Source organism: Myotis daubentonii, chromosome 9, assembly GCF_963259705.1.
Source record: "Myotis daubentonii chromosome 9, mMyoDau2.1, whole genome shotgun sequence".
Classification (NCBI taxonomy): Eukaryota; Metazoa; Chordata; class Mammalia; order Chiroptera; family Vespertilionidae; genus Myotis; species Myotis daubentonii.
The window spans coordinates 5,110,550-5,181,837 of record NC_081848.1 but is presented as its reverse complement, the minus strand read 5'-3'; the positions used below and the strand labels follow the sequence as shown (position 1 = coordinate 5,181,837).

General features: G+C 52.9%; 1 pseudogene; it reads left to right on the top strand.

The window, feature by feature from the left end:
* The first annotated feature begins 62,788 nt into the window (after positions 1–62,788).
* Positions 62,789–67,885, top strand: LOC132241708 (polypeptide N-acetylgalactosaminyltransferase 11-like; annotated as a pseudogene).
* Positions 67,886–71,288: the final 3,403 nt, after the last annotated feature.

Here is a 71,288-nt window from a genome sequence, read left to right as displayed (position 1 = left end):
GTGTCCTTCCCACCCTGCAGCCTCCCGCCCTCCCCCAGCTCCCCCCCCCGGCCCCCCACCCCCACCCCCAGAGCTTTCCCCTCAAACCCAGAGACAGGAGAGAGGAAGCCGGGAAAGGGACGGGCAGCAGCGACTTTCTGAAGGAGGCCGACGTGTGCAGGCTGCGGCCGCGTTTGCATCATGAAGCGTGCAGGGGGTTCGGCTGGGGCGTGTTTTAGAAGGCTTACCTGTAATAGCACTTAGCCTCAGGAGGGCATGTCACTCGGACTCCGCGGGTCATTTATAAAAATATTTCAACTGTTTCCAAGGAGCTGTCTCCCTGGCCCAAGTGACTGCTGAGGTTGTGAGTGCTAACCCCGAGGTGGGAGACCTGGGTGGGAGTCAGAGAGAGAAAACGGGGAGGGGCAGAGACGCTGAAGAAGGAGAGAAATGAGAGCAGCAGGAGGACAAGCGGAAAGAGGCAGAGGCGGAGCGGGGAAGCAGCAGAGGCTGTGAACACCCACAGCAGGTGTGAGACTGTGCCCGTGGACACCCTCACTCAGGCGGCTCGGCCCTCCCAGCTCATCGGGTGTGGATTTTGCTGTGAGTGTTGCCACTCTAATCGCCCACCGGAAAGACCACTTCCAAGTCGGGCTCTAGGACCAAACCGCCTTCCGTCCTGGGCCCTGCGCTGCAGGCAGTCTCCCATCTGCGATTCCTGCCGGGACCAGGGAGCTGACTGCGGCTGTCTGTCTGTCTGTCTGCACTGGAGACCGGCAAGGGAGGGCTGAGCAGGGCTGTGTACATGCCCTTCCTCCTGCCATTCCAGAACCATTGCCCTCAACTCCCCGCCCCGGTCCCCACCACAAACACCTCAGCCTCCTAAAGAAAATGCTCTTTTACTTAGACTTTCACATGGTGTGACAATGCTGGCCACAGAGGAAAGAGGGGTGAGGAGGAAGGGGGGCCGTACCTGCAGGACCTCTCCCCCCCTCCTACCCCCTCACCACCTCCCACCCCGTGCACTGCCCTCGAGCTTCCGAGGGACCTGAATCTCAGGTTGCAGCCCGGTGTCCGAGTTACTGATATGGAAACTGAGCCCTAGAGGAGGGAAGGAACTCCATCCCTGAGCAGCCAGGGCCCCGGTCAGGCAACTCCCGGCCACACCCCTGCTTCCTCCTCCCTTGGCTAACCTGCCACGCAGGGCCCGGCCCCCTCTGCTCCCTCTCTGGGTCCAAAGCCCAGCAGAAAGAGCTCCAGCATAGAGCTCAGGACAGGCCACCCCAGCAAACGGGTCAGGCCTCCTGCGCTGGGCTGTCTCATCGGAATGTGCCGCTCTCATCTGGGGATCCGCCTTCTGCTCTAGGGACGCCTCCAAGGGCCCGGCTGGCACTCACAATGCCTGCTCCAGGCCGTGGAGCAGAGGGCTACACTGACTGCTCCCACAGGACGGACCCCAACCCCTACTGGGAAAAAGTAAAAACCACCCACAGCCAGGGTAGCCCGGGGCTGGCAGCCCAGCGCGCGGAGTTCATGGCCGCAGCAGGAGGTACGGATGGGGCGGAAAGAAGGGCTCAGACGGTGAGATGGGCGGGCAGTCTGAGGGGCAGGGCATCTGGAGTTGGGCTGTGGGGCTCAAAGCTGCCTGAGCTGATCACGTGGGAAAGTCACTGACCCTCTGAGCCCCTGTTTCCTCGTCTGCAGAAGGAAGGGGGACCAGGGCCCTGGCAGACTGCCCTGCGGTTGACTCCCTGCATCCTCGTTCACAGGCCCACCGTGGTCAGAGGTGAGGGCCGTCTGCCAGGACAGCTGCTGAACTCCTAAGATTCCGGGGGCCCTGATGGTTAGCAAAGAGCTTTGACAAAGACGAGGAAATCAGAGAGCGCTGGAAGCAGGAGGGTAGGAACGGTCTCATTCCAAAGCCCAGAGGGGCGGGAACAGCCCGGCTCACACAGCTTGTCACACGAAGCTGAGACCCAACCCACTTGTCCAGGTCCTGGTTTCTGCTCCCTCCTTTCAGGTGACAAGACTAAGAGCTTTTAGTGGATGAACCTCTGCCCCCCGCCCCCACTGTCCCTGCCACCCCCACCACACGCCAGGAAAGGGATCCAGGGCAGCAGCTCCCTTGTGAGACCAGACAGGGTGAGAGAGGAGCCGGGAGGCTGGCCTGGCCCTGTAGCCCTGTAGCCCCGCGTTGGGGGGGAGGGCTGGGGTGGGGAGGGAGTAGGGACATGTGGCCAGCCAGACCTGGCAGCTGCACACGCTACTCCTACTGTCAGCACCGGCCACGGATTATGTCATGTTTCAAAGGCAGTGATTTCCACTTGCTGCCCAGGAAAGGAGAAGCCCAGGGTCACACACAGGCAAAGAGGCCAGCATCTGGGCCCTAACGGGCTCCTGCCCCTCCTCCTGCAGGCCCTCTGCAGGCGCCCAGCGTGACAGCATCCCCTGGAGTTCATCCTGGCCAAGGACCAATGGACTTCACAGCTTATCCAGGGAGGGAGGGGCGTGTCATGACTCATCAACTGTGACCCACCTTTGGTCCCTGCTCTCCCCGCTTACACACACACACACACACACACACACACACACACACACCCGCCCCCGCCACTCCCCCAGCTACACTCTGAGCCACAGCTCCGTGCTCCATGCAGCCCCTCGCTCAGCTGGCTCCTGGCTCCTGGCTCTGGCTCCTGGGATCTGCCGCCTTCCTCAGGCGCAGGTGCCCAGCCTCTGCCCTCACCCAGCTCGCCCAGCCCCTGACCCGGGCTCCCCACTCTGCAGGCAGGACAGCAAGCCTCAGACCTGGAGAATGAAATGACACCTTCTCCCTCTTAGCTTGCTCTCCCTGCTGTTACTTTCCTCTTCCTCTCCAGCCTCATCAGAGACAATAATAAACACGTCTCCTTCCCATCGCCCCTGGAAATGAAGGCGCTTCTTAATTACAAAAGTAATGTCATGATACTAGCAATTAATTAATTCTAATCTGGCCCGGAAGAGAGGTCGGGCATACAACCACCCTGCACCTCTGGAGCCAGGACCGCCCCACGGATATTGTGAGTGAAACAGATTTGTATAGAGTCATTAGATACTATCTGCAATCAATCCATTACCATAAACTTAAGCTTCCACATTCTTTCATAGTAAATGAATTTCCAAATCACATTTCCCAACAAGCACTGCCTCAAGTCAGCCCTTATTTATCTAATAACACCATGCAAATATTTTATTATATTCCAATGAAATGTGTCGGAAACTATTACCTGTGTTGCCTTTGGAGCGGGGAGGGAAGGGCTGGTGGGAGGTGGGGTGACTTCCCCTGCGGCTGCTCAGAGCAGAGGCAGCCCTCCCGCTGACACCCACACTCCCCGGCCCCCACTCCAGGCCCCCGGCCTCTTCAGGGAGGTGGGCCTACAAGCAGAGCCTTCCTACCCCAGCGGAGCTGAGGATGTGCTGGTGCTGGGCAAATATAAGCCCCCACAAAGAGGAGGGAGCCCCCCAACCCCAGCAGCCCTCTGCCCCACCTTGAGCCACAGACCAAGATGAGCCCTGCTCCCCCGCGAGTCTGCCTGCGCTGTGTTTACCACTCGGTCACCTTGCTGAAATTCTTCATCATCCTGCATAAGGGCCCCACATGGTCATTTTGCACCAGACGAGAACCCAGGATGTGGCTGGTCCCGGCCAGGTGCACTGGGCACCACAAACACCTCTCAGACACGCTGCCCCTCCAGGGGGTCGCCTACGATCCAGCAGCCAAACCCTCCTGGTCAGAGGAGGCCCTTCCTGGCCTTGCCTTCCCCTGTCCAGCCCCGCCCCCCACCCCCCAGAGTGCTCGCCACGGAGGCTTGTACAGTGAGCAGCAGGACACACACTGGACCCTGGACCCAGGTGCTGGAGGGACCGCAGAGTCAGGGGTCCCTGCCTTGCACTGCTGGCAACACTGATGCCAGGCCACCAGCTAGCGGCAGCTGGATTTGGGGACAGAGCTGCCGGCATCTGGCCCCCACCCTGCTCAGTGTCCCCGGGGCCCACCCTGGCCCACGGCCACCGTGGTGACCAAGTCCGAGGCAAGTGTCTCCACTGCCCTGTCCCTGCTGGCCAGTCTTCCTCGCCGACCTTGGAAGGTCTGGCCGCTGGGTATTTTAGCTCCCAAATGGCCGTTTGCTTATTTTAGCCCCTTCGGCCGAGAACCCACTGTGCAGGGGCCGGCAGGCATCTACAGAGCAGGCCCGCGTGCATCCCCCTCCAGGCTCTGCTCTCTGGTTTTCTCACCTGCAAAATGGAAAGAACATCTTCCACGAGTCTCTCGGAGCTTTTGCAGAGATGAGGTGGACGGCGGGTTAAAGCACTGTGAGGAGGAGGATGGTGTCTGGTTGTCCAGTCCTCAAGCCCGTGTGTCCAGGTGAAGCAGATCCTCAGCGACCTGCCCACGTGCCCTGTGCAAGCCTCACGTGTCCCCGCCTCACCCCCAAATGGTCCTCCTTCCTCCACAGTGCTTTATCACAACGTCTGTCCTTAGTCAGAAAGGCAAGGAGGGCTTTGCAAACGGGCACATCGGAAAGCAGAATGGGTGGTAACAGGGAGGGGCCGATGAAGGAATGGCTTGTTCCCTCCGCCCTCTGCCTGCTGCATCGGACCCCCACTACGGGATGGAGACCTCAGAGCTGGGTTTGGCTCCCAGGCAGCCAGGGGCGCGGAAGCCCACACGCCTCACACCGCCGTCTCTGAGGCTAGGCTTCCTCCTCTCCAGCTACTTCTGTTGAAGCGTCCGCGTGCCTTCTCTCGCTCCCCACGTACCCATTCTTACACACTTAATCCACACACGACTTTGTCAGGCCTTGGGACAGGTGAGGATGCTGAGGTCACAGACTTAGTGAGATTGAGCTTCTAACCGGGACCTGTCTAACTCGAGGCCAGGCCACATTCCATGACTCAGGCAGCCTGGGGCCCTGACTCTCCCCCAGGCATCTGACTTGTGGGCCGAGTCCAGCAAGTCGCCCTGCTGGGCGGGGGGCCTGGCCCGGCATTGGGAACCTGACTGGAGCAGAGGCTGATCCTCTGTGAGCAGAGGGATGCCCTCCTGCCCAGGGCCTCCCGGGCGGCCACTGCTCCTCCCTGTGGGCAGACGGCCACGGAAACACCGGCTCTTCCCCGGCTTGATCCTGCCACTTTCAAGATGGAACTACACCACCAGCTCCTGAGATGCCAGCTTCCTGACGTGACTGTTGGGACTTCTCAGCCTCCATAATTGTGTTAGTGAATTTCCTATAATAAACCTCCTTTTGGCTCTGGTGGCCAAGTTATGAGCCAGAGAATTTAGGCTGCGTGGGGAAGGAACTGAAGCCAGGGCAGGTAAAGGAAGCAAGGGACACTCCCTGAGGGTGCAAAACACACTTAGTAGAAGAAACAAGCTAAGCGAGAGGGCTCGGTGGACAGGGAGCTGTGGTCAAAGTGCAGACGTAGCATTTCTGAGTGGGGGCGGGGCCATTCTGGACAATAAGATTCGGATGTCCCTGAGGGAGTGGCTGCTGGATTACAGTGAAGAAAGGGACTAATGCAGGCACCTCGTCTTATTGCTCTTCACTTTATTGCGCTTCACAGCTGTTGCATTTTTTTACAAGTTGAAGGTAAGACCATCCACCAGCAAATAGGTGACAACTCCTTCCATTGCAGTACTCACTCTGTTGTGTTAGTCTGGAACCCAACCCACAACCTCTCCGCCTGCTCCAGTGCCTATGTCTGCCACCCCCTCCTCCTTTTCTGGCCCCCACCCCCTTTTCCAGCTCTCCCATGGCAGCTCCACCTGGGTCATTCTCCCTCTCATCCCTCTCTGTCTTTTCCACTTCCCTCTCCCTCCCTCCTGATTCCCTGGATTGCCCTTCCTCCTCTGTCTCCTCCAGCTGTGCCTCACTCTCTCCTCCCAGCCTCAGCCGGGCTCTCAGCACTGCCTCTGCCTGTGTGTCCTCCCTTTCCTCCTGGCTTCTCTCCTTTCAAATCAAATCAACAAGCATTTATTGAGTCTGATCCCTGTCTCTCTCTGCTCCCTTCCCTGGCTGTCTCCCCTTGGCCTGGACTCCCACCACCTCCGGGACCCTGTGGTCAGGCCATGTGTGGCTGTCAGCCTGGCCCCTGGGGATGAGGGAGTAAGTGTGGACCCTCCACCCCAGCTCCCCCTCCAGGCAGTCCAGCAGCATTCATTATTTAGAGAAATGATTTAGCATCCTGCTTCTGCCATCTCCTGCCATGGCGCCAGGCCCTGATATGTGATAAAAATATCAACGTTAAATCAACTCTGACAACTGCTGTTCTCATGCAGTGTCACTGGAGCCGAGAGCTGAGCAAGCCAACAGCTGAGCAAGCCAACAGCTCCTGCAGGACCAGAAGCGCCAGGCACCCAGCAGCTCTCAGAGCCCCCCAGCCCCCAGCCTGGCAGGCAGGCCCCATGCTGCCCGCACACCACACCACACCTCACCCCCACTCTGCTCAGTCTCCTCACCCTAGAGAGTGTTTACTGTACCATCGGTACAAAATTCCAATTAAAACTAATCAATTGATTCTTTACGACGTGCATGGCACTATGCGAGCACTAGCCACGTGGTATCTTTTCTAAGTTTCATGTCGGTTCTGGCAGGTGGAAATCACATCCCAGTGTTAGAGATTTTTAGCACCGAGGCTACGAGATGCTACAGCGCTTTCCTGAGGACACACAGCTAACAAGCAAAGAGCCTGGGCTAGGACCTGGCTCTGTCTGGCTCAAGCCCAGGGAATCACAACAAATCGAGCTGGCTGAGGGCATCTGGCTACAGCACTCAGAGTCCGGCTTGGACATGGACAGAGGTGTGAATCTCACAAGGTCAACAGCGATGGGTCCCTCTCCCTAACATCTGACCACCAGCCCGGGATGAATTGGTGCACCTTGTGTGAGGCTGTCGGGTGAGAGCACCCCCTGCTCCTCACTCTGCTCACCACCGAGACCAAGCAAGGACCCAAGGCAACTGGGAAGGAGAGAAGAGGACGTAGGCCTGCATGAGCAGGGACAGGACAGGGGGAGAGCAGAAGAAAGGAAGGACAGGCTAAGGGACTGAGAGCCAAAGCCAGAGAGATCACTGCCTCACAGGCCACTCCCATGACCAACACCACCCTCACAGCCTCTCTTTTCTGGGAGCAGAAGGCCAAACACCTAGTGACCGCTCAGGAAATGCTTGCTGGCAGGTTTCTTAGCTACAGAGGAGGGCGGAGTCCACTGAACCCTCCGCGGGCGTCTCAGGGCCATGGATGGTGGCTGGGATGAGGTGACCCGGTCCTCATGGAGAGGACTCAGGGGCTCCGGCAGTAGGAAGCCGGCACTGTGAGGGGGTAGCCAGCCACGCTGGTGGGTGTGGGCTGCTTTCATGGGATCACAGGTCCCAAATACAGGGGGTGATTGTCTGTGTATGCAGGTGAGTCCTACTGGAAGCAGGCTTCATGCTTTTTATGTTCTAGAGCAGCGAGGGAACCCGTGTGCCCCAGGACTGTGCTCTAGAGTAGCAAGGTTTCCAGTGTGCCCCAAGTCTGTGCTCTAGAGTAGCATGGTCTCCAGTGTGCCCCAAGTCCGTGCTCTAGAGCAGCATGGTCTCCAGTGCGCCCCAAGTCTGTGCTCTAGAGTAGCCTGGGATCCGGTGTGCCCCAAGCCTGTGCTCTAGAGCAGCATGGTCTCCAGTGCACCCCAAGCCTGTGCTCTAGAGCAGCATGGTCTCCAGTGCGCCCCAAGTCTGTGCTCTAGAGTAGCCAGGGATCCGGTGTGCCCCAAGCCCGTGCTCTAGAGCAGCATGGTCTCCAGTGCGCCCCAAGTCCGTGCTCTGGAGTAGCCAGGGATCCGGTGTGCCCCAAGCCTGTGCTCTAGAGCAGCACGGTCTCCAGTGTGCCCCAAATCTGCGCTCTAGAGCAGCACGGTCTCCAGTGTGCCCCAAGTCTGTGCTCTAGAGCAGCATGGTCTCCAGTGCGCCCCAAGTCCGTGCTCTGGAGTAGCCAGGGATCCGGTGTGCCCCAAGCCTGTGCTCTAGAGCAGCACGGTCTCCAGTGTGCCCCAAGTCCGTGCTCTAGAGCAGCATGGTCTCCAGTGTGCCCCAAGTCTGCGCTCTAGAGCAGCACGGTCTCCAGTGTGCCTCAAGTCTGTGCTCTGGAGTAGCCAGGGATCCGGTGTGCCCCAAGCCTGTGCTCTAGAGCAGCATGGTCTCCAGTGCGCCCCAAGTCCATGCTCTGGAGTAGCCAGGGATCCGGTGTGCCCCAAGCCTGTGCTCTAGAGCAGCACGGTCTCCAGTGTGCCCCAAGTCTGTGCTCTGGAGTAGCCAGGGATCCGGTGTGCCCCAAGTCTGCGCTCTAGAGCAGCACGGTCTCCAGTGTGCCTCAAGTCCATGCTCTGGAGTAGCCAGGGATCCGGTGTGCCCCAAGCCTGTGCTCTAGAGCAGCATGGTCTCCAGTGCGCCACAAGTCCGTGCTCTGGAGTAGCCAGGGATCCGGTGTGCCCCAAGTCTGTGCTCTAGAGCAGCATGGTCTCCAGTGCGCCCCAAGTCCGTGCTCTAGAGCAGCATGGTCTCCAGTGTGCCCCAAGTCTGTGCTCTAGAGCAGCATGGTCTCCAGTGCGCCTCAAGTCTGTGCTCTAGAGCAGCATGGTCTCCAGTGCGCCTCAAGTCTGTGCTCTAGAGCAGCACGGTCTCCAGTGTGCCCCAAGTCTGTGCTCTAGAGCAGCATGGTCTCCAGTGCGCCTCAAGTCTGTGCTCTAGAGCAGCACGGTCTCCAGTGTGCCCCAAGTCTGTGCTCTAGAGCAGCACGGTCTCCAGTGTGCCCCAAGTCTGTGCTCTAGAGCAGCACGGTCTCCAGTGCGCCTCAAGTCCGTGCTCTAGAGCAGCACGGTCTCCAGTGCGCCTCAAGTCCGTGCTCTAGAGCAGCATGGTCTCCAGTGCGCCCCAAGCCTGTGCTCTAGAGCAGCATGGTCTCCAGTGCGCCCCAAGTCCGTGCTCTAGAGCAGCATGGTCTCCAGTGCGCCCCAAGTCCGTGCTCTAGAGCAGCATGGTCTCCAGTGCGCCCCAAGTCCGTGCTCTAGAGCAGCACGGTCTCCAGTATGCCCCAAGTCTGTGCTCTAGAGCAGCATGGTCTCCAGTGCTCCCCAAGTCTGTGCTCTAGAGCAGCACGGTCTCCAGTGTGCCCCAAGTCTGTGCTCTAGAGCAGCATGGTCTCCAGTGTGCCCCAGGTCTGTGCTCTAGAGCAGCATGGTCTCCAGTGCTCCCCAAGTCTGTGCCCTAGAGCAGCATGGTCTCCAGTGTGCCCCAAGTCTGTGCCCTAGAGCAGCATGGTCTCCAGTGTGCCCCAAGTCTGTGCTCTAGAGCAGCGAGGGAAACCGGCAGGAATTTTGACAACATGCACTGACTGACCCCTCTTCCCTTAGATTGTCAAATAAAAAAATCACCACAGCCAACACAATAATAGCCATCCAGTGTGAATGAATCAAAATTATATCTATTTTTTTGGTCAGGTCAGCAAAAAATATAATATACTTTTTGGTGTGCCACCCAATTTTAGAAATTAGTTTATGTGTGCCGTGAGATGAAAAAGGTTGAGAATTGCTGCTCTAGAGAGATTTAGACAGGAAGGTGACCAGTATAAGGACAGATGATGTCAGAAGAGAAATATTAAAGGAATTGGGCACATTGAGCCTGTAGAAGGTACAGACAAACTACCGAGTACTTAAAGAGCTGTCATAGAATGGACCTGACCATGTGCCCAAAATTGACTATCGTTGGAAACTGTAGAAAATGATGAGCTGGGCCCCCTCTGAGGACAGAACAGGTAGGGCTGACAGGCACATCCGGCAGTGCTTCCCAGAAATCGATCCTGTCTGCCCCACTCCCTGGGAAGAGGAACGGATGAGGTTACCCACAGCTACAGGTCATCAGTGATGGGACTCAGACCACCCACGTGGCAGTGCTATGGCTGAGGATAACTTAGAAAACGCGCCCCCTGTGAGTGCACTGGAGAAGCTCTGGTGTAGGAGCAGTGAGTTCCTGTCACTGGAGGTGTGTGCATATAGACCAGATGAGGGTTTGGGGAGAAAGGAGCTGCAGAAGGGGGTCAGATATGAGAAAGCAGGTTGGTCCCTTTCAGCTCAGAACTTCCTAGATGCCAGCTCCAGGGAGGATGGGAAGGGGGAGGCATGGCCACCCCAGCACACACACGGGCCCAGAGCAGGACCCAGCCAGGTCTTCCTCCTGCTCCTTGGAGAGCAGGTGTTTCTACATTGGGGCCCCTGACAATGAGGGGGGACTGCGTCAGCCGCTTGCCATGCAGTGGGAGGCTCAGGTGCCTGGGATACGACTGGCCCATTAGTCTCCCGCCCTGGGGGGAGGGAGATGGAGGCCTCCAGATGGACTAATGAAAATCACCCCAATGGAATTCAGTTGAGCAGAAGAAAGGAGGACAGATCCCTTCAATGATCCCTAGGCCCACCCTCATGCATCATCCCAAGCACAGAGCAGTGCCCCCTCAGAAAGACAACTGCCGTTAGTGATGCGGGACTTACGTCATCAAAATAAAAACCCAGGCTCTGCTCCCAGGGCGAGACGATGAGATGGCCCCAGTGGGCCTGACAAGACTATCTCAGCGTGTCTGGTGGGAGGGGCCAGACAGACCGGGCTTCTCCACTCACTGGCTATGTGGCGGAGCCAGCTACTTGGCCTCCACTCCTCAGCTATAAAACAGGCTGGATAGAACTTACCTCACAAGCTGGTGTGTGGCCTTGGGAAAGGCACTGTACCCCAATGTCTCCCCTATAAAATGAGGAGGTTTGTCTGTAATGACTAAGGTTCTTCAAGCTCCATGCCTTGTGCTCTATGATCTGAGAACTCACAGCCAAGCTCGGTGTGGGCCAAGGAAAGGCATCCATCCCTGGAACCCCGGTGCCTCTCTCCCTCCCTCAGTTAGGACCTTATTTCTTCAGGGCAAGGGTCTCCAGATCACCTCTCCTCCCACTCCCCAACCCCAGGCTAACCCAGACATCAACTCTACAAGTGTCCATCAACCTCATAAGACCCAGAAATCGCTAGCTTTTGGTTTATGAAGCACTTCGGTGTCCCCAGCCAGGTGACCTCTACCTCTACCTGGCATAAAGCACAGCCTACTCCCTGGAGGTTAAAAAGCCACTAACTGCTTCCCGCTCCACTCGGGTATTGACTGGGAGAGTACAAGGCTATTGGCATTTTGTCAACAGCCAGCTGGCTTTCTTGCCTGGTCCTTACTAAGAGAGAAAGAGGAAAAGTCTGCTGGGTCACGGAGTCAGAGGCCAGGAGGCCAGGTGAGGATGGATGGGCTCTGGACAAGTTGCAGATGTAGTTCTACAGTTCTGGGGCAGAGTCTCAGGGCCACACCTGCCCACCCGCAGCCTAGCAGCCTCTGTAGCAGGTGTGGCCCAGGGACTCACTCCCCCATCTCTCTGAGCTGACACTCAGCACACCCCATACCCTGTGCTCTGCATATCATCATTTTCCTCCCCCGGCCCTAGCTGCACCTTCTCCACCTGCTTCGTGAGCCAGGATGCCCACATCTATGGGTTACAGCACCCAAACTTCCCTGCTCTCTGACTTCCTTTTGAGTTCACCCGAGGAAACACTGGCAAGTGAGTGGAGGCGGAAGGAAAGAGAAGCTGGGCTCCTGATCCCTGGCTCTCGCCCCTGCAGACCCTACCTAAGCTCCCCTCTGCACCTCAGGGTGCTTTGCCATCTTTGTTGGATTCCATAACCCCGGTTGCACTTCTGTCAATCGCCCTTCCTAGACCTCCTCTTCACTTACTCCTCTGGAGCACATCATCTGCTTCCGGCTGGGACCCTGGCCAGGCCTACTCCTCGTTCTGGACTAATCAGGAACCCCGTCCTCAGCCCTAAGCTGCTGTGAGGACGACAGGAGCCCAGTGGTCAGCAGAGAACATGAGGCATCTTAGGAAGGACACCTAGTATCCTCACAAGTAAGAGGGCCACCAGGCACACACAGAAGCCAATGCACCACTTAAGTTACAGAGCCAAGGTTCTCTTGTCTGGACCCACCTCCAACCAGAACTGTACCCCCCAATCCACGCATTCCTCCTCTCAGTCAGTAAGCCCTTAGTGAGCCCGTTCTACATTCCAGGCACAGTGTGAGGTACTGAAATACAAACATAGATTAGACACAGTTCCTGCCCCAAGGAGCTCACCGTCTGATGGGAGTCAGACATGCATAGAACTAAGGACAGTCTTGGAGGCTGTGAGAAGGCTCCCCATGCGGCAGAGTGGGCGCTGTCCATCGTTCTCTGAGAACTGAACACCCAATAGATGTCCTTCATTTATCCCATCGATGCACCCAGAGGTGCAGTAATCTGCGGCGTCACCATTTCTCCCCGGGGCTGCTGGCTTGGAGGGGGGCTAGGAAGCAGGGTCACAGCCAGTGTCCCACGGCTCCCTCCCAGTCTGCCACCCTCCAGCTACAGGTATCAACTTAGGAGTCCAAAGTCCCTCACAAGGGGAGGAATTGTTCTGGACTCTCCCTCCTGGAACATGTTTCATCAAATTAGGGGCCAGGTTAAGGGACCACTTCAGCTCAGAGAGGACTTTATGGGATTGATCTCTCATACTTGCCAACACCAGAAATGTGGTTATTCAAAGGAGAAACAATAAAATAACAAGCTGATGCCATACCATTTGATGAGGTTCCCTCCTCCCAAACACAGTGTTCCTACACACACACACACACACACACACACACACACACTCACACACACACACACACCAGCTGTCCCAGAAAAGCCCATGGTGACAGCCAAGAACACCAAGCTCCCTGATCTCAAGGGGCAAAGGTGGGGTTGTGGAGAGGACATTTCCAAGCACTGCTATTTACAGCAGATGGACAAAACTAAAGTAAGCAATTCTATAGCCTGAATACAGAGTTTGAGGAGGGTGGAGTCTTCCAATGCTACTGACAATAACTATTAAATAAGTTGAAAACCACCCAAAATGATAAAAAAAATTGAATTTAATTGAATGCTGTCATGTACTGGTAGATCCTACTTTTGAATATAATCAGATTATAAGTTGTATTCCAAAGAGTTCAAAACCTACAGTGAGCCATCAGGTGAACTCATTTCTGGCAGCAAAGGCTACAGAAAGGTCATTCTCACATTCAACAAACATTTATTAGGACCCCAACATGGGCCAAGCACTGTGTCAGACACTGGGATAAAAAGATGGGCGGAAGACAGCCCCTGCCCTCAGTTTACTCACAGGCTAGAGAGAGAAGCAGGCATGGAAACAGGCAGTGGCAGTGCTACGGAAGGGCAGACCAGAGACAGCCCCTCTGCCAGAGACATCAGAGAAGGGTTAATAGATAAGGTGAACAACTTAGGTCATAAAGAAAGGACTTTACCCGATGGAGAAGGGGTAAAGGCATTCTAGGCGGAGGCAAGAACATGGGCAAGGTTGCAGAGATGTGAGTGGGCATGGCATGCTCAAAGAGCAGCTCATAACTCCCTGGGCTGAAGCACAGAGTGTGGGGGCAGTGACAGGAGTGAAGCTAGGAAGGCGAGTGAAGGCCAGGTCATGAGGAGCTTGCATGCCAGGCTAAAAGATTTAGAAGTTCTTCAGTAGCGAATGCCAAGCCAGTAAGGCTTTAAGCAAGAGCATGATACGTTAGAGCACGGTTTAGAAAGTTCTATAGGGAGAACAAAGTCTGCTGCTCAAAGACTGTGGGGTCCTGAAGACAGTGAAGACCAAGGTATCTTCAAAGAGCAGCTTCCCCTCCACCAGGGAGGAGATGGACAGATACTCTCCTTCTAAGGGGAGTGCTCATGAGACAAGTTCCATATGGAGGTGGGTTTCCAGTTTCAGGGATCCTGGATGGAAGCCATCTCCTCAGTTTCCATCAGTGGCATACACAGGAAGGGCAGGTGGGTTACAGGCCTTCATGGGGAGGGTCTCTAAGTCTTGAAGTAACCAGTGCAGGGGCTGGTCCTCTGGTATGAGGGACACAATGGAGAAGACCTCAGGGACAGCAGCCACAGCTCCAGACAGACAAGCAAATCAGTTTTGTGTGGGGAAAATGTTAGGTCATCAAAGGCCTCAAGAAGCTCATGAGACACATGGAAAAGGTAGAGGGTCCTTCATCACTTGCAAATTGAACTCAAGTTATATGATGATTAACACAGGTCTCTAGAATCAAAGCAGGATTTTCGGTGATGGTGGAGTGAAGAGACCAGCAAATGCTCTTCCCAAAATCTAGGAAAAAATAGTCAAGAACAAAAACATTTCAGGGATTGGTTACTCAACCAAAGGGAAAACAACAAATCAAGAAGCCTTTGTGCATGAAAAACTGAACTTTGGTACAATAAGTGGGAATGTTCAAAATCTTCCTGGGACTACTCCCAGCCCCAGCCCCACCGATGCTGAGCAGGCCTGACCATGTAAATGAGAGCCAATGTGCTTTGGAGCAGAAGGTGAGGACCCCAAGTGGTGGGGAAACACCTGGGCAAGGCCCCTGCCCTGCTGGGTGGAGGGTGCAGCACCATGCCCAGACACATCATAATTAAAATGGCAAAAATTAAAGACAAGGAGAGAATCTTAAAGGCAGCAAGAGAAAAGAAAACTGTTACCTACAAAGGAGATCTCATAAGGCTGACACCTGATTTCTCATCAGAAACTCTACAGGCCAGAGTGGAATGGCATTAAGTATTCAAGATAATGGAAAGCAAGATTACTATACACAGCAAGGCTAGCATTCAAAATAGATGGTCAAATAAAGAGCTTCCCAGACAAAAAAAAAAGGCTAAAGGAGTTCATCACCACCAAGCCAGCAATGGAAGAAATGCTAAACGGATTGCTGAGAAGAAGAATCAGAGAGAGAAACCTAGTCATACAGAATTAAAATTGCTATAAATAAGTATCTCTCAATAATAACCCTAAATGTAAAAGGAATAAATGCTCTAATAAAAAGGTGTAGGGTAGCTGAATGGATACAAAAACATGACCCAAGTATATGCTGTCTACAAGAGACCCACCTCAAAACAAAAGACACACACATTATGAAAGTGAAGGGATAGAAAAAAATTTTCCATGCTGGAGTAGCAATACTCATACCCGACAAAATAGACTTTAAAAGAATCATGCTAAGTGAAATAACCCTGTCGGAGAAAGATAAATACCATATGATCTCAGTCATTTGTGGAATATAATGAACAACATAAACTGATGAACAAAAATAGAGCCAGAGGGAAAATATATATATACTAGAATATCATAGAAGTAATACTGTTATTTGCAGATTTTTAAATATCTCCTACAACTTTTGTGGTATCATAGTATGTTAGTACAGTATTGGTAATATTATTATACTTAAAATCCTTTTATTCTTGAAATATTAATGCTTATTGCATGTAATATTATTATATGTAAGATCATTTTTCTTGAATAATTGGTGTTTATTGCATGTAACATTATCATATTTAAAATCACTTTTCTTGACATATTAATGTTATTTCATGTAAAATTATTATATTTAAGTTCATTTTTCTTTAAAAAAAAAAAAAAGAATTGACAGCTTGCTTCCAAAAAAACAACAAAGTGATAAAAAGCAAGCACCTACAACCAAGACTACTCTACTAAGCAAAGCTATCATTGAGAATCAAATGACAGATAAAGAGCTTTCCAGACAAGAAAAACTAAAGGAGTTCATCACCATCAAATGAGTATTACAAGAAACATTAAATTCTCTCCTTTAAAAAGAAGAAAAAAAGATTTAAAAAATGAATAATAAAATGGCAAGAAATACATATGTACCAACAATTACTTCAACTGAAAATGGATTAATGCTCCAATCAAAAGACATACAGTGCCTGAATGAATAACCAAACAAGACCCTTATATATGCTGTTTACAAGAAACTCACTTCAGATCAAAAGATACACATAGTGAAAGTAAAAAAAAAAAAAAGGAAAAGGGTATTTCATGAAAATAGAAAGAACAAAAAATAGCTGGAGTAGCAGTACTTATACCAGGCAAAATAGACTCTATAACAAAGGCATAACAAGAGACAAAGAAGGATCCAGCAATTTCACTTCTAGGTATTACTTATTTGAAGAAACTCAAAGCATTAATTTGAAAAGACATATACATCCATATGTTCATTGCAGCATCATTCACAATAGCCAGGATGTGGAAACAACCTAAGTGTCCATGAATAGATGAATGGATAAAGAGTGGTTCATATGAACAATGGAATATAATCGGCTATAAAAAAGAATAAAATCTTGCCATCTTTAACAGCATGGATGGACCGAGAGGCTATTGTGCTAAGTAAAATAAGTCAGACAGAGAAAGACAAATGCCATATGATTTTATTTTATGTGGAATCTATAAATAAATGAATAAATAAATAAACAAACAAGCATAACAGAAACAGATTCATAGATACAGAGAAGATTTTGATGGTTGCCAAATGGGAGGGGGTTGGGAGTTGGGTGAAAAAGGTGAAAGAATTAAAAAGTACAAATCGGTAGTTACAGACTAGCCATGGAGATGTAAACTACTGCATAGAGAATATAGTCAATAATATTTTAATGACTATCTATGGCACCAGGTGGGTACTAGATTTATCAGAGCGATTACTTTGTAAGTTATATAAATGTCTAATCACTGGGTTGCATACCTGGAACTAATATAATATTGTATAGCAACTGTGATTGAAAAATAAAAATTTTTATTTTAAAAACTGAGTAGAGAGCCATAACCAGTTTGGCTCAGTGGATAGAGCATTGGCCTTCAGACTGAAGGGTCCCAGGTTCTATTCCAATCAAGGGCATGTACCTTGGTTGCGGGCACATCCCCAGTAGTGGGTGTGCAGGAGGCAGCTGATCGATGTTTCTCTCTCATCGATCTTTCTAACTCTCTATCCCTCTTCCTTCCTCTCTGTAAAAAAATCAATAAAATATATATTTTTTAAAAAATTGAGTAGAGATATTAGCAACATGTATCATTGAGGAGACAGATTCCCCAGATAAAGTTACTAAAAAAAATATCTAGAAACAACAACCTTCACAAGTGAAAAATCAGAATCCAAAGTTTGTACAACATATTATCTAAAATTTCCAGTTCTCAACAAGAATATTGCAACATAGAAATAAACAGGAAAGTGATCCATATTCAAGAAAGAAAAGAAATAGTCAATAGAAACCAACTCTGAGTTGGTGCAGATATTGGATTTGGCAGATAAAGACTTCAAAGCAACTATTCTAAATGTGGTTAAAGAATTTTAAAAAGCTAAATCTTTATTGTTCAGAGTATTACAGATGTTCCCCCCAAACCCCCCTTCCCATTGCCCCTCTCCAGCCAGTTCCCACCCTGCCCCACACTTTCACCACCCTATTGTCTGTATCCATAAATAATGTATATATTCATATAAGTTCTTTGAGATTCATCAGTCTGTTCCATGTTTCCATGTTTCTGGTTCTATTTTATTCATCAGTTTATTTTGTTCATTAGATTCTTTGTTCATTTATTTGATTTTTAGATTCAACTGTTGACGTATATATATTTATTGCCTTCTTCTTCTTTTTCTTCTTCTTCTTCTTCTTCTTCTTCTTCTTCTTCTTCTTCTTCTTCTTCTTCTTCTTCTTCTTCTTCTTCTTCTTCTTCTCCTCCTTCAAGAATACCCTTCAACATTTTAGGTAATACTGGTTTGGTGGTGATTTACTCCTTTAGCTTTGTCTTGTCTGTGAAGCTCTTTATCTGACCTTCAATGATAAATGATAGCTTTGCTGAGTAGAGTAATCTTGGTTGTAGGTCCTTGCTATTCATCACTTTGAATATTTCTTGCCAATCCCTCTGGCCTACAAAGTTTCTGTTGAGAAATCAGCTGACAGTTGTATGGGTGCTCCCTCATAGGTAACTAGCTGCTTTTCTCTTTCAGCTTTTAAAAGTCTCTCTTTGTCTTTAACTGTTGGCATTTTAATTATACTGGGTCTTGATGTGGGCCTCTTTGGGCTCCTCTTGTTTGGGATTCTCTGTGATTCCTGGACTTTTAAAACTATTTCTTTCACCAGGTAGAAGTTTTCTATCATTATTTCTTCAAATAGGTCTTCAATATCTTGCTATCTCTCTTCTCCCTGTAGCACCCCCTTAATGCAAATGTTGGTGCGCTTGAAGTTGTCCCAGGGGTCCTTACACTATCTTTATATTTTTGGATTCTTTTTTCTGTTTGCTCTTCTGAATGGGTGTTTTTTGCTTCCTCATATTACAAATCATCAATTTGATTATCAGGATCCTCTACTCTACTGTTGAATCCCTGTAACTTATTCTTTATTTCAGTTAGTGTATGCTTAATTTCTGACTGGTCCCTTTTCATGTCTTTGGAATTCTCATTAAGATCCTTGAAATTCTCACTAAGCCCCTTGAAGCTCTTATTGAGATCCTTGAGCATCCTTATAACCATTGTTTTGAACTCTGCATCTAATAGTTTGTTTGCTTCCATTTTATTTAGTTATTTTTATGTAGATTTCTTCTGTTCTTTCATTTGTGACATGTTTCTGTGTCTCCACATTTGGGCTGCTTCCCTGTGTTTGTTTCTATGTATTGGGTAGAGCTGCTATGTCACCTGGAATTGGTAGAGTGGCCTTGTGTAGTTGGAGTCCTGTTGGGTCCAGTGGCTGTGTGCACAGTCTTGTAGTTTAGCCTTGATTGCTGTTGGCATCACTGGGAGGAATTGACCTCCAGGCCAACTGGCTGTGAAAACCACCTGTGACTATAGTGGAAGAACTGCTGTGAAGGAGACAACCCTTTGAAGCGGGACTTGCTTCAGTGGGGCTTTGGTGCGCACTGAGTCTGTAGCTCATGGATGTGCAGAGTTGTAACCTCGTTGGTCTGAATCTGTCCACTGGGTGCACTGGCTCTGGAGCCTCATGGCAGGTGCAAAGTCAGCCACTGTCTGGGGGCCAGCTGGCAGCAGCTACAGAGCAATCTGCAGATGACTGCTACTTGTTTTGGCCTTAGAAGTATCCAGATGAGTGTCCAAGCTATGAAGCAAAACAGGCAGCTGCTAGTGGCAGGTCTTGGGCTTCTTATTGTTAGGTATGGAACACCAGCTGTTTGAGAGATTTTAGCAAAATCTGAAGCCTGAGCCAGGACAGGCCATTCATATGGAAAAGCTGCTGCATACAGGTGGGGGTGGGGGTGGGGCTGAAAATTGGTTGGGGTGGAGTCTCAGGAAATCATTGGGAAGAGCGAACAGTGTGAGTCAGGCAGATGGAAACTCAAATATGGCTGCCAATCAGCTCTGCAATGGGGGAGATCTCAGCATAAGAACAATGACCCCTGCGAGCACCCCTGCCTGGAAGAAAGCCGCCCCTGAGGTCATGCTCCAATGCCAGACAGTCTAGTTCCTCCCCATATGTCCTTGGATTCCTCTCAAGCCACTGCCCCAGTACTGGAGCTCAGAGGGAGCAAATCCATGTAAGTCTGTGAGCCAGCCCTTTAAGAGGAACACCTGGGTCACCAGCAGGCTCTGTGTCCCTCAGCCACAATCCATGCTGGTTTTTACAGCCTAAAGTTACGGGTACTTCTCTTCCCAGCTCTGGAATCCTGGGATGGGGTTCTGGAACTGGGACCCCTTGATCCTCACAGGAGGCCTCTGCAGCTAAGATATACCTCCTGATTAAAATAAAAAGCCAGGCATGGGCATTGGACCAGCCCATTCCGCACCTCCACCCCTCCTACCATTTTCAATGTGTTTTCATCTTTATTTCTCTAGTTGTAGGACTTGCATTCAGCCAGATTTCAAGTGGTTCTTAATGATGGTTGTTCTGTATTTTAGTTATAGTTTTTATATGGTTGTGGGAGGCTGTGAGTACCAGTGTTTTTCTATGCTGCCATCTTGGTTCTCAACAGAAGCTATCTATCTATATAAAATCCTAATAAGCAAATAGACTGAATGGCAGAACAACCAAACTACTGGTCACTATGATGTGCATTGACCACCATGGGGCACGCACAGAACATCACGGGCATCAGCCATGGTGGGATGGTACAGCAGGTGAGCAGGGGCACCAGACCAAGGTGGGGCACCTATCGCTGTCATCGGGGTGAGTTTCTGGTAGTTAAAAATTCTTTGCTCCCGTGTGCCATGGTCCCACCCGGTGCTCACACCTGCTGCCGGAGCTAGTTCTGCTTGCACCCATTGCCGGCACCCAGCACAGGCCCCAATCGCTCGGCACCATCAGTGGGTGCGAGTGGCAGCTACTGGCCCTGATCGCCCCTCAGGGCTTCTTCACCTCCCCCTGCTCTTGAGGGGCACTCAGGGCCAGCAGCCGCCTCTCACACCCACTGCCAGCGACGGCCCCACTCACACCTGCTGCTGGCGCCAGAGCCGCTGCTCACACCCACAGCCAGCACCAGAACCACCGTTCGCACCTGCTGCCTGTGCCCAGTGCTGGTCCCAATCACTTGGCACTGTCAGCAGGTGTGAACTGCGGCTGCCAGCACCCGATCTCCCCTGAGGGCCTCTCCACCTCCCCTTGCTCCTGAGGGGAAATCAGAGCAGCAGCTGCTGCTCACACCCACTGATGGCGCTGGCCCCATTTGCACCCCCTGCTGGTGCCAGCCCCAGTCGCTCTGTGCCATCAGTGGGTGCAAGCGGGGCCGGCACCATCAGTGCATGGGAGCGGCAGTGGCAGGAGCAGGCTGCCAGCAGACGGGACTGGGGGCCATGGCAGGAAGAACTGGGTGGGGGTGTGGAGGATGGGCTGAGACCTGCCCCTGTACCCACTGCAGCCTCATGGCTCGCAGTTCCTTTCAAAGTGCACGAATTTGTGCACTGGACCCCTAGTGTTTAAATAATTAAAGAATATGATGACAATGACTTAACAAGTAGGGAATTTTAATAAAGCAATAGAAGCTATGAAAAAGAACCAAATGGGAATTATAGTTTTGAAAAATATAGTAGCAAAAATAAAAATTCACCATATGGGTTCAACATCAGATTTGAGATATCAGAAGAGAGAAAGAATCAGTAAACTTGAAGTCAATAGAAATTACACAATCTGAATAACAAGGAGAAAAGTTATTGAAGAAAATGAACAGGGCCTCACTGAGACCTGAGGAACCGCATGAATTGTACCAGCACACCTGCAATGTGAGGCCAGAGGAGAGACGGAGAGAAGAGGGCAGAAAAAGATTTGCAGAATCAAAAGAGGCCCCAATGTTGAAGTCCCCTCCACTGCCCTGCTTTGGGTTTGGGGAAGTGAGTGCGGAAGCTCCGAAGGTGCTGGGCGAGAGCTCCTGCAAGCCTCAGCTCGGAGCTGCCTCTCAGGAGGAGGCATCATCCCCACCGCATGCTGGGCGCAATGCTCGCACTGCCACCAGTGCACTGGCCCTCGCAGTCTGGGAGCCCTTCTATGGTCCCAAGAAGCAGAAAAGGCTCAGCGAGGTAAAGCAGCAGCCAGCGCACTGCCAGGACTGGAACCCAGGTCCCTCCTCAGGCCTTTCCCACAGCGCCCTGATGACCCAGCGCTGGGGGCAGGACTGATGTGACCCCAGGCAGAGTGCAGCGCTGAGCGGAGGAACAGGCCAGAAACAGGTGTGAGCACAGAAGCACCCACAAGTCTGCAGGACTCTCCTCTTCCCACAGCAAGTGCACCTTTTGCCAGGATGGGCTGTCCATTCCCCAGGAAGCCAGACCCCTCTCTCGGGAGCTGATTCACCAGCAGGGGCTGGGGCTGGACAGGAGTCCTTTCTAGGCAGCCTCGGGATTCCCAACAGCGTCAGCCAGGCTGACCCTTAAGACCAGGCCCACAGCCCTGTCCTGCCCTGGCACGCAGTCAGTCTGGGTCTTCCTTCAGAGGGTGACCGCCGCTCCCCAGCCCTTCACGCTCAGCTGAAGACAGGTGAGGGGCCGGGTGGGGAAGTGCACGGAGCAGGAGGGCACTGGAGGGCGGGAGAGGCATAAAGGCTGGGTGGGTGGGACTTAGGGTTTGGAGGAAGGTGTGACCAGGACGAGAATGGAGGGCACCTGAGGGATCGATGCTCAGGCTGTGGAGGAGACAGCAGTGAGTCCCGAGGCTCAGCCTGCTGTGTGCACGCTCCAGATTAAACAACTGCAACTCCGCTTTTATTTCCTGTCTGACAGCAACTTATTGCAAAGGCAGCCACTTCTGACATTCTGATATTCAGAGTCACATCCTGTGGGATAAGCCCATCGCTGATGCCTGACCAGTGACTTGTATCGGGCGAGGAGGGAGCCAGGAGGGCCAGGGAGAGACTGGGATGGGGCTGCTGGCGGCAAAAGGAGGGGAAAGGTGCTCAGGTTCTGCTGGACCAGCCCAGCCCCCGCAACAGGCGTCCGGGGTAGCTGGAGCGCCTGATCGTCCCTCCCTTACCTACCCTGTGAACCCTCAGTAAAGGCTTCTGAGTCCTCACCACATGCCTGGTCCGGGCCCAGCCTGGGAAGGATGGGAGATGCTGGTTGACAGACCCCGCCGCAGGGGGCTCTCACCCACACGGTCTGGGCAGGCAGCATTTGCCCAGCAACCGGGCAGTGGTTAGAGACACACCTGGGCCCGCATTCGTCCTCCGCAGCCTGCAGGCAGGGCATCTCGGGAATCCTTCCAAACACTGTGTTTACTGAGAGCGGCAGGTTGGTCTGCTCCTAATGTCATCTAGATTAAAAGGAGGGGTGCGAGGAAAGCGCTGACTGCCCGTGCCTGGGCCAGAGCGACTGCTCACCACGGCTGTGAAAATGGCACCAGGTACAAAATGCTGCTGGAAGAGGTGCCAGCAGAGAGCTGGGACTTGCTGGGAGCACTTGCCCCTGAATCACAGTGCCCTGGTTAGTTGGGAGCTCCCCACAGCCCACCATCCTCCCTGCTCCCCACAGCCCACCACCCTCCCTGCTCCCCACAGCCCACCATCCTCCCTGCTCCCCACAGCCCACCACCCACCTTCCCTGCTCCCCACAGCCCACCACCCTCCCTGCTCTCCACAGCCCACCATCCTCCCTGCTCCCCACAGCCCACCACCCTCCCTGCTCCCCACAGCCCACCATCCTCCCTGCTCCCCACAGCCCACCATCCTCCCCTCTTCCCACAACCCACCATCCTTCCTGCCTCAGACCCGTTTGGGACCCTCCAGGCAGCTCCGTGTATGTATAATGGAATGGGTCAGAGTTTTCCATTCATGCCAGTCAAGCACCAAACAGCCCAGGACAGAAGCAAATGGGGAGAAAGGGGGACCCTCCCACTGCTGCCGGGAATGCAGGCTGGTGCAGCCACAATGGAAAACAGTATAGAGGGTCCTCAAAAATTAAAAATGGAACTGCCTTATGACCCAGCGATTCCATTTCTGGGAATATATCCAAAGGAACCCAAAACAGTACTTCAAAAGGATATATGCACCCTTTGTTCACTGCAGTGCTATTTACAACAGCCAAGATTTGGAAGCAGCCCGAGTGCCCATCAGTAGGTGAGTGGGGGGAAAGCTGTGGTGCACCTGCACAATGAGATACTACTCAGCCATAGGGAGGAGGCAATCTTCCCCTTTGCGGCAGCATGGATGGACCTGGAGAGCATTATCTAAGGGAAATAAACCAGTCAGAGAAAGGTAAGCGCCATATGATTTCACTTACATGTGGAATCTAATGACTAAAATAAGCTAACAAACAAAATAAGGACAGACTTATAGATACAGAGAACAGACTGGTAGTTGCCAGAGGGAAGGAGAATTAGGTGGATAGGTGAAAAAGGTGAAGTAATTAAGAAGTATAATTTGATAATTACAAAATAGTCATGGGGACATAAGGTACAGCTTAGGGAATATAGTCAATAATGTTGTAACAACCATGTATGGTGCCAGGTGGGTGCTGGAAATATGGGGAGAATACATTGTAAAGTATATGATTGTCTAACCACTAAGTTATACACCTGAAACTAAGATAAAATAATATTGGATGTAAATTACAATTGCAAAATAAAATTTAAATTTCTTTGCAAAAAGAAGAGTATGGCCTCTACTATTTCAATGGAAGGTATGCTTATAAGTTGAATAAAAATGTGAAAGATGTTTAAAGAAGGGAAAGGAGAAGGAGGAGGAGGAGTAGGAGAAAGAGGAGGAGGAGGAGGAGGAGGGGAAGGAGAAGGAGGAGGAGGAAGAGGAGAAGGAGGGGAGGAGGAGGAAGGAGGGGGAGGGGGAGGGGAAGGAGGGGAAGAGGAGGGAGGAGGGGGGAGGAGGAGGAGGAGGAGAAGAAGGGGAAGGAGGAGGAGGGGGGAAGAGGGGGAGGAGGAGGGGGAGGGGAGGAGGAGAGAGGAGGGGGAGGGGAGGGGGAGGGGAAGGGGAGGAGGAGAGAGGAGGGGGAGGGGGAGGGGTGGAGGAGAGAGGAGGGGGAGGGGGAGGGGAAGGGAAAGGAGGGGAGGAGGAGGGAGGAGGGGAGAGGAGGGGGAGGAGGGGAGAGGAGGAGGAGAAGGGGAAGAAGGAGGAAGAGGGGAAGAGGGGGAGGAAGAGGGGGAGGGGAGGAGGAGGAGGAGGGGGAGGGGAGGAGGAGGAGGAGGGGAAGGAGGAGGAGGGGGAAGAGGGGGAGGAGGAGGGGGAGGGGAGGAGGAGGGGAGAGGGGGAGGGGGAGGGGGAAGGGAAGGGGAAGGGGAAAGAGAAGAAGTAAATGGGTAAGTTGGCCACTCCAGAGGAGACAGGTCATTCCAGAGGACTACAGACAGGTGGCTGGGTGAAGCCAGGGTGGCCTTAAACTGGAATATAAGGCGGAAGGCTCTGTGGGGCAGGGAGACCAAGCCAGGAGTGAAAGGCCCAGCTGGCCATTAGCGGGCTGCTGCTGCCGGCCTGGGGCTGGACTCAGTGGAACGGGTGCTTGGCAGGGAGATGCTGACTTTTACAGGACCCATGGGAACCTTTAAGGGCGGGGGTAGGGGGCGGGACCAAGCCAAGAGGCTGGGAGGAGGGGAGGGATCAAAGGCCTGTGGGGGTGTGAATGGGACTCGGATTTGGGTGTCACCTTCCCAACTAGCCTTGAAAAGGGGAAAAAATCTCTCTAGGCCTGAAAAAAAGAATAAACCAAGGAGGAGAGAGGCTCTGAAAACACCCTGAAGAGTTGCTGGCCTTTAAAAGGCAAGGAGTGTGTAATGTAATAAACATGGCAACAAAGCGCTTGTCACCAGGCTAATTTTATTAGAACAGATCGCAAATGGCTAATTTCCTCTCACTAATGAGCAAATTAGTTGAATCTCTGATCTACTTTGAAGGCACGGATTCTAATAAGACAGGAATGACAGTGAAATCCGCGGTGAGATGTGGTGATATGTGCGTTTGGGTGGAAGGGAACTTCCAAGCATGGAGGCTGTGCTGGCATGGCCTTGCCCAGGGGGGGGCCTCTGGCTTTGCAGACCAACCCTACCCAAGGCAGGTGGGTGTCAGACTCAGGTGCTGTCCCAGGGGAGCAGCCTGGGGAGGAGCTGCGGGGGGCGGGCCACTGGGGGAGGAGCTGCACGGGGGGGGGGGGGGGGGGCGGTCTGGTGGGCCAGCAAGGTAGGCATGTTCCCAGCAAAGCTCCTGAGTGGAGCAAGAGGCCTCAAACTTTCAGCCACGTTCCATTGATGGGGTTTGCCCCCTGCCTCCCCGCCTCCCTGCCTCCCCGCCTCCCCGCCAGCGTATCCTGTGTGGAGAGAAAAACTTCCTAGGACACTCCAGCCTCTGGCAGTCCCAGCCGGCTGCCACCAAAGCTGAAAAACTTTGTCAAACCAGCTTTCCCAGGACCAGAGTCAGGCTCCGACTTCCTTCCTTTGGGTCAGTTAGAGAGGGCAGGGGAGACAGGGTGCCCAGCTCTTCCCTGGGCAGAAGGGTCTACAGCTGGGTGGGCTTTGGTCCGGCCGGTCTTTGATGCCCATGCAGTGGCAGCAGTGTGCTGGGAGGCCCCCAGCCAATCAGCACCCAGGGATGCTGCCTCCTGCCTGGAGGATGGGGAGAGGGTGGGGACCCCCACTGCTTTGGCAGTACCCTTGGCACTGGCAGAGGCTGAGCCCAGAAAGGCACCCTGCAGAAGACCAGGAGGAGGGCGATCACATGGTCCCACTCACCTGGCAATGCAGGCCCCCCACTGGGTCAGCCTGGCTTTGCAAGGCGTCTCCTGGGGAGAAGATCCAGGAGCCGGCAGCTCCCTGGCCTCAAACGCGCTCTAGTTGTTGCTTTCTGCTCAGAAGGACCTGAGAGAGCTGGGGGTGAGGCAATGGGCATCACCTGAGAGTCTGCCCAATGGGGAGCCTGAGAGAAAGGCCCTCAGAGCCCAGGACAAGAAGGAGAAGCCCCTCCAATTGTCAGTCTCTCTGGACCCCAGCTTGTCCTCAAAAGGGGAGACACTCATTTCTGCATATCGTGTGCACCGACAGAGGTGTGCTCCCTATTTCTGCAGGCGGAGTTCAGGGAGCTACTGCCCCCTTTAGGCCACGCAGACAGTGTAAGCACCACATGGAAGTCCCCAGGTGACACACGTGGATGCCCACTTAGCTGACCTGTGGATAGAAAGGGCAGCCTCGCAAGAAGAGAGCATCTCACCAAGGACCCGGCAGGGATGCCCTGAGGGATCCCATGCCCACTGTCCTTGTCCACCCAGCACTGGCCGGGAGTCACATGTCCCACAGCCACCCTCTGGCTAGTCCGGCCCTTCTCTAAAGGCCCCGGGAAAGTCTCCTGTCCTGCATTCTCACAGCGAGGATCCCCGGATGCAGCCTAAATCCAGCCCCAAAAACTGTCTCTGTAGTAGCTTATCTTGGGAGGTCCCTTAGGGACAGCCCCAGGTTAGATGTGCACCGGGCAGAGCTTACAACCCAGTCCATATGCCAGCTCTCTGCGTGGTCAACAGCTCTGACTGCTGTGGAGGCCACAGCCACAGACCTCATCAGGGCTCCTGTCCTTTCTCCTGCCAGGTCCCCCCTATCTCCACCCTCCACACACACACACACACACACACACACACTGCCTGTCCATGCCCCTCCCCCTGCTGTCCCCACCTCTCTGAAGCGCTCTGGCCACATGCATTATTCAGCCACTTCTTCAGTTGAGAGGCCTGGGGCCATGGGGCTGGCCATTGGTGTGCTCTCATCTCCCAGGTGCATGGGGAATGCAGACGCGCTAGCCGGTATCTGGGACACTGGGATCTCAGTCCTGGGTCTGGGGGAGCCCTCACCCCTTACAGGCTGTCCCCCAGATTAACCCGAAGGGGCTTTATCACCACCCGGGGAGCCACGACTGGATGCACCCATTCCCCCCTGCTTCTAGGCTCAGAGATCTGACTTGGTCCCAGCGCGAGTTCAATGCCAGCTCTTTACAAGCGGCAGGTGCCGAGACTGGGCCCTGTAAACGGCGCCGAGTCACCTGAGCATGCGCTCAGGCTGAGGCAGCTTTAAAGCTTTGGCGCACCCTTGGGCTGAGGGAGAAAGACCCCTCGTGAAGGTGCCAAGAGACACAACAAATCTAAAGCCCACGCGAGAGCCAGCTCCGGCGGGCATGCCCACCCACGGCACAGGAGGTGGTGGGCGGTGGCAGTCTCTCCCCGAGAAGCAGGCACACCTCACACGATGTGCATGCGACTGTCACATGGCTCTGCTCCGCCCCTCGGGCTGCAGACGCCTCTGAGTCACTCCCATTCCCTGCCAAGATGCAACCACCAGCAGCTTAGCCTTCTGTTACTCAAATGCAAGAGTTGGGGACGTGAGAGAGATCTAGGGTCAAATTGCCTGGCCCTAAATATTGCTTACCTTTTGTCCATTCTATACCCATCTCCCCAGAGCTTTAAGCCCCCCGCCCCCGGGGATCAAACTAGGATCTTTTATACACATTTGTGGCCTTCCTGGATACAGTGTGAGATGCCAGTTCAAGACTAAGGAGGCCGGCCAGCCTGGCCTCCGCATGGGCAGGTGGAGTGCTAACAAGAGGGCTCCCCACGGCCTCAGATGGAGGAAGACAAGAGGAGGGGGGGCGCCCCCAGGGCTGGAGTCCCTCTCTCAGGCCCCTGCGCCTGGTGCCTCAGGGCCAGACCAGGAGCACGACAACCAAAGGGGCCACCACAGCAGAAGCCTCTCGCTCAGTGAGGCCCCCAGAGGCAGAGTGGGAGAGAAAGCCGGGAGCAGGGACAGCTGCCCACACGGGTTCCAAAGTGTAGGTGTCCCCATAGAAACCTGGGGACCCGATGGCGCACCCAGAAAACCTCGGGCCTGGTGAGGGGACCGGACAAGACCTCAAAAGTGTGACTTCTTCACTGACTCCTACATCCCAGGCTGCTTTTTCCAAACTGACTCCCAAGCCTGCATTCCCTCCCCACGCTCCCTGCTGCGCTGCCCAGGGACCCAGCCTTGGCACAGAGGATGGGATGAGGGCTCTGGACTCACAGGGGGCCACGGAGGCCGCTCACCTGCCCAGCCGTGGAGCAATCTGGGCCCTGTGCACAGGACTGCGGGTTTGGGAGGGACGTGGGCCTCCCAGGCCTGTCTGCCAGCATTCTTCAGGCTCTAGAGCTGCAGCGTCTAAGAGAAGCGGGTGCAGAGGCCACACCGTGCCCGTGTGGCCGTGTGGGGCCATATGTTCTAAACGAGAATCTTCCGAGCCAGGAGGCCAGTGTACAGCAGTGTCCGTGAGCTCCTCACTAGCCTTCCACCCCCCTCCTCCACGCCTGTTACCTTTCCCTACCATTTATGCCCCAAATCCTTGGATTTTTCTCACCCAACACACACACACACACACACACACACACACACACACACACACACACCAAACACACATGCACATGCACACACACCAATAACCTGGTCTGAACAGCCCACCCAACCTGAAATGAGCATGAAGAAAGCATGAAATAATGAAGAACAGCAAGCCAGGTATCCAAAGGCCTGGGCCTGGGAGCACCACTTCTCCCAAGCTCAGTCTCCTCGTCTAGAGTGCGAGCAGCAGCGATAGTGTTGCCGGTGGTATTGACCATGACACCCTGCAAAGCACCGGGCATCCCTCCCCTCGCCTGACACAGTGGCGCGGGCACTGCCCGGACTCTGGAGCACCTGAGCGCAGCCTCCCTGTGCGCTGACAGCACCGCCTCAGGCTCCCTTCGTCGCTGTGGTCCCTTCCACTCCCACCTCCTGTGTGTCCCTGACGGTCTGAAGTCCCAGTCTCCCTCTAAGGGCAGTTTGAGAGCCAAACGAAGGTGTGAGTATGGAGGGGCTTATGGCCTGAGGAACAGAAGGGATGACCCTGGGCCTCACAGTGGGAGGAGGGAGGGAGTCCTTCTTCCTGGTCTCAGCCTCCACGGAGCATCCAGCGCCCTGGCCACCTGGGCCAGGCTTTTGCCCAGGGCCCGGGCCGCCTGCGCCGACTCTGCGACCATAGCAGGTGTGTAGCTATTTCCACTGGGGTTGGAAATGCTGGGCTTTTTGTAGTTTTGAGTTTAAGATCTTCAGACCTCTCCCTCTGCTCTTTTCTTTATTAAAGTTTCCCTCACTCGACTTATGTAACACTCAAAATCAATTGCTCATTTTACTGTCTATTTAGAAATGAAAGTGGGATTTACAGAGAGAACCTGCAAGCCAGGAGGCAGCCCCAGGCTGCGCCCGAGGCGCTGGGAGGGAAGGCCCAGGCAGCTGGCTCCCAGGCCCAGTGGTAAAGGAGATGAGCACGTGGGGTCTCCAAGGGCCCACGGCTGGCAAAGGCCTCAGAGCTGAGCTCTCGGTTGACAAGGCCACTGCCTCCCTCCTCTGGGCTCCCTCACCCCCATATAGGGCCTGGGACATAACCGCCCTTCAGGCCACAGCTCAACCGCTGAAATGGGCCCAGATCAGCCCATTCCAGCAATAGTTGGTCTTTAAAAGAAAGCAATTCACACTCATATGCAGGTGGCTCACCCCCAACCCAGCTCCCCACGGGGCTGGACTCCAAGTAGGCGCTATGGCTAGGCAGGGTTGGTCTAAAGATCCAAGAGGGAAGACTTCTAGAAAATCCTTGTAAAAAGGCAAATGAAAAAGCCATGGAGCTGGTAATAAGCTCAGTGGTCAGCAGCGGTTAGGAGAGAGGGGTGACCAGGCGGAGCACAGGGGATTCTAGGCAGTGAAATTATTCTGTATGGCACTGCAATGGTGGATACATGTCATTACACCTTTGTCAAAACCCACAGACTATACAAAGCCAAGAATGAACCTGAATTTAAACTTTAAATATTAGTTAATAAGGATGTATCAGTACAGGTTCATCAGTCTTAACAAATAGGCCACACTAATACAAGATGTTACTAATACAGGAAACTGTAAGGGAGGGTAAAGGGGGTATCTGGGAGCTCTCTCTACTTTCAACTCATTTTTTTAAACCCAAAATTCTCTAAAAATTAAGTCGATTAATTAAAAATAATAATACTAGCCAAAAATCTGGAAATAACCCACATGTCCATTATTGGGTGAATGGCTAAATATCCTGTGTTAGATACATACCATGGAACACTGCTCAACAATACAAGAAATGAACTATGGATTCACACACACACACACACACACACACACACACACACACACACACACGGCCCTGGGTTCTGGTGACAGAGCCACTAACTGGCTGCATGGCCCAGACAAACACCGCACTGTCTGGGCCTCAGTGTGGCCCCATGGGAACTCTCTCACTCCAGCCTCTCACCCCTGTGACGAGAAGAAAGAGGATGGAGCTAACTCTGATCCCTCTCTTGCCTCCAAGGAAGAAGATGCTCTCCACAGCCCCTGGCTCTTCGGCAGCCCTGATGGCTACACGCCTCCCGGGGTTCTCCTCTGGCCCAGGCCCACTCTGCAGGCCCACGAGCCCATGCATCAGCAGCAACAGCCCCCCGGGCTCCAGCCGCTCTGCAGTCCCAGCTCACTTTCTCCTCCGATCCCCGCTCTCCTGACTTGTCCATACATCACCAGGAATGCAATACCCTTAAAAAAAGAAAACCATTTTGCTCTGAACTAACAAAGTCAGGCCTCATTGTTCCCAATATCACCAAGCAATTTCTGAGCTAGGGGAGTGTTGAATTGGAGTAGGAAGATAGCAATTGGTCAGGGTCCGCTCACATGGTGGGAGTGGGGGTGAGAGCCCAGGGAGGGGGGGAGAGGGGCTCAGCGTGGAATTAAGAAAGGAGGATGCTGTGGTGCCCAGAGGTGCAAGCAGAGGTGACACCCTAATATTTTCTGCCTCTGCACTTCCGACTCACTCTGCTCACCTATGCGTTCACCGTGTAACTTCTTTACCAATTAGGATCTCCTTTACACAATGCTGACACGCCCTCGGAGCTCAGCCTTCTCAGTGTTAAGTTCCTGCAACAGGGCGTTCCCAGCCAAAGAGAGTTTGAGCAACTTCAAAACCCAAAGAGCATTACGCAGTCTCTGCCTGCCCAGGGTCACCAAGTGTCCTTCAGGCAGGGCCCCCGGGCCCCGCCTCTAGGGAGCATCACGTGACCCAGCTCTGAGAGAACTGCTTGCCCCTTGTCCTGCTACCATGGCATCGGCTCTTACACAAATTTAGCACCTCTCCCAGTTACTCAGCTCCTAGGCCACATAACACACACAGCACTGAGCTCCGCACGTTAATAATCTAATGCTGTAATAAATTACATGTATGAGCATGGGCCGTGTTTATTTATTTATTTACAGTTATATCTTCAGTCCCAAATACTGTTCCAGATTATCGTAGGGGCTTAATAAATGTCAGATGAGCAAAATACTCTTGTGGCTGTCCAATTCTGGTCACAGTGCTGATGGGCACCAATCACCTAAAGGGACATCAAAACCTCTTATGAGAAAGAAACTCATTGTCCACAGTCCTAGGCCAGTGCTGCCCTGCAGAACTCTGCAATGATGGGATGTCCTATGTCTGGGCTGCCCAACACACAGCTACTACCTACTGAGTACATTAGAATGTGGCTAGTGTGATGGAGGGACTGACTTTTACACTTTAATTGATTTAATTTTAATTCATTTCCATTTGAGTAGCCAAGTTGGATGGTACAGTTCTAGAAAGAGGTGTTGCTGGAGATGGGCTCCTGAATGAAATGCACGTGGAAGCTCCTGTGAAGAGCCTGGGGCCACAGCACAGCTCAGTAACAATGAGCTCACACCTGGCTTTGCAGCCCGTATCTCACATGACCAGCCAGTCATCAACCTCCGTGTCTCTGTTCCCGCGAGTAACAAGCCTAGCATGTGCCTCCCGGGCTTCCTCTGAGGGCCAGTGAGTTCCTGTGTGAGCAGTGCCCTGCAGAGACTGTGCTCGCCGACCAGCTGCTCCTCTCACGGGAGCGTAGTCGTCATGAAAATGTTTGTTGCGTTGGAATGTGCATCTAAAAAATGTATATGTTAATATACTAGTACTAGGGGCCCGGTGCACGAAATTCGTGCACTGGGTGTGTGTGTGGGGGGGGGGAGTGTCCCTCAGCCCAGCCTGCCCCCTCTCACATACTGGGAGCCCTCAGGCGTTGACTCCCATCACCCTCCAATCGCAGGATTTGCCCCTTGCCCAGGCCTGACACCTCTGACAGAGGTGTCAGGTCTGGGCAGGGGACCCTCATTTCCCCCCATCACTGGTTCTGCCCCCAGCCCAGGCCTGATGCCTCTGGCCCAGGCATCAGGCCTGGGCAGGGGACCCCCAGACCCCTCTGATTGCTGGCTCTGCCCCTTGCCCAGGCCTGATGCCTCAGCCAGAGGCGTAGACCTCCATCACCCTCTGATCACCTGATCGGCCCCTTGCCCAGGCCTGATGCCTCCGCCAGAGGTGTCAGGCTTGGACAGGGGACCCCCATCTCCCCCCGATCACTGGCTCTGGCCCCCGCCCAGGCCTGAGGCCTCTGGCCCAGGAATCATGCCTGGGCAGGGGACCCCCATCTCCCTCTGATCGCTTGCTCCACCCCCCACCCAAGCCTGACGCCTCTGACCCAGGCTTCAGGCCTGGGCAAGGGGACCATCATATCCCCCCAATCCCCGGCTCCGCCCCCCACCCAGGCCTGATGCCTCTGGCCCAGGCATCAGGCCTGGGTAGGGGACCCCCAGCCCCCCGCCCAGGCCTGATGCCTCGGCCAGAGGAGTTGACCCTCATCACCCTCCGATCACCAATCACCGGATCGGCCCCTTGACCAGGCCTGAGGCCTCCGGCAGAGGTGTCAGGCCTGGGCAGGGGACCCCCAGCTCCCCGCGGTTGCAGGCTCCGTCCCTGCCCAGGCCTAACGCCTCTGGCTGAGGCGTCCGGCTTGGGCAGTGGGGACCCCGCGATCGTGGGCTCCACTTTAGGCCCAGGCAAGGGACCCCTAGCTCCTGGGACTGCCAGCTTCGACCATGCCCAGCTCCCATCGCTGGCTCCACCCCTACTTCCTGCTATCACTGGCCAGGGCGGAAAAGGCACCTGATTCTCCGATCATGGCTCCCCCCTGGGTTTCCGATCACTGTCAGTGGCAGGGGGCTTCTTCCTGCTTTCCCTTTCGCCTCCCTGCATTGTGCCTACATATGCAAATTAACCGCCATCTTGTTGGCAGTTAACTGCCAATCTTAGTTGGCAGTTAATTTGCATATAGCCCTGATTAGCCAATGAAAAGGGTATCGTTGTACGCCAATTACCATTTTTCTCTTTTATTAGTGTAGATAGTGATCACTTACCAAGCGTCAAGCTGTGCTAAGAACCTGACAATAACCCCGAGAGAGAGGTGTGCTTATCAACATATTCCAGGTGAGAAACTGAGTTTAAAGGAGGTTGGGTGCCCACATTCCAGCTGGCAACAGGCCTGCTTCCAGAACCCCCACTCAGCCTGCTTCTTCATCTATAAAAAGAGCCTTTGAATAGCATCTATGTCACATGTTTGGCCGGTAGATACATAAGATAATGTGGGTGGCCTGAGCTTAGTATAAAGCAAGGGTTCCCAGCTGGGGCAAGTCCTCCCCAGGCAACATTTGGCAGTGTCTGCAGACCCTTTTGGTTGTCACACCTGGGGTGGGGGTGCTGCTGGCATCTAGTGGGTAGGGGTTGGGGATGCTGCCAACCATCCTGCAGGCACCAGACAGCCCCACAGCAAAGGCTCATCAAAGCCAAAGTGTCAACAGCACTGAAGTGGAGAAACCCTGGTCTACAGCCTCACAGAACAGCATCAACACATACTGACAACAAGAGAGAGAAGGGAGCTGAACCTACACGTTCCCAAAGGGGCAGCATTTGTTCAGAGCTGAGAAGAGCAGTGCTGAGGTTCAGGGAAAGGATTCGTTCTTCACATCACAGCCACGTGAAGGGGCAGTGTGCCTGGCACGGCCCGGGCGTGCGCTGTGGAACGGAATCCCCACTCCCTACACTTGTGATGAACGTGCACTGATGCGAGGCTAGGCAAGGGGGAGGGGAGCCAGGGGCTGAATCACCCGGGCTCCACATCTCCCCCTCCCACTCTCTCCTTTCACAGGTGAGAAGCGGAGAGCAGGGGAAGGTTCTGAGCCACAGACAATGTGGGCAAAAAGCCTGGAGCTCCTGGCAGAGGCGAGTCACCCCCGTACCCCTATTTTCCTACGTACAAAGTATGAATGATACATTCTGCTCCCCATTTCACTGAATGCTGCCCAGTCTCCAAGAGGTTAGCAAGTCAGCCAAACGCCATCATCGACATCACTACCATTTACTGAGCACTTATTATGCATCATGTACTGCACTAAAGGCAAAAATCTCATTTAGCCTCAACAACCTTGTCTTACAGATGAAGTAGCTGAGTCCAGCCCCAGGCTATCAGAACCTAGAGCAGCATCTAATCACCATGCGGTCCTCCCTCTGGGTGTCACACTGGTGCCTGAACAATGAGTGGGATGGGCGCAGGTCCTACTCCGCCCTCCACATGCAGCCTGACTGGCCAGGCATCTTCATGCAGCCCTGACTCCCTGCAGAACTCGGAAGGGTCTGCCAGATCCTGGCTCTGTGCCTGGCACTGGGACTGAGATGGGGAGGCTGACTCCTTGCGCTCCATGGGTGAAAGCCAAAGTCACAGCGTCCTCCTACTGTGCACAGGCCCCGTCCTTGGCACTCACAACCCGATTTGGGCCAAGGAGGTAATAAAATAATAACGGTGCGTGGCAAGTACGTGCTGGGATCAGCAAAGCCCTGTGGGAGTTAGGAGCTCACACCTCAGAGCTTGGGGATCAGGAGACACGACAAGACAGTAGAGAGGGCTGCATCAAATCCACACCCTTGCACGAGAACTTGAAGGAATGAGACTGGTTCTCCTGACAAGCTTGGAGTGAGAAGTGAGGAAAAGTGCACTCCCGGCGGAGGGACTTGTGTGAACCAAGGCACTGAAGTGGGGAAAGGAGGTTCCAGCCTGGCCAGAGCTTGGGAGAGAACAGGCCACCCTGGGAGGCAGCCAGAGGCAGAGGGGCCGGGCAGTGGGCATCCAAGCGCCTCCTCCAGGCCGGGCAGAGTGGGGTTAGCGATGCTTCAAAGGGATCAGCCAGGGAATTATTTATGGTGCTAACAAGCAAGCACTCATTAGCTTATAGCCCACATTATACAAACACGGCATTGAGCTCTCAAGTTAAGGCCCTAATGCCACTCTAAATTAAATTCATCAGTGTCTTAATTAAGATCTATATTTAGTTCTTAATTAAAGGGGAGAGAAAATTCATGCTGTTGCATAGCAGAGATTTGGAATGGAGCTAAATAATCTCTCGGTCCCTAACCTGGACATGCCCACCCACTCAAGACAGCCCCCTGTCAGGGCAGGCAGTCCTTTAACCCTTCCTTTCTTCCTCATTTATTCCTTCCTCTTTTATTTATTCCTCATCTATTTATTGAACCTCTACTATGTGCCAGGCACTGAGCTTTGATTCTGGGGCACAGTAGAGAATAAAATAGAGATAGTCCCTGCCCTCAAATGGCTTACACTGCAGAGAAAAATGCCAATGGATACGTACATATCTCTGCTTTAAACCCCGCCCCCTCCCCTGGGTCTCCGTTGCTCTCACAGGGAGAAATCAGACACCCTCGGTGATGCCATGGCTGATGCCTTCATCCCATCAGAGAGAGCCTTAGAGAGTCATGTGGGTCATCCAGGCCCTCCGGCCCCACCAGGCTGGGAAGCCCCCAAGTGGGCCAGCTACCGAGCCGACCCTCTGATCCCATCCAGCAAATGAAGACTGGTTGTCAGGAGGATGGGGAAGGGGCCTGTGAGCTCCCCTTCAACCCTAAGACTCTAGGATTCTCTGACACCCACTGGGGCACTGTGCCTGGGAGGGCTTCGCTGAACAGCCTACCAGGGAAGATCACGGAACACAGACCATCACAGCCACAAAGACCTAGGCAGCTGCACAGGCTGAGTTCCTGGGAGGTCAGGTGACTTGGTCAAGTAAACAGAGAGTCAGTAAAGGGCCAGAATCCCATCTGCTTCGTGCCAATGACTGTGTAGGGGACGTGAGCCTGGGTAAGCGGCGCTCCTGCCCTTGGGGCAGCTGGTGGGGAGGGGGAAGCCAGTACGATTAGGAGGCGGAGTCTGGACATGGACATGAATCACTAATGAAATCTAACCCCGCTACCCATCCTAATCCCCCAGAAAATGTCTCTCCAGGGCCCCTGGGGCCCTCCCAGTGGGCAGTGGAGTTTGCTGGAGGGGAGCGTGGGGGGGGGGGAGGGCTGTTCCAACCAGGACAGCACGATGCCAAGGTGTCTGGCTGAGGCTCCGCTTGCTGGGTCCTGGGTGGAGAGAAACACCTGGAAGCAGAGGACAGGCTTTGCAGGGAAGATCCGATGGGGCTGAGTGGATGTCAGAATGGTTAGCCAAGGAAAGAGACAGAAGGGCATCCCAGTGGGGCGGGGGGTAGTACACAGGTACAGACTCCAGGAGGCAGGCCAGGTAAGAAAACCTGACACCTTTTTGTGAGGCAGGAGCGGGTGGGCAGGCAGGTGAGAGGTTGGCCTGAGCGGCCTGCGCAAGGCCCTGATGCAGGCACTTCACTCCTGGCTCAGCCTCCCGGCAGCCTCCCAAGAAGCACCAGCGCCCTCGCCGGCCGGTGTGGCTCAGTGGATAAAGCCTCGGCCCGCGGACCAAAGGGACCCGGGTTGATTCAGGTCAAGGGCACTTACCTGTATTGCAGGCTCCTCCACCGCCCAGCCCTGACGGCGCGGGCAGGAGGCAACCAGGAGGTTTCGCTCGGTCTTTCCCTCTCTCTTCCATCTCTCTCTAAAAGATGAATGGGAAAATATCCTAGGGTGAGGATTAACAACAACAAAACAAAGTCCGCGAGACCGGAAGAGGAGAACGTCCCTTCCTCGCCTCTGTCGGCCTGGCTCCACCGAGCGAGCTCCGAAGCACCCAGCTCCCCGGAGCAGAGAACCGACAGACAAGCACCCGCTTCCGAGTTAACTTGGCGCGATGCGCGCACCCAGGGGCCCGCTGTGGCTCGCGGGCCCGCGCAGCTTTCTCCTCGCCCCGCCTTCTCCCCATTAGTCAGCGGCTACAGCGCGGCGCTCTGATCCCCGAAATCAAACTCTCCGTCTGAGCGGCGACTGGATGTGGTGCTGATCCGCACTGATTGCGCTGAGATCATTACATTTCTCCCAGGTTCCCGGGAGCTCCGGATAGACACTGATGCGCAGCTGTCCCCCGCGGGTGCAGAGAGGAGCGTTGCGTTGCAACTGTGTCGCCTGGACCCGAGCGCGCCCGCCGCCCGCTGCCCACGACCTCGCCGCGCGGGAACCGCGAGGCTCCAGGGAGGTAGTGAAATCTGGAACATTGGGGTTCGGGGACCTGGGTTTGAATCCCAGCGCCCCCATATGGGCAGTGAGGTCTTGGACGTGTCACTGAACCCCTCTGAGCCCAGAGCCCAGAGTCTAGATCACCGCGGAGATTAGATGAAATTCGTGAGAAGCGCCACGGGGTCCTCGCCACCTAGAGCGGGAAAGACCGGGAGTGGGGAGCGGGGAGGAGCGGGAGGAGGCGCCTCAGCCAAGGCACCCGCCCCCCAGCCCAGCGGCGCACTCCAGGCCGCGCAGAAATGGGTAAGAGAGCTAGCGTTTTGGCGGCGTCGCTCCTCCCCGCGGGCTAATTGGGTGGCGCTTGTAAAGCGCTGCGAAGACAAAACGCGACCCAAGTGATAACGACCCTTAGCCCTGTCCCAACTGCTTTCACCAGCGCGGAAGCCGCGTGGCCCTGGCCAGCCCATGCTGAGCAGCAGGGAGCGCGCGGGGGCTTCGCCGGCGTGCGCCCCACCCCCCCTGGCCCTGTCTCTCCCAGGCCCTCCAGAGGTCGGCTCACTGCAGGTGTGCCCATCCCGCTCCGGGTGAGGGCGCGGGGATGCCCGGGAAGGGCTCTGAGGAGGCGCTGCGGGTCTTGGAGGTGTAGGAGTCCCTGAGGGACGGGGGCGCGGTGGTCCTCTGCGCTGACACCACAGCCCTAAGCAATGCCTTCCTACATCTTGCAGGATTTGCTGCCCCTCCTCCGCCACTGCCCCTCCCGCGCCCAATCCCCGGCTGCCCCAAGAACCATGGCCCCATTGACTAGGGACCTTGTTGCCCAATCCCTGCCTCCTCCAAGGCCCAGGGCCAGGGCTGAAGGTTCCTGGGCACAAACCAGCCATGGGCAAACTACGGCCCCTTTGAAATGAATAAAACTAAAAAAAAAAAAAAGACCGTACCCTTTTATGTAATGATGTTTACTTTGAATTTATATTAGTTCACACAAACACTCCATCCATGCTTTTGTTCTGGCCCTCCGGTCCAGTTTAAGAACCCATTGTGGCCCTCGAGTCAAAAAGTTTGCCCACCCCTGGCGCAAACCCAAACTCAGAGCGGCTTTCCCAGGCGGTGAACCAGGCAGTGATTCTGGCAGATCTGGGCCTTATGCTCAGAGTGATGCTGCCCTGGGCGTCGGAAGCCCAGGCTGGATATTTCATTTTCTCCCACCTTCTTGGGGATGCCGCCTCCAAGGACCCGGCCTGGGAAGGGTCTCCAGTCAGGTAGCCAGCTGGAAGCAGCCAAACCCTGGTCCCCACGTGCTGGTGGACACACCGTACTGCTCTCTCGCAATAACCACAGCGATGCTTAGAAAAGTAACAGGGAATGAAGTGCGGAGTTCATTGCCATTTACAAGTGCGGCAATATACATCATCTCAGTAGGCCCTGAGGAGCCACCGGGGTTCAGAAGTGTGTGTGTGTTGGGAGGGGGCGGGGGGCGTTGGTAATGCCCTAGGTCCCACCTGGTGGGTGGCAATGCTGGGGCAGAGCCCTGGTGACCTCTCCAGAGCCTAGCAGTCCCTCCAGCCCGTCCTTAGCGTGGCTGGGATCGGACTTTGAAATGCATGCAGCTCTTGAGCACACTGTTGCTCCTGCTGCTTTCCTTAAAGTGAGTATTGATCCATCCACAAGCAGTTTTGCCCAAAGGCGTGTCCTGTTGTTTTCAGAAGCTCCTGCATGTGGCTGAGCCCCTCCCTCGCCCTCTTCCTTGGAGGCAGGAAAAGACGCCTCTCTAGTGGGGTGGGAGGGGCTGGATAGAGGGGAGTCCCCACGCTCTGGGAAAGCAGAGATTGGACCACACCTGTCTTTCTCCCGGTAATTCCGAAAACAGTGCTAACAATGTTGGTTGAATTCCCAGCGGACATGGGTAAAATGGGGAGAAGCAAGCAGCTTGGGCCTGGGAGAAGGACAGAGGCAAGGAGACCTTCCCTGGCACCAGGCCTCTCCAACTCTCAGGAGTGAGATGGCCCTGCCTTTGGCAGCTCTGGATAGAAATAATTGAATATAAATGAGATGCAGGTGAGCACATTTATTTGCTAGTCGATATGTGGACACTTTTTTAAAGAAGACATATGTTTTTATTGATTTTAGAGAGAGAGGACGGGAAAGGGAGCGAGAGAGGAACATCTATGGGCTGCTTTCTGCCCAGCCTCTACTGAGGATCGAGCTCCCAACCTGGGCATGTGCCCTGACTGGAATTGGACCGGCGACCTTCTGATGCAGGGGACCACGCCCAACCAGCTGACCACACCAGCCAGGCGACATGTGGGCACTTTCTGGTCCCCCGCTGGCATTCTTCCTTCTTGTTCTGAAGTGGAGGAAGAAAAGAAAGCAGTCCAGCTCTGGTCAGGGCTCCCTCGCCCCTGGCTTCCTCCCCCCCCCCCCCGCCCCCCATCCTAATTCCCTGCAAGGTTCCAAACCGTGTATGGTGAGCAAGTGGCCCCACTGTGTCAGAGGCCCCATTCACTAATCCAGAAATTAAAGTGCCCAGAGAAAACAGGCTAATCAAATTATACATCCTCAGAACCACTTGTAAGCCAGGTACATTCTTTCATCTTAATTAGAAATCTGAGCCGTTCCCACCACCTCCATAATCAACATTTAAACAGTGCTGACCCCCATGGTGCTAACCTTGAGAGCCACACACCCTCGGGGGTGGGGGCTGCCTCCTCCCTGGTGATGGGGTGCTGTGAGGCTGTGGGCAGGTTGATTGTTAGACTGCCCTCTCCATACCCCATGCCTTCTCTCCCCAAAGGACACACAATCACAGTGTCTCAATTTATCCAATTCATGCCCCCACTACCCTTCTGATGCCCCCCTATAAACCTCCACCCTAAACCCGGTTTAGGGCCTTGTGTCTCTCACCTAACAACTGTAAGCCATCCTGGCTGGCCTACACTCGGTGCTGCAGGTCTGTGCTCCTTCTACAAAGCGCATCTGACCATGTTGATCCCTACAAAATGCTGAGGTTCCTTAGAGCGTCAAGATACAATCCACACCCTGTCCCCCTCGCACAACGCCCCAGGCTCTGAGGTCCAGCCTCTGCCTCCCTCTCTATGTCACTGCCCCATGGCACTGAAGGGGTTCAGAGTGTGCCACCCCAAAACGTGCTACTGTGGCAGCGGGATTCCTTTGAGCTGAAGGCAATTTTTAAAAAACAGACACAGGACAAACTCTCACCTCTCTCCAGCAGACAGGCAGGACGATTCTTAATCACCAGAGACAACTCCAGGCTCTTATCAGCCAGGAGCTGGCACCAGAGGAATCTACATAGCAAATCTCGCTAAACAATCCTTATCTTCCTTTATTTACCTTCCCACAGCGGGCCACCTTTAAAAGCCTAAACCCTGTTCTTTGTCTTGTCACTTCTCTACAAATTTATTGCTTTCTTAAGTGAAATAAGTCAGTCAGAGAAAGACAAATATCACATAATCTCACTCATATGTGGAACCTAAGTAACAAAATAAACTGATGAACAGAGTGGATCCAGAGACATGGAAGCATGGAAGAGTGCGGAATCTCAGAGGGAAGGTGGTGGAGGAGCGTGGGTGGAAGGTAATCAAGCAAAGATCTTGTATGCATCTATGCATGGCCCATGGACCCAACAGGGGGTGAAGGCCTGGTGGGGGGGACGAATGGGGAGGGGGCAAGGGGGACATATGTAATACTTTCAACAATAAAGAATTATTTAAACACACACACACACACACACACACACACACACACACACACACACACACACGTATCGCTTTTTGTTAAGCCCAAGTTCTAACCACCTCATTTGAGTTACTCATCACTGAGTTATCCCATGTGTATGAGCAATGCGTACTGGTATTTTAACTGTTTTTCTCTTGTTAACTTATCCTTTTTCTAGTTTTCATGTCCCAGGCAAGGACCCCAAGATGGCAGAGGAAAGGAAGGCGCTGTTGTTGCTTTGCCTTCCCTATAACACTGAGCTGCCGCATCCCTGCGAACACCAGGCGCCTTCACTTTCTGACCATGTGCGCATACTATGCCCCTGCCAGGAACCTTTTCCTCGGCTTTACAACCTTTTAACAACCTCATCAGCTCCTGTTTAGTCTTTAAAATCTTGCAAGGAAAGCACATGTGCACACAAAGGCTTGTACAGGAAGGTTCGCAAAGGAATAATTCATAACAACCCCGAACTGGACAGGGTCCAAATGTCCACCATTCGGTGAATGCACAAACTGTGGTACATCCGGCCAGCGGACCACGACTCAGCCAAAGGGAGGGACAAACCACTGTTACGTGAGACAGTGAGCCTCAGAAGCACTGTGCCACAGAAAATCAGCCAGACACACAGACCACCTATTATATGATTCCACTTACACTAAATTTCCACTAAACCCACCAAGGCCGAAAGCAGCTTGGTGCTGGGTGGGACCAGTGCACGGGCAGGAAGCACTCTGGGGAAGAGAGTGCTCGCGCACAGGCTCGTGGTAATAGTGGCACAACTGCTTAAACACACAAGTTCAGTGAAGTGTACACTTACGATAGGTAAAGTTTATGGTATGAAAAAAATTAAAAGCAATGCTGTTAATCAATAAAGCAGATGGATGGATGGATGGATGGATGGATGGATGGATGGAGAGATGAATAGATAGATTTGTGATGAAGTAGATGGGCTGAGTATTCACTGAAAATTTCAAATTCTCTGTATACTTTACAACTGTCATAATAAACATTGGGGTGTGGTGGGAGTCCTTGCTCCTCTCACTCCACACACACCCACTCTGCAAAGACCTCTTGCGTCCTCTTTGCTAATTTCGCTGACCTTACACAGGCTGCATCCCTTTGAGGCTGATCTTTGGCCTACCCAGGGTCACTTGAGGCTAGAAGAAGGGTATTGTTTAAGGGATTGAAATAGAAAACAAAACCTGTGTTTTGGGGTTTGGTTTGGTTTTAGTGGCTTGGCAAAATGTGTCTTACCTTTTGACCGCTGGAGCCAGTGCCTTTGGGGAGGAGATGGTTGAATGGCATCAGGGAGGTCTGAGGCTGGACTAGTGGCCTACATACCCAGGCCCCTAAAGTAGAATTATCTTAAGGAAAGAGGGTATCCAGGTGAGGTACCTGGGCCCGAGTCAAGGACAGGGAAGTGCCCAGGAGAGGGCTGTTGTGGGCAAACCTGTGTAGGTACACAAGTCCTCCGGACCGGAGAGCCTTGCACAGCTGGGACTTTGGTAGCAATGGCTGAGGTGTGAGTTTGACCCATGAGTGCTGCAGGTTTGAAGCCCAAAGTTGAGGCTCCACTGTGGTCTGGCGGAGGCCTAGGGCCAGAGGACAAGAGCCTGTGGGCTCTGTCAGTAGGAGAAGCCACAGCCAGTCACAGCCGTGCTGGCCCTCAGGCTGCAGCTCTCTCTGTGCCAGGTGATGGCAAGAGGGCAACCCCATTTGGACCATGAGGCCACCAGAATCACTGGACAGTGCGGTGGTCTGGGGGAGCCTCAGGAGAGAAACCCCAGGCTTGTTGCTAGTCAGGAAGCCATGCTCTCAGGCAACCTGACTTCAGGTGTGGGAATGCTTGCTCCCCGAGTGTATGCAGCGGCTCACACCCATTGCTACGGTTTAGACCAGGGGTGGGCAAACTTTTTGACTCAAGGGCCACAGTGGGTTCTTAAACTGGACCGGAGGGCCTGAACAAAAGCATGGATGGAGTGTTTGTGTGAACTAATATAAATTCAAAGTAAACATCTTTACATAAAAGGGTACGGTCTTTCTTTTTTTTAGTTTTATTCATTTCAAACAGGCCGGATCCGGCCCGTGGGCCATAGTTTGCCCACGGCTGGTTTAGACCCTCCTCCCGTGTTTCCTCCTGTACCTGTCTGACTAGAGAGTCAGACCTGAAGGCAGAGGCTGTCTGCCATGTCTCACTGCATCCTAAGCACAGCTCCTGGCACATGGTCAGTGCCCACCTGGGAGCCAGGGGTCCCAATCTGTGACCCCTGCTGATCCCAGCCCACTGCATAGCAGCAAGCAAGCCCTGCCTGGGTTTCTCTGCCCCATGTCAGCCACCCCAAGAGGGGAGCTTGGACAGGATGCTTGTGAAGAACTTGACACTTTTGGAGGGAGAGGGAACTGATAACAGAACAGGCTACAAGGCAGAATACCTAATGGAGGAAGTCCAAGTGAGCCTGCAGTTCATCCATTCGCTTATTCATTCCCCACCTGCACTGGTGTCCTTGGGTCCGGGCAGAGCCGTGACCACCACTGCCTGCTGGGAGGACCGCAGGTCTGGAATATGACGCGATCTCACAGGGCATCCAGGTCCTATTGGAACTGCATCAGTTAGCATGCTGTGGCAAGTCACAAACTCCCTTTGCAAGGGTGACTTCAATCATAAGGACCCTGCTGGTTCATGTAGCAGGAAGAGCAGAGGTCAGGCGACCCGGAGCTGGCTCCCCCAGGGCTCAGGGGTGTGCCAGGAACCCCTCTGCGCTCTCCCCTGCGTGGGCTTCCTCTCCTGCCTGGTGACCAGATGAGCTGTAGCGGGTCAAGGCATCGCTCCAGACCTGACAGCACTCAGCGCTCAAAGAAGGCAGACTCCCTGTAGAGTCTTCCAGAAGCAAGACGCCTGTTTGCAGAAGCTTCTTGGCTCTGTGCGTCTTATTGGTGCGAATGTGGACTGCACTCCAGGTTCCTCCACAGTCGCTGGCCAGGGGACCGGGCTTATTTCAGTCATGGGAGCTGCTTCCTGGAGCCGCCCTGTGCGGGAGAGTGGTGAGAGCCTGACAAGCAGGGTCCCCATGGATTGTAAAGAGAGAGATGGGTGTTGGCAGGCTGCCCACAGTGTCCGAGACAGCCCCCAGGCCAGAGCAGCCAGCAGAGCGGCGAGGCCAGGCCATGGGTGAGCTGGGTGGCAGTGGGCGGGAGTTACCAGCGAGACAAGAGGGAGAAGGTTCCGGGCCCTGGGCTCAGCCTTTGCAAAAGCGCAGCAGGACGTTCAAGGACAAGGAGCTGCCTGGCGGGACTGCAGAGCCTGGGCACGTGAGGAACATAAACCAAACCCGGCTAAAAAGATGAGCGGGGTCACGGGGCGAAGGCCCCCACGCGCTGTGTCAGGGGCTTGAGCCGCAGCCAGTGGGAGCCGAGGAGCCACTCCAGGAGGTGCCTCTAAGGAAGGGGCGGGTGTCCGGTGTCGCTGGGAGCAGCTGGGGTATCTCTAAGGGGAACATCGCTGCACCTTCTCAGGAGAAGCCCTGGGCCCGGGTTTTCTGAGCACCTGAAGCTCTCCGTGGCATCCGCCATAGCTCAGGAGCTTAGAGGTGGGCCAGGCGGCGACGCAGGTGAGCGGCAGTATTGCTGCCTCGCCGTGGGTCGTGTAAGGCGGACAGGGGCATGTGGATAAGCAGGATGAATCCAATCCCTTCCCAGCAGCCCAGAATGAAGCCCCCCCACCGCCCCCAGACATAAAGACAAAGGGACCCTGTTAGCAACAATAGTGCGTCTCAGCTATGCCATGAGCGGTGGTCAATACCCCATGGGGGGATCGCTTCCCCCCTCAGCGTTCTCCCCGGGCTCACATGGCAAGGCAGCCCTTTCAGCTCCTTCTCGATGGTTACCCTTTAACAGCGCAAACCCCAAATTTCTGGCACCAAAGATACTGTCTTTCCCCTCCCCACCCTACTCCTCCTCTTTACTCCCCAGCTTCTCAGAAGGCCGTCCACAGCCTTGGCTTCATGCTTCTCAACGTATTACAGTTTTCTCCAATTGTTCACTGGTCAACCTCCCCTACCAGACTATGGATCCCTCAGACAGGCTATTGCCTTAGTCATCCTGAGGTTCCAGCAAGACAGGCTAGAAATCACCCCACACTGGGCTCTGGCTGGAGGTCCTGGTGCCCTCCTGGGGCCCTGGCCCTGGACCTGCTGTGCCATCCCCCCAGAGAGCCCAGGATCTGGAATGTTCCCAGTGGGGATAAGGAGTGGGCCCCAGATCTGCCCTGCAGCCCTTCTCCATCTCTATCCTCAAGCTGAGCCTGTTGGATTTCAGGGCCAAGGATAACATGGGAAAGAAAGATGGCACCCCCAGTGGCCCGCCAGAGGGCCATCTCCCATCACAGATCAGGCAATTGGTCCTGATGGGCAGCTGAGAGTGACGGTCAGAGGTCCATGCAGAATCAGCTTTTGCCCATGTGTCTGCCCAGAGGTATCAGGGACCATGATCCCAGTTAAGGTCAAGGGCAGCTTTGTTTCTAGGTGAGAATAGAGACTTAGATCTTGGCAGAGTGACCCATGAATAAAAGATGCTCGATCCATGCATGTTGAATGAACCAAGGCAGAATGACTGAAGCCCCCACTCTCACCTGAGACCAGGCTGAGAGCCTCTGTGGGGCTGCAGCACCCAGGGAAGGGGAGCTCGGCCCCGGATGCCCAGAGCATGCCAAGGGCTGTGCCAAAGCGGCTTATCGGGAAATCAATAAGGAGGCGGCCCCGTCTGGGCAGGCTGACACGCTGAACACAGGCCTTCTGCAAACACAATCATCTCCTCAGTTATTAATGGGCCCCGCTCGCTGCCTCTTCATTAGTGCTCAAATATCAACAGAGAACCGTTTACTCACTATGGGCGCCTGCTCATGCCGAGCAAATTTGGACAGGGCTAGTCAAACAGGGAGCTTGTTGTTGGGCTAATGACAGAGCCCAGTGTAAAGTTTAGCAGCGGCAGACGCAGGCAGAGAGGGCACCAGCCGGCACTGTCCCCAGGAGTGGCCCAGCGAGGGCTGTGAGGAGGGGCGGTGCCCCGGAGAAGTGTCTGTCCTGAGCCCCAGGCCACACAGCCATGTCCTCCATGGGAACCTTGCTGGATCCCTTCCACTGTGTGTGCAGTCATGACCTCTTCAGATCTTCACATTGATCCTGGGAACTGGCCTGGCAGGAATTGCAAGGCAACGTGGAGTACTGGCTGAGGCCCTGGCTTAACAGCTAGACAGAGCACAGGGCCAAGTCCGTGCGCCAGCTGTGTGGCTAGGTACCAATTAGTTGGCCCAAGCGCTTCATCCCCAGACTCCTCTTGTGTAGGTAAGAAGACTGAGGTTTGGACAGATGCGAGACTCTCATCAAGGTTATGTGCTTAGGAGGTGGCACAGCCAGACTGCAGCCCATTGCTTGCAACTTCAGGTCCAGGATGCTGTCCTCTGCATCTCCCAGGTCTCTCTACTGCTATGTGCACCCCCCCCCAAACTACAGCCCGAGCTGCCCTGCTTGCTCAGCTTGGACCAGCCCAGCTGACCTACCCCTGAAGGGCCCTCCATGGCCCCGCCCCTGTCACTTGCTCTGTGCATGTCTGCATCGCTGCTCTCTGTATCTCTGGTGGAATGTCAACTGAGAGTGGGGACCTTCAAGGCTCACCCAGTCCTGGCCTCTCAGAAAGTGCTGTTCCTTCCTGGGGTCTCCCCAGAACAATCCTCTGGGCTCTGTGAGGGAGGAGCCTTGTAAACTTCCCCCAGGCCTGAGTCCTAAGTCCCTCCTCCCAGTGGCCCAGGCTTGGGGAAGGCTTGCACGGGACACAGACACTGTGTTTTACGGGACCTCACACACACCCCTGCGGCCTTGCTGTACTCACTCGTTCATCTGCTTTCTTAACCTCGGCTAATGCAGATGTCGCCCCAGGGTGACTCTTCTGGGTTTCTTTCTCACCAGTCACCAGGAATCTGAACAGTCACCCACTTCATGTCTTCTCCTCGGGGCATCACAGGCTCTCCAGCTGCACCAGAGGCCACCAAAAAGGACCACTCCTGTGGTCACAGAATCGGGGCTGCAGGGGGTGGGCAGGGAGCAGAAGATCCTGCTGTCAGGACGGCACCTTCGTCTTCCTGCCAGGCCACTGTCACTCCCTGTGCCTGCTGCAGACAGTTCCCATGCATCTGTTGGTGTCATGGCACCTCCGTGCTAGGCCCTCGGGAGGCCACGCGGAGCCTTGTCTGCAGGGGGGCTGTCTGCTGTGCAGGCGCACGGTGAGCACTCACAGTGGTCAGAGCTAAGCTGCCCACCAGAGCGGCCCCGAAAGAAGGAAAGAGAGGAACCTGGTTCTGCCTGGGAGTGGGAATCTTCAGAGAGCACACCTGAGCACACGCTGGAGGAATGACTCCGTTTCCAGTCAAGAACGAGAAGGGCCTTCCCGGTCATGCTAACAGCACGTGCAGACAGGCATGAAAGAGCACATACAATCAGGGACGCTGAGATGGGACCAGTTCTTGACAATCCTGTGTCCCACACTATGGCACTTGGGTAGAGAGCTTACACTTCATTCACTCAGCCACCATTTGAATGGTCTCCAGGGCAAGGAGCTCACTCCCTCGTGTGCCCATGTGTCCCATGTCACAGTGTCCCTGCACTAAAGCAGTGCTTCTCCTTCATGACCTACGCCAGCCCCTGAGGCAGCACAGGACACATCACCACTCAGTCCACAGAGCACTTACTGAGCGCCCACTGTATACTATACACACATGACAAGAAAGCCAATCCCTGGGGAAGGATGAGCACTATCCGTACAAACCAACGCAGGGCACAGCCCCTCACACCGTTCCCCAGGCACATGCTCACACACAGGCCCCAGTGAGGCTCTTTGTCTCCACCGTCGTGGGTAGTGGACGTACTTGCAGGGCCACGGCCCCGTACCCGGGCCTGCCACTGTCGTGGACGCCAGCCAGTTCCCTTGCACAGGACACAGACACTGTGTTTTCCGGGACCTCACACACACCCTTGCGGCCTTGCTGTACTCACTCGTTCATCTGCTTTTTTAACCTCGGCTAATGCAGATGTCACCCCAGGGTGGCTCGTCTGGGTTTCTTTCCAGCAGGAAAGGAATTTTGAAGCTTGAGTCATTTGAATCTGTGGCACGGAAAGGTCTCCTGACCAGAAGGAACAGGAAAATGTCAATGGCTGATGGAAACAATTTTAACGGGAAATGCCACCTTCTAATGATCATACCTTTTGCTGCAGCTGCCAGCAAAACGGCACTTAGCTCTCTCCTGGGGGCCAGGCTCTGATCAAACAGTTCTGTACCTCCTTCTGCCCCCCTGCCCCCCCAGAACCATGCATTTCAGGCCATCATGGGCCTCCTGGCAAAGAGCGAGCACCCCCTGGAGGCCTTGCACTGGCCTCCCTCACTCTCACTCTCTGACCCTTGGGTGGGGCAAGGGGTTCCTGCTCCATCCACTTCAAATGAGGTCCTGGAGTGAGGGGCCCCTGGGGGCTCCCGTAGCACACAATGCCTCCCCTGTCACTACACCCCGCTCTGTGTAGGCGTCTCCTCTTTATCTCCTTTCTCCTCTCCAGACTGAGCTGCACATAGAGGAGAGGGATCACGCCCATCCTGCTCACTGCTGTGTCCTCAGGTCTAGCACAGGACAGGTCTAGCACACAGTAGGCACTCTATGATGAACAGATGGAGAATAACCAATGAAGGAAGAAAGAAACCATACCCCTCTTCTGCTGGGCAAAGGAGAACATTTCTGCTTTTTTCCAGACTGCTCTGGTCCAAAGAGGTCCCCCGGAGTGCACTCAGGTGTTTGTGTGTGTGTGTGTGTGTGTGTGTGCGCGTGTGTGCGCGCACGAACTCACGCACTCGCATGCTGTCTCATCCAAAGCCATCCCAGGTGGTTGTTCCTGTCCTAAACACCTTCCAAGTCCCCCACCCTGGGCCAGTGGGGAGCTTCAGCACCTGGTGTGGCCACCCAGGCTGACCTCACCTCTCCGCCCAGCACCCCACCCCACAGACACTCAGTCCAGCCCTGGGCGTGTCACATCTCACACTCCGGGCTCTCTATCAGGGATGCCCTTCTCCACCCTTTGAAATCCTGTTTATCCTTCCATCTCTAGTCTAAGAACACATCCCCTGGGAGACAGGATTCTAAAACGCCCCGCAGGACCCTCCCCTGATCATTCCTTCAAACACTAACCCAGGTGCCACTGTCGGGAGCTCTGCAGATGTATTTCAAGTCTCAAATCAGTGACCTTAAGAGAAGAGGCGATGCAGGTGGACTGACCTCAGCCTTTGAAAGCAGAGCTCCTCCTGCTGGTCACAGAGGGCAGTCAGGGCGGTGGAAGCAGAGAAAGATTTGGCCAGGATACCAGGCACAAAGGTGGCAGAGGCCCAGGGGAGAGGACCCCAGAGCAGCCTCTGGGAGCCACAGCGACCACCAGCAAACCTTCAGCAAGAACCTCAGTCTGACAGCAGCCAACAGCGCATGAGCGTAGAAGTGGGTTTCCCCCCAGACCCCCCAGATGACACTTCCCCCTGTGGGTGCTGAGCCAGGCCAGACTCTGGCCTCGGGAACAGGGGCATCAGAAGCATGGTGCATGGGATCTTGTGTGTTTTTTCACCATTTTGTTTTTTAATTGTAAATTGTGGTAAAATACACATGACAAGAATTACCATCGCAGCCATTTCTAAAGTTCAGGTGAGCACTCGTACGGGCATTGACCCTGTACTTCCTCCCTTCTTGCCACACGGGAGCCCAGCACGCACTGGGCACCAGTTCCCGTCCCCCCTCGTCCCCCCCACAGCAGGTGGCCATGAACGCTCTGTCTCTCAGCATCGGCATTGTCGGAGCTGCTTGGTTTGTGCCATTTGTGCAGCGAAGAGCAATCGCCTCCTCTCCGAAGCCTTTGCTGGCGCCTGTGCTGAGGCTCCTGCCTTCCCCGGCCGGCTCCCACTTTCCCCCTGAAGCCCAGAGCCCAGCCGGGGGCAGCATTAGTGCCCATGTCCCCGTGGTGGGCAGGGCTTGAAGGTCCCTTGAGAGTGGGAACAGGAATGTATCACAATTGGTTCCCCGTGGTGCCTGCTATCATAATAACTAATAAAATGGCAGTTACCATGTATGCACTTGTTAGCATCTATTGCATTCTGTAGTAAGTCCTTAGGTAAGCCTCACTAAAAAACACCAACGTGTTCATAATGAAAATCATGACAATAACTCACCACCTGCTGGCTTCCAGGCTAAGTATCCTATATGTATTCTTTCATTTAAACCTCACTGCCTTATGAGGTCAAAATTATTATTATCCCGTTTTGGAGATGAGAAGAAAGACTCGGAGAGGGTAAAAAGAACAACACCAACTCGCCAGGATCACGCAGCCAGTACCTGGAAACGGCGTGCTCACCTCGGGCTGAGCTCATGGAATCGCACAGGGGACCGAGACAGCAGGGCTGGTCTTGCGTGGTTCCATCGGCCTCTGCGCTGGGAGCCACATGGCACTCGTCCTGGGAGAGTGAGCAGGACTGCGTGAGGGTGCCAGGGCACGCAGGGTGAAGCCACTGTCAGAAGCTAAAATGGGCTCAGTCGTTTCAAACCAGGGGGGAAAGGTAGGGGGAAACTGAGGAAGGGCACCCAATCTCCATTCCTCTTCTTCCGTCAGGGAAGCTCCTCGTTTAACTCCGTGACATGGTAGACTCCCAAATAAGGTTCCAACCAGAGTCCCACTGCTACACACGGTCTGGGAACCGCTAAGTCCTTGCCAGCCTCTCAGCATAAAGATAAAGACTCAGAAAGAGTCACTCGCCCAAGTTCACCCAACCTTTCTGTGGTCACACGGAGACTAGACCCATCTCTCCTGTCTCCTGGGGTGACGGGAGGGTCCCCCGGTGGACCAGCAAGACCCCTAGATTCCCCGGCTTCTGCTGCTGGCCCAGGAGACCGAGGGCCCACTGGCCTGGGAGTCAGCACGGGTGCCAGTCTCAACTCCATCCCCAGCCATTGCGTGACCTGAGGCAACTCACTTTCCCTCCTTGGGCCTCAGGTTCCCAGCTCTGAAGTGAGGCTGTAGGCGGGGTACCTCCATGTGCTTCTCCGCAACGCAGGAGGCTGTGGTTCTGTGCTCCTGGGAAGGCCCCCAGCAGCACCTCAGCCTCCCTTGCAGCTCTGGCCAGAGGCACCCCGCCCCCACCCGGAAACGGCGGGGGTGGGGAGGGGGGGACAGAAACACAGAGCAGCTTCTGGGGAGAGTGGTGAAGCCAGGTGCAGAGGCCGGGCCGCGGGCGGAGTCGGCCGGAAGCAGTGATTTAATAAGGGCCCACTTGGAAATGATATTGCCCCAAATAATATAATAAACCCTAATTTACTCACATTTATCTCCCAGGGTTTTTTGGGGGAAGCATAATCTCGCCTGCTCTACAGTGATGGATTAGTGCAATGGAAACTCCACTGGGAAATAAAAAAATACATCTTGTAGTTTTTGACGTGTTATTATTCAGTGTTATCTCGTATGCCTCCTTCCAGGCCCATTACTCATGTTCACTGTTTCCCTTCCCTTCTTAAAAACCAGGGCTGCCAGCACGTGCCTCCCTCTCCATTTGCCTGAGCATCGCCTGTGTTAGGCTTTCCTGGGCTGGGGGGCGGGGGGGGGCAGGGGGCCATCCTTCTGGAAGATTCCTCAGGGGATAATGGCCACTGCGGTGGTCTGTAGTGGGCACCTCCCCTCTCCTTTCTGCAGCTGGAATCAGAGCTGCACCTGCCCTTCTCCAGGAGCCAACCTGGCCCCTGACCTCTGAAGGGACACTGGAGCCCCTAGCCTCTGACCTCCAGGGCTGAGCTTGCTAAGGGGTTAAGGGTAGGAAACTCTCAAGCAAGAAAAGGACACAGATTACCTCTAGGAACCTGAGGGCAGCCAGTACAGCAAGGACTCGCAAGGAGGTGGGGAGCAAAGGACAGGGGGGATTCTGGGTCTTTCCGTGACTTCCCATTCTCTCTCCCTCTCCTTCTCTCTCTCTCTCTCTCTCTCTCTCTCTCTCTCTCTCTCTCTCTCTCCCTCTCCCTCCCTCCCTCCCTCCCTCCCCCCTCCCTTTCCCTATTCCTCTCTCTCTCCCTCTCCCTCTCCCTCCTCCTTCTCCCTTCCCCCTCTCCCTCTCCCTCTCCCTCTCTCTCTCTCTCCCTCTTCCTCTCCCTCTCCCTCTCTCTCCCTCTCCCTCTCCCTCTCTCTGTTCCTCTCCCTCTCCTCTTTCCCCCTCTCTCCCCTCTCCCTGCCTCTGTGAATCTATTTCTCATGTCTTTCCCTAGAGACTGGCTTTCTTTATATGATTCAAATGGGCCACCCCGGTTCCTGTTCTCCATCATCTCCCAGATGCAGCATCCCACCAACTGTGCCCTGACTCTCCAATTCCAGAAGAGAGCCTCTGAGTGGCCCAGCGTGGGCCAGGAACCCACCCCGGCCCAGGCAGCCGTGGGCATGGAGTGAGGGGAGGGTGTGGTTGAGGCCATGTGGTATTTTCATGGCAGTCAGACCCAAGGCTTCAGGGGACAGTTCTGCAGGAAGGGGTGCACGCCGGGTAGGCTCTCTAAGGGGTGACTGCTGCTATGTAACCCCTCTAAGGCTGTGGCTTCCTTATGTGTAAAATGGGGATGGCGACAGAAGGAAATGAGGCACGAAAGAAAAGGTGCTCTGTGAAGGAGGCTGGGCCAGCAGCCAGCCTGTCAGGCTGCCCAGCTTCTGCCGGAACACCCTCCCTGTGAGAAGAAGCAGGCAGCCCCCTGGGATCTAAGCAAGGCCAGGCCACCGAGGGCCGCAGGGGGCCACCTGGGTGGTCCATGCTGCTTCCCAGCCCCTGAAGGCCACGGTTGCAAACCTGCCTCCCCAGGAGAAGGAAGGAAGGAAGGGAGGGAGGGAGGGAGGGAGGGAGGGAGGAAGGAAGGGAAGGAAGGGAAGGAAGGGAAGGAAGGGAAGGAAGGGAAGGAAGGAAGGAAGGAAGGAAGGAAGGAAGGAAGGAAGGAAGGGAGGGAGGGAAGGGAGGGAGGGAGGGAGGGAGGAGGGAGGGAGGGGAGGGAGGGAGGGAAGGAAGGGAAGGAAGGAAGGAAGGAGGGAGGGAGGGAAGGAAGGGAAGGAAGGAAGGGAGGAGGAGGGAGGGAGGGAGGGAGGGAAGGGAAGGAAGGAAGGAAGGGAGGGAGGGAGGGAGGGAAGGAAGGAAGGAAGGAAGGAAGGAAGGAAGGAAGGAAGGAAGGGAGGGAGGGAGGGAGGGAGGGAAGGAAGGGAAGGAAGGAAGGAAGGAGGGAGGGAGGGAAGGAAGGGAAGGAAGGAAGGAAGGGAGGGAGGGAGGGAGGGAGGGAGGGAGGGAGGGAGGGAAGGAAGGAAGGGAGGGAGGGAGGGAGGGAAGGAAGGAAGGAAGGAAGGAAGGAAGGAAGGAAGGAAGGAAGGAAGGAAGGAAGGAAGACGGAAGGCCTGTAGCACCCTGGAGAGGCCACGCATAATTGCTAATAAGCAGGTGTGACCAAGTCTTAACAATAATCAGTTACCAGCTGAGAACTTGTCCACGCCAGGGTCAAATAGTTCCTCAGCAGATTCAACCTTGAAGAGGTAGTGCCTCACATGCCGTGGTGCCCATGAGGAGCCTGTGTCCTGCCTGCTGATGGCAGGAAACTGCAGGCAGAGCCCCAAGAGAACCTGGGGTCTCTCCCCTACCTGGGGTTCCAGGCACAAAACCTCCCCAGGCTGTGCCCTGCACGCCCTGTCACTGCCCGGGAGCTGGCCTCCGCCCACACAGGTATCTGCAGGAGGTCCTACTTGGCACCTCAAGGGCTGAGATCCTTTGGATCTGAAAGAAGTCAAGCTCCCAGGTCGAGAAAACCCCTTTGAAGTCCCCTTGCTCTTCTCCTCCACTGACACTCTGCTGCCCTTGCCACCACCTGCTCGCTAGACCTCACCCCTCATGGACACTTGGGATAAACAGACTCCTCTGTATCTCTTTGCACTGACTTAGGCCATTCATATTTCTTCTCTTATTTCACACAACTTATGGGGTGGATTCTGTTCATCCCATTTTGCTGCTGAAAAATGTCACCTTCGGAGAAGCTGATGAATTTGCCCAAGATAACACAGCTATGAGCAATATTCTCACCTGTGTCTACCTTCTCCAGAGCCTGTGCTCTTTAGAGAAACCCTCCCAATTGCATTGACCAGACTCCCCTTGGCCTGACTCTCCCCTACCCTGAGAAGCTGACCTGGGCCCACGGAACAGGCATGCCTGGACCACTGGCTTCATCTGAGGTGCAGGAGAAGTGGCTCTTTTTTTAATTTTATTGCTTAAAGTATTACAAAAGGTATTACATATGTGCCCCCTTTTTTTCCCCCGCCCTAGACAATCCCCTGGTCTCCCCTACCCCCCAGGGTCTTATGTCCATTGGTTATGCTTATATGCATGCATACAAGTCCTTCGATTGATCTCTTACCCCCCTCCCTCCTGCCCCTCAACCCTCCCCGACCTTCCCGCTGCAGTTTGACAGTCTGTTTGAGACAGCTCTGCCTCTGTATCTATTATTGTTCATAAGTTTATAATGGTCTTTATTATCCATGAATGAGTGAGATCATGTGGTATTTTTCCTTCATTGACTGGCTTATTTCACTTAGCATAATGCTCTCCAGTTCCATCCATGCCGTTGCAAATGGTAAGAGTTCCTTCCTTTTTACAGCAGCATAGTATTCCATCGTGTAGATGTGCCACAGTTTTCTAATCCATTCATCTACTGATGGGCACTTAGGCTGTTTCCAGATCTTAGCTATGGTGAATTGTGCTGCTATGAACATAGGGGTGCATATATCCTTTCTGATTGGTGTTTCTGGTTTCTTGGGATATATTCCTAGAAGTGGGATCACAGGGTCAAATGGAAGTTCCATTTTCAGTTTTTTGAGGAAACTCCATACTCTCTTCCATAGTGGCTGCACCAGTCTGCATTCCCACCAGCAGTGCACAAGTGTTCCTTTTTCTCCACATCCTCTCCAGCACTTGTCGTTGGTTGATTTGTTGATGATAGCCAGTCTGACAGGTGTGAGATGGTACCTCATTGTTGTTTTGATTTGCATCTCTTGGATGATTCGTGACTTTGAGCATGTTTTCATATGTCTCTTGGCTTTCTGAATGTCCTCTTTTGAAAGGTGTCTATTTAGATCCTTTGCCCATTTTTTGATTGGATTGTTTATCTTCCTTTTGTTAAGTTGTATGAGTTCCCTATAAATTTTGGACATTAGGCCCTTATCAGATATGACATTGGCAAGTATGTTTTCCCACACAGTGGGTTTTCTTGTTGTTTTGTTGATGGTTTCTTTTGCTGTGCAGAAGCTTTTTATTTTGATGTAGTCCCATTTGTTCATTTTCTCTTTAGTTTCAAGTGCCCTAGGAGCTGTATCAGTGAAGAAATTGCTTCAGCATATGTCTGAGATTTTGTTGCCTTTGGATTCTTCTAGAATTTTTATGGTTTCCCGTCGTACATTTAAGTCCTTTATCCATTTTGAGGTTTTTTTGTGTATGGTGTAAGTTGGTGGTCTAGTTTCATTTTCTTGCATATATCTGTCCAATTTTCCCAACACCATTTATTGAAGAGACTATCTTGACTCCATTGTATGTTCTTGCCTCCTTTGTCCACTTCTAGGAATATATCCCAAGAAACCAGAAACACCAATCAGAAAGGATATATGCACCCCTATGTTCATAGCAGCACAATTCACCATAGCTAAGATCTGGAAACAGCCTAAGTGCCCATCAGTAGATGAATGGATTAGAAAACTGTGGTACATCTACACGATGGAATACTATGCTGCTGTAAAAAGGAAGGAACTCTTACCATTTGCAACGTCATGGATGGAACTGGAGAGCATTATGCTAAGTGAAATAAGCCAGTCAATAAAGGAAAAATACCACATGATCTCACTCATTCATGGACAATAGAGACCATTATAAACTTTTGAACAATAATAGATACAGAGGCAGAGCTGCCTCAAACAGATTGTCAAACTGCAGCGGGAAGGCCGGGGAGGGTTGGGGGGCAGGAGGTAGTGGGGTAAGAGATCAACTAAAGGACTTGTATGCATGCATATAAGCATAACCAATGGACATAAGACACTGGGTGATAGGGGAGGCTAGGGGACTGTCTAGGGCGGGGGGATAAAATGGATACATATGTAATACCCTTTGTAATACTTTAAGCAATAAAAAAAAAAATAAAAAAAATAAAATAAAAAAAAATATATTAGTTGAGCATATTGGTTCGGGCCGATTTCTGGGCTCTCTATTCTATTCCATTGATCTATATGTCTATTCTTGTGCCAGTACCAGGCAGTTTTGAGAACAGTGGCTTTGTAATACAGCTTGATATCTGGTATTGAGATCCCACCTACTTTGTTCTTTCTCAGGATTGCTGCAGCTATTCAGGGTCTTTTTTTATTCCAGATAAATTTTTGGAGAGTTCGTTCTAGATCTGTGAAGTATGCCATTGGTATTTTAATGGGAAGTGCGTTGAATTTATAGATTGCTTTGGGTAGTATGGACATTTTAATGATGTTGATTCTACCAATCCATGAACACAGTATGTTCTTCTATCTGTTTATGTCTTCCTCTATCTCTTTTTTCAACGTCCTGCAGTTTTCTGAGTAGAGGTTTTTTACCTCTTTAGTTAAGTTTATTCCTAGGTAGCTTAATTTTTTTTGGTGCGATGGTAAATGGGATTGTTTTTTTAGTCTCTGAGAAGTGGCTCTTGACATGAAATTGAAAGACCTGGACTCCTCAAGTGGCAGTTATGTTCCTACTACCCACATAATCTTGGGCAAGCTGTTTAACCCTCCTCATGCCTCAGTTTTCTCATCTGAGAAATGGTAAGAATATTTTCTACTTCACAGAATTTTTAGGAGGGATCAAAAGACCTAGCCAGCTGGAAGTCGTCGTCATCATCATCATCATCATCATCGTTCTTGGCCTTCAGATACCGTCCTATGATGGCTAGCCAACAGCATGTGTGTGGATAAAAGTGCAAGCAGGTCCTTCATACATTTCCGTGCATATTAGTGATATGTGTGTCCATGTGCCTTCCTCTCTTCCCTGGTGTCTCCTTGCATGAATGTGTCTTTGTGTGACCACTTTCATGAACAGATTTCTCAGTAATGGAGAATTCACTGACCAATATTTTCACCCCATCCTGACTCCAACACAGGTCCCAGCCAGAGGCAAAATTATGACGCTGTCCTCAGTGACCTGCTCAGGACCTCCCATGCTACCCCTCAGAAGCCAGAGGCGCTTTATTCTGGCACACTCCCAGCCCATTGCAACCCCCACCCCTTCAAGATGTACCTCACCTGTGCTGTATCTCCTCTCGGCTAATATATCTGCATTTATAGGCTCTTTAAAGCTTCTCTCAGCCTCTCAAAGGTAGGATGGCCTGGAGCCTCTCCGAAACAGGGATTCATTTGTTAATCCCTTCTGCTCGAGCAGTCCTATCTCCAAATACAACAGTCATGGGCCAGCCTGGTGGTCTGTGAGCTCAAGTTCATTGGTACCCCAAATTGCATCATCTTAGAAATACTAATGCCACTCCATAGCCCTGGATTCCACCACCTTATCTATTGGAGTAGTGGGTCTTGAGCAGTCCTTAGATCCTGTCCAAGGTGCTGATGTTTTTCTTGGTTGGCATAGTCTCCTTGTGTGTAACCAGTACTCCCTCCAACAATAGGGCCCATGAACACAGAGCCTCAGAGAGTGGATCAAGGTGGAAAAGGCACAATCTACATTTCCTAGGTAAGCTTCAATATTTACCTCTGTAAACAGGGATAAGAATAATGACTCGCAATAGTCATTGTGAGAATTACATGTATTGCCTCCTGCATGCCCCCCACCGGCATCAAACCCTGACCTCCTGGTTCATAGGTCAACACTCAACCATTGAGCCATGCTGACTGGGCAACACACTTGCTTGTACTAAATTTCTCCAACACACAGTTTCTTCTCTCATAAAGGGAGATCAGTAACCCCCTCCTGGAGTTTCTTTGGGATGGAATTTTTCAGTTTGTAAATAGCATGCACTAGATCAGTGATGGCAAACTTATGACACACGTGTCAGAGGTGACACGCGAACTCATTTTTTTTTGTTGATTTTTCTTTGTTAAATGGCATTTAAATATATAAAATAAATATCAAAAATATAAGTCTTTGTTTTACTATGGTTTCAAATATCAAAAAATTTCTATATGTGACACGGCACCAGAGTTAAGTTAGGGTTTTTCAAAATGCTGACATGCCGAGCTCAAAAGGTTCGCCATCACTGCACTAGATAGTAGGTGTGGCCCTGTCCTTTTCACACTCTGCATTTCCCCTCCATCGAGTACCTTTCCTAATGTCCCTAGCCTTCAGTCTTCTCCCCGAAAATTCTGTCTCCCTTATGTCAGACTGGGTTGGATTCTCCTAGAAGAATTTCTGGTCAGGCCTCTATCACCATCCCCACCTCTCTCCACCCTCATTAGGGACCGAGTCTTTTGAGAAGAGTTACCCCGACTTCTGTGCAGGGAGTGGGCTGTCAGAAAGCTGGCTCCAGGGCAGTCTGAGCTTCCTCATCCATGAGAGGCAGAAGAGCTGTAATTGTCTGGCATCACCTCCCCTTACCTTCTAAGTAAGCTCCCTTCTCAGCTGGGCAGTGCTCCCCTCTGTCTTGGCTGCTCTCTGCCATTGGCATGGCCTCTCCCACCCAAGACAGCCCCTCAGGCCCCAACAGCCTCAGCTCTCCCCACAGCATCTGGCCTCATCCTGTGCTCTCTGCTTTCCTCTTCCTGTCTCTTCCTCTCATGTAAAACCCCAGCCTTGCTTCTAATGCAGAAATGGAATTATCTACCAGGATTTGAAAGGACAAATGTGCAGGGAGCCCAATGGCACTAGGATCTCCTCTTTCCCTTTGATAGATTCCTTGGCTGGTCCAGCAGTCTTTCAATTAGGTGGATTAAACTGTAACGGCGAGCTCTAGGAGGGAGGGAGGAGCTTCTTGGGGAAGACAATAAGTTCTGTCAGAATGAGTTCATGGCTCCAAAGGGGGAGTCCCCTCTCCAGGAGGTGGACTGCACCTCTTATTATGCCCAGCACTTTACAGCTTGAAACATCTTTTTCATCCTCTGTATCTCATTTGCTCTTAATAGAACACTACCTATTTTATCAATAATAAAACTGAGGCTTAGAGAGTAAATGACCCAAAGTCACACAACAGAGCCTTAGCTTGACCCTGGCAATCAGGGTGCTCCTGTGGCTCCCTGCCCTGTCCAGGCTCCCAGCTGCCCCATCACACAAGACACAAAAGTCCCCGGGAGCTGGGAGAGCAGAGAGCTCAGCAGCTGCCCCACCCTCAGACATGCATGACTGCGTTTGGGCAGGTGACTCCATTAGACTTGAGAAAATGAAGTGCCTGTTCTGTAGCCTCCAAAGGCAGCAAAGCCTTAGACTCCAGAGTTTTCCAGACTTCAGTACCAGGGGGAGGTCATGGCTGGTTGAAGGGTGCTATACAGGCTACAAGGTTCAGTAGGTGATGTTGACATGAAGGAGGGTTTTTCAAGGGGCTCCACCTAGGTCTTTTCCAGTGAGACTTCTGCACAGAACATGGTCCCTTGGAAGCAGATGACTGGGACTGATAAAATAGCAATGCTGTCTCTTGGTCCCTTCATCATGCCCCCCACATGCCCCACCCTCCATGCTCCACCACTGGCTCCCTTTTGGGAGTAAGGGACCGTCCGAGAGGTACTATGGAGTTTCCTGCAGAAGATTAGGTCTAAATGGTTCAGAAAATGGGACTCTTGCTATTACTCACCCTCACTACCACTCCAACCAGGAGGCCAGTGGCTGCAGCAATGCCCCCAACCTCTCCACTGTGGCCCTCTCCTCCAGAGTCAGCTCGAAGGGAGGGTGGCCTTTGGTTTGGCCCTGAGGACACAGTGAAAGTATGCTCCTGGGTCCCTGGTCCAGAGGAAGGAATTGCAGAATCACACACGGGCCCAGACTTAGGTCCTGGCAAAAGTCTGACACCTTAAAATCAGAATGCTGTCAGGCTCACACTAAGTCAACCTGGAAATGCATCCAACCAACCTCTCACACTACCCATGTGGAAACTGAGGCTCAGAGACAGAGGTGACTCTCCAGGGCCAAATGATGAAATCATTAAAGATCTAGGAATAGCACCCAAGTCTCCCAACATCTAGTCCTGGGCCCTTCCCATGCCTCCTTATGTTGGGTCAAGCTGCTGCGCTCTGGGAGGGGTGACTTAGCCAGTGCCTAAGAGTGGCTCTAGAAGATTGAGAAATCCCCTAAATGTGGTCATTGGTTAAGAACTTTAAAGTACTCTTTATTATATATAAGACATCTTCCAGAATTGCCAGGTTGCCTTGTGCTTAAATGTATCAGTAGTCATTAAGCATCTATTGTATGCAGAGTGGTAGAGTAGATATTGTGGGACCCAGGTGAATGGGGGGGGGGTGCATTTCCAGTCATCCTGAAGCTTACTGCTAGATGAACATATATTCACTCCACAAGCATTCATTGAGATCCCGCAAGACACGTTGAGGGGTTAATATGAATAAGATTCCTGTCTTCCGGAAGCTTCCATCCTAGTGGATAAGCAGAGCTTATTAGGCATTTATGGCATGCTGGAAGCTTTTCCATGTGCTTTACCTGTATTATCTCATATCATCTGCACAAGATCTGTGAATGCTCACTTTATGGATAAGGAAATACATCCAGAAAAGTTAAGAAACATACTCAAGGTCACCTATCACTTAGCCAAGCTGGAATTTGAACCCTGGTAGCTCAACTTCAAAGGCTGTGTACTTTTACTTGCGTTATTACTGCATTAGGTTAGTGTGAAAAGGTTCCAAAGGACATATATCTTCCCAAAAGTGACTGTGCAAACTGCCTGCACCAAAGCTGGTGGTGCGCACCCACCTTCATCCCCAGGGCCCCAGTGACCAGCATCTCTGTAATCTATAGGCCTATGGGATTCAAATGTGGATTCAAGTCTCTCTGGCCCTGCGACCTGGTAGTGAGTTACTGTTTTAATTGAGACTTCACTTAGGTAGAACTCATTGCCTCAAGTGCAAAAGATTCCAGACACCCCAAATCCAAGGTCAAGTTTGGCCCAAACCAGCTCTCTCCCCTGGTTCCTCTGACTGCAGTTGTAGAGTGACAGGAGGCTGCAAGCAGTCCCCTGAGAGAGAGGCCATCCCTCCTGAAAGACAAATGGCCTTGTATTCTGTGGAGACGGCCCTGATGCTCCGTGGCCTTTGGATTAGTGAGTGAGAGCAGCGCCCTGACAGGTCAGTGCTGTCAGCAGAGGGGATGGGGGTGGTGAGCAAGCAAGGGACCCAGGTGGGGAGAGGTGACCCTGTCACTGAAGAGGAGCCAGCCTGTGACAGCAGTTTAGCAGCTCTAACGAGCAGCCCCGCTCCCCCACATCAACGCTGACATCTCTGTTTGCTCAGGCAGCAGCACCGTCTGTCTGCCGGTCCAGGCCCTGCCTCCTCCAATCCAGTCTGCCTGCAGCTGCTGCCAAATGAATGGCTGTGTGACAGTGAGAGGGACAGCTGAGAACAAACCCCGGGGTTGGGACCCTCAGGGGGGACTTCGGCACAGTTGCATGGGCCCTGGATTTGGCAGAGATAGGGAGTGGGGGTCACCTTGGTAAGCTGACATTTACCAAGGACCTACTATGTGTGGGTCCCAGGCCAGTCTGCTTTGGGAATTTGGGAATGAACAAGACTAATCCAGTCCTATAAGGACCCTAGTTGGTAAACAGCAGAGATAGAAATAATATCAGGTCAACCCTGAGAGCCACAAACAACTTACTATGGGAGTACAGAGGAGAGACCATCACTCCTAGCTCAGAGGCAGTGGGAAGACTTCATGGAGGAAGCAACTTTTAGGTGGGCCTTGAATGACAGGTAGGGTTTTGACAGGCAGGAGAACCACTGGAGCCACAGAAGAGAGGCAGAGCAGTGTGGGGTCGATGGAGATTCAGGGGATCAACCGGCTAACCTTAGGACATAGGAGGTGTGACTAAAAAGGTGAGTGGAGACCCAGAGATGGAAGGTCTTGGATACCAGAAGAAGCCATTTGTTCTTTATTGAGAAGAATGGGGTCTCTTGAAGACATTAGATCTGGATAATGATGTGGATAATGGGGGCTCCAAGGGGAGAGATAGCCAGGAGCCGCAGGAGGTGTGTTGGAGGAGAGCTCACTGGAGTCACCACCCCCTAGGAGGCTGTGGGAAACAAAGAGGAGCATGTGTAGGGTTAGGTATGGCGATGCAACAGAAACCCAAGGTAAAGTGTTTGACCTAAAAGAGGCCTGGAGGAAGCCAGTCCGGGAGGGCATGGCCGCTCCAGACTTAACATGAACCCAGGGTTCTTCTCTTTCTGTTCTAACATCCCAGCATGTGGTTTCCATCCCCAAGGTCACGTCATTAATCAAAGTAGCTGCTGAAGCTTCTTCCATCCTTGTACCCTTCAAGCAACAATAGGAAGGAATGGGGAGAGGGCAGAGATCTCCCTCTGAGGCAGCTCCCTCTTAGAACACTTCCTCTTACATCGCATTGTCCAGAACTTAGGCACATGGCCAATACCAGCTGCAAAGGATGATGGGAAATAGCGACTCTGTTGTCACTGGAGGAAATGAGATGGTCAGTGGAGGGCAGCCAGTAGTCTCTGGCCCAGGGAATCAGAGAGAACGCTGGGCTGTGAGCACTGGGGCCCTGGGCGGTTATGAACCCAGGAACAAAAAGGGGAGTTCAAAGAAAGAGGAGATTTGTGGTGAAGTAGGAGCCTGGTTCTGATGCCAGGGGTCCCTGCTCCATGTGCAGCCAGGGACTCCTATGGCCACCCCGACGGTTAGCCTTAACATAACCCCCTCCTCAGAGGGCGAGTGGTGATGAGAGGATGGGAACAAGGAGCTGGGAGACCAGGAAACATTAGCCAGGGCTGAGAGAGGAGGCTCGGCCTCGTCCTGTGAAAAGGGGTAGGGGCGCTGGCTAATACTAGTTGTGTATGTCAAGAGCTTCCTGGCAACAGGAAGAAACCAGGAAATGAAACTGTGTGGCCAGAGTCACAGATGGAGGCAAGTACAGTGCACGGATGGGAAGCTACCCCAGAAAGCACAGCATGCTCCCCTGCGGGACAGGGAACCCACAGAACAGGCGAACAAAGTTCCTGTCCCAGGTAGGCCTTCCAGCGCTCGCTTCTGATCTCACCACCCCACAGGCCACCCCCATGGGAGAGCTGGAGACCCGGGAAGGAGAGGCCTGAGGACTTGTTTCCAATCTCCTCTCCCTCCTTCACTTCAGCGGAGGGTGTGGGCCCACAGGGGGAACCCCAGCGACGGTGTTCTTGGTGCACAAGTGGGTGTAATGAACACCGCCCACTCTCCAGTTCTCATTCGGATCAGCTGCTTCCTTTTCCAAATGTGCTCTCATCTTTCACCTCAGCAGCCTGTCTTTCAACAGAAACCTTTGCATTCCCCTAAACGCCTGACGGGGGTGGAAAACGGGTTTCACCTCTCCAGCTAGCGCCCTGGATTGTCAGTGGCTACTGGGAGGGGTGGAAAATTCCCAGGATGCTTCTTGACTCAGTGGGAAAAAGTGCTATAATCCACTTTTTAAAATATACTTTTATTGATTTCAGAGAGGAAGGAAGAGAGAGAGATAGAAGCATCAATGGTGAGAGAGAATCAGTGATGGGCTGGCTCTTGCATGTCCCCCACTGGGGATTAAGCCCACAACCGGGCATGTGCCCTGACCGGGAATCGAACCATGACCTCCTGGTTCATAGGCCGATGCTCCACCACTGAGCCAGGCTGGCCGGGCATATGTCAGTTCCGATGTCTGCATGGGGAAGGAAGCGGGGAGGGATAGAGGGACAAATCCAGCTAAGTGCCGCCCCTGGTTTAGCACAATCAGGTATGTAATAACTGTGTTAAATTGCACGTCAGCTCTGGGGGCCCTTTCTCTCGGTGACCACCTCCCCCACCTGGGTCTGAGAGGACCGCATAGTGCTCTGTCCCAAACCACAGGCGGGCATCCAGCCAGCTGGACTAGAAGGACTTGGTGGACTGTGAGGCGCAGGGTTCTCGGTAGGCAGCTCACATTTGTCTCTGAGATTCTCTTCCCGCGGCCCCCGCTCTGATCCCTGGGCTCAGAAATCCCTGTCAGTCTGAGAAGGCCTGAGGCCAGCAAGGGGGGTTCTAGGAGGAGTGAGAGAGGAGGTGCAGAGAGAGGAAGGGGTCTGTTCCCTAAAACTCTAGGTGGAGTCAAGCAACTCTGGGAGCTCGAATCTTGAGGGTCCCTGAGGAAGACCCTCCTAGGACGGGCCAACTCCTGCGCCCAGGTCCAGCCTGAAGGCCCTATTAAAGGGAGTGGCCAGGTTTTCCCCAAACCCTTCCCTGGCAGGCACCCCGTAGCGTCGGTCCGCAGGGTGCTGCTCCTCAGCTTGATGGGGTTTCTGGGCGCCCCACCGTCCGGGGGTCAGGCTGGTGCTCCTTGGTAACCCCCCACCCTGCGACCTTGGCCGCAGAGAGGGGATCCCACAGAGCGGGATCGCCCATCCGAGGAGCCAGTGGCTCCCAAGCCCAGCCCGTCAGTGATCTGTGTGCATCATTGATCTCCCACAATCCCAGCTGCCCCCACTGTTTAATGACCTGCCACTTGGGGGGCGCTCTTGCTCTCACTGGGGCTGCAGCTCAGGCTAGCCCACCCCCTTCACCCCCCTCACCCCCCACCCCCAACCCCGCTTGGGCAAAATGCTGGCTGCCACCACACAGGCCACTGGTCACTGGTCACCAGCACTGCGGTTCCTCCAAACCAGCTCTGCGCGCTGCGGCCAGAGAGGCTGGACCTGGACTGTGGCAGGAGGAAGACCCCGCAGCCCTGGTCCCAGAGGGCCGGCATCCTGCCTTGCGGCATCCGGATTCACCAGAGGGTCTTCTGGGATCTTCATCTTCACCTTGAAGACCTGGTTCCTGGAGGTAACGCCCACAGAAGCGTCCCCACCTCGGTGCCTGCATCCCTGGAGCGTCTGACTCTCAAGCCAGTTCACGCCCAGCCTCCAGCACCAGCTTAAGGCTCCAGCAGCTTTTGCTCCAGGAAAGTGAAAATGGCCCTTCAACTCTGAGAGGTCCACAGTGGGAAGCGTCAAGTTCTCTGTTTCTATTATGGATGCCTTTTTGCATCTGTGAGCTGAACTGCTTTGCCCTCTGTTTATTTCAACCTCAGTGAGGTGCTCAGCCACTAAGAATGTGCCTGCCACCCTAGCCGGTTTGGCTCACTGGATTGAGCATGGGCCTGGGGACTGAGGGGTCCCAGGTTTGATTCCATTCAAGGGCATGCACCTTGGTTGCAGGCACATCCCCAGAAGGGGGTGTGCAGGAGGCAGCTGATTGATGCTTCTCTCTCATCGATGTTTCTAACTCTCTATCCCTCTCACTTCCTCTCTGTAAAAAATCAATAAAATATATTTTTTTAAAAAAAGAATGTGCCTGCCCATCAAGGGGTCTGGGCCCCACAGACAATTCCCCTCTCTCTCTCTCTCCCTCTCTCTTCCTCTCTGAAATCAATAAAAATATTTTTAAAGGAATTACAGTTCAAAGCAAACAAGATTGATGATGTGGTAGATCATCAGACTGAAGATGCAGAAAAGGCAACAGGAAAGTCTCCTCTCAGTTGGTGTGACTTAATCAACATGACCAGGAGTTGAGAGACCTGGGGTATCGGAAGCATGCCTTCCACATGCTCATTAGCCACGGCGCGGGCTCCATAAGGATGTGCAGACCCGGGGAGCGCCCCGTGTAGTCCTACCCGACAGAGCTGCCGTCGCTAGTGCTACTACTTGTTTCTACAAGAAAGCCTTGTCTGCTTCCTCCAGGCTGTGCACAGCGTCCGGGACGCGCACCAGCTGCTTCTCCACGAGTCACCCTCCTGGCTGACGGCAGTGACTTCCATGATTTGAAAGGAGAACTAGGTGAATACGTCCAAAAACACCTCCCTAGAGAAAGTAAATAGCAAGAAACAAAGCATGAGGGATCATTGGAGGAAGAGTTGGCAAATGTTAATGCCCATTTTAATAAACATAAATAGAATTTTGCGCGGCCCATGCAGGAGCCCTGGTGTCCCTGCGCAGCCACTGAAGTGCTGGCCGCCACTTGGGAGGACCAGCCGCGGCCCTGTGCCCAGTGCTGGCCACATCAGTGCGGACACACTGGCCTACAGCTCCTCCCCGGGGTGTGCGGAGGGTCAGCGGGGGCTGCCCTTCAAATGGGGTCTGGCTCCCCTCTCTGAGCTCGGAGGACGGGAAGGAGCTAAGTCACCTGCGATGGCTGGAGGATTGTTTCCATGGATTTGGGCAGTATGACTGTGGCAGGGAAATCCAGGCGGAGGGAACGTAGACAATTCCTTTGGGATTTGGGCGTGTGGAGTAAACTCTTCTGGTCCCTTGCTCTGGAGTTGGACACATTTTCAGGAAAAGGCGACATGGTTCTCCTGAAGGCCAGGACACCGTGGCACAGAGCTCCCTGAGGCCGGCACGCATTTGGTTGGATGAATATGAGGAGCAGTATTTTTCCTTAAGACCTGATCTGGCCCTAACCATTTGGCTCAGTGAATAGAGCATCAGCCTGGGGACTGAAGGGTCCCAGGTTTGATTCCAGTCAAGGGCACATGCCCAGGTTGTGAGCTTGATCCCCAGTAGGGGGCATGCAGGAGGCAGCCAATCAATGATTCTCTCTCATCATTGATGTTTCTATCTCCCTCTCCCTCTTCTTTCCTCTCTGAAATCATTAAAAATATATATTTTGTAAAAATCTGATCTGAGGACAAGAAGCTATGGAAATGTCAGTGAGCGTGCCGAATTGAGGAAGAAGTTAGACTGTAAATCACTTAAGTGGTTTCTGGATAGCATTACCCAGAGATGCAGATATCTTTGCCCACTGCCAAACCCCAGCAGCCTATGTTTATCAACAGAGGCCAAAGCTCCCTGATGTCCTTCGACATGGAAGGCTCTATCACCTACAGACCAGCAAGGTCCGGTGGCCCCGGGCCACCCAAGTCGGAAGGGACCTCTTAAGGTATGTGACTTTAGTGACCCAAATCAGATCTGCATTTATAACAAAGAGTCTGAACTGCTGTTAAGTAGTCTCCATTGCCTGGATATGTCGGAAACTCAATCATCAGACCCACCACGACTCATGAAGTGCCACGGGTCAGGAGGATCCCAGCAGTGGGCCTTTGGGAAGAGTAATCAGCTGTCCCAGGTGTCCATTGGACAGTGCCTGAGGGTGGCTGATCCACTGAGTCACAACGGCCACATTGCTGTGGCGATCTGTGATACTCCTCTCAGCAATGGCATTTGGAAGGCTAAGGTGAATGTCATGGCTGGAATGGTGATTCATCACGCCTGTCCTGCTATGGGGACGCCACGGGAGATGAGCAGAGATGAGAGCAGGTACACTGTCCATATTGGAGCACCAAGTGAGCATCAGGTGAAGTATATGTCACCAAGATGGTAAGGTTGTTTCTAGGCTGCTGCTAAGGAATCTCTTGCTTATGGTAGGAAACCAGAATAGAGTTTTTATACAGAGTCAGGTTTATAGAGAAGAATAAAGCCCAGGAAATTGCTAGGTCTATTCAAATTAGTTCATGCTTCTTTTTAATCCTTTTTAATAATGGAATGGTGTTTATCTGATCAGGAATTTGTCATGATTTCCTTCTTAGAAGATTTCAAAGCAGACAGTCAATTTTAAACAAACTGATTGAATCCACATGACTTTTAGCTTCAGAAGGCATCATTTATAAGATCATATTTAAGAGGCAGTTAACTGTGATAAATTATTTTGATGAATTATGGTACTATCAACATTTAAAATAACTGATCCTTTTAATTATTTACCTTAAAAAATGAACTGCCACTTGTCGCAATAAAATCAGCACTTCATGAGAATTTCAGCAAGGATGGACAGACAGGGGGAGGAAAGAGGCAACGGGCACAGGTGGCAGGGAGGCCCCAGGGGAACACCAGGGGTGCTGGGCAAGGAGGCTGTAAGACTCATCCCTGCAGGTGGGGAACAGAGTCCGATCTGCAGGGGCAAGTGAATCACAGCACGCCTGGCACTCTGGGCAGCCCAGCCCCAAGCAGGTCCTAATGACCACCTCAGACCAGGGTGCCAGCAGTTCCTACACTGTGCATGTCGGGCCGGGTTTGATCCGAGCCAGACTGCTTTACGCGATTATTTTCCTGATTGTGAATGGCACAGGCAGCATGGGGATGGAGTTTTCCAGGCTCAGCTGCCAGCCTTGGGGGCTCATCCGATACCAGGCTATTACCTCCTGATTACTTGACTTGGCAGTCAACCCACTCTGAGCTGCGCATCAGCAGCAGGAAGGCTGAGTGGGGAAGCTGGGGCTTGAGATTGCACTTGTCAATCACATGTCACAACAAAGGTGTACTGCGGGCTCCATCCCTGGCTCCGGAGATGGGGAAGGGTGGTCGGGGAGGGTGAAGTTGGGGGTCTCTGCTCTAATCTCAGGGCTGGAGAGGTCCCCACAGTTAGTCATACAATTTGAGGCTCAAAAAGAAAACTGAGGGATAAAGAGGTAAAGGGACTTGCCCAAGGTCACTATCTTAGTCCCTTCAGGATGTTATAACAAACTACCGAAGAGTGGGCAGGATCTAGCCATTGGTGTCAATGGGGTGTTAAAGTCCCCTACTATGACTATATTACTGTTGATCTCTCCCAATAGTACATGAGTGGATCCCAAAAAGCTGTGGTACATTTACACCATGGAATACTATGCAGCAGTAAAAGAGAAGGATCTCTTGCCCTTTGAGACAGCATGAAGGGACCTGGAGAGTATCATGCTAAGCAAAATAAGCCAGTCAGAGAAAGACAAGTAGCACACGATCTCACTCATATCTGGAATCTAATGAACAAAATAAACTGGTGAACAAAATAGATCCAGAGACACAGAAAAATAGAACAGACTGTGGAACCTAAGAGGGAAGGCGGGGATGGGTGGGTGGGAAAAGACCAACCAAAGAACACAGACAATAGGGTAGTAAAGGCCTGGTGGGGAGGGGGGGCTAAAAGAGGTCAATGGGTGAAAAGGACACATGTGTAATACTTTCAACAATAAAGATTTAATTTTAAATAAAAGAATGTAAGGTAGAGGACATGAGAAGCAGGAGGAGAGCCCTACATTGCCTTGGGAAGGAGACCTCTGCTCACAGTCATCACCATGGGGCAGTGTAAGCCAGGCTGGGCCTTCAGCAGGTACATCGAGGTGGAGCTGAAGCACAGGTAGAGTGAGGACCAGGGTGAGGATAACAGGTACCCAGACCACTCTGAACTTGATGCCCTCCAAACACACACACACACACACACACACACACACACACACACACCTCCTAAGGGAGGTTCCTAATAGGAGTCAAGGTCACCAATAGGGAATGGGATGGTGATGGTTCATGGTCAATGGTTAGACATTGGCTGGACACTGAGGTGATTTGTCCACCTGGACGGGCACAAGCTGGAGCCTGAGATTCATCTGCTCCCGCTCAGTGTGTGTAACTGCCAAGATGGCTGATGCCTCTGAGGATTACAGCGTCACAGCGGAAAACAATGAAATTGTTAATGAGTACAACTCTAATTCTTAAAAAGGATAAGAAACGATAGCAGGCAAAACAATTAAAAAGCTAGACAGAACAAGTATTAAAAGTAATTATAATAATGATTCTCTAAAAGATAAGGGAGGATATTGGTGCATGAAGTGGGAACACACATTTATGAAGAAGAGGCTATTGGGAATTTCAGTATGAAAAACATAGTTGAAATAATTTAATAGATGGGTTGGATAGAAGAATGGATTCAGCTAATGAACAAATAGGCAAACTGTAAATTAGATTAATGTTAAATGGTATCATAAAGGGATAAAGAGTTGTAAAATCCTATATAATTAAAGGCTAATATGCAAATTGTCCCATTGGGAGTTCGACCTAGAGTTCTATCGCTCGCTATGACGTTCATTGGCCACCAGGCGGCGGTGTGGAACATAGCAGGTGACCAGCGGTGGCAGCGGGGCACTGAGGGAGCGAGGGAAGGAGGAGGTGGGGAGGTGGGGAACCTGATTGACCCTGATCGCAGACCAGGCCTACGGACTCTACCCGTGCACGAATTTCGTACACCAGGCCTCTAGTATAACAATAATATACTCAGTGTTTCAGGGAAAAGAACACCTTCACACCTAGGATTTTATATCCAAGTCACCCATATTTAAATATAAGATCAAAATAAGGGTAGTGCCAGGCAGGTGAGACCTCAGTATATTCCTTGTGGAAAACTCTTGGAGGAAGTACTCTGGCAAAAAGAAACATTAATTAAGGAGTGTGCTGGGAAGTATATGGGTAAACAAGAAGGAAGCGGGAATCGAAAACAAGAGTGTGCCCACAATAATCTAGAACTAATATTTTTACACAAACCTAACATGGTGGGACAAGCTGAGAATCATGACAGTGAGAAGTACATGTTGAGGTCCATATTCAGGGGAAGAGAAAAACGCAGATTTATTTCAAAATTGAAGTAAAAAAGATCATTAGCAGTAAGGCAACCACCAGAAAAAAAAAATTAAAAATAGCATGAATTACCTTCGATGAGTCGGCTTTTGTGAGGTTACTCTACAGCAACAAGCAAGCCCATGTCCGTGGCTTGGGACATCAAAGGGTTATTCCTGAGCCAGATGTTGGCTGCAGGCCAGCCAGTGCAGGTGTG